Genomic DNA, 72,089 nt, shown 5'->3' with positions numbered 1-72,089 from the left:
AGTTTGTTTTGTGAGATTAAGAGTCACTTATGGTTTGTCTCCCTCCCAATCCCATCTTGTTTCATTGATTCTTCTCCTACCCACTTAAGCCCCCATGTTGCATCTCCACTTCCTCATATCAGGGAGATCATATGATAGTTGTCTTTCTTTGCTTGACTTATTTTGCTACACATGATACGCTCTAGTTCCATCCATGTTGTCGCAAAAGGCAAGATTTCATTTCTTTTGATGGCTGCATAGTATTCCATTGTGTATATATACCACATCTTCTTTATCCATTCATCTGTTGATGGACATTTAGGTTCTTTCTATAGTTTGGCTATTGTGGACATTGCTGTTATAAACATTCAGGTGCACGTGCCCCTTTGGATCACTATGTTTGTATCTTTAGGGTAAATACCCAGTAGTGCAATTGCTGGGTCATAGGGCAGTTCTATTTTCAACATTTTGAGGAAACTCCATGCTGTTTTCCAGAGTGGTTGCACCAGCTTGCATTCCCACCAACAGTGGAGGGTTCCCCTTTCTCCGCATCCTCACCAGCATCTGTCATTTCCTGACTTGTTGATTTTAGCCATTCTGACTGGTGTGAGGTGATATCTCATTGTTTTTTTTTTAATTAATTTTTTATTTTTTATAAACATATTATCCCCAGGGGTACAGGTATGTGAATCACCAGGTTTACACACTTCACAGCACTCACCAAAGCACATACCCTCCCCAATGTCCATAACCCCACCCCCCTTCTCCCAAATCCCCTCCCCCCAGCAACCCTCAGTTTGTTTTGTGAGATTAAGAGTCACTTATGGTTTGTCTCTAAGTCTTTTTTTTTAAGATTTTTTTTTTACTTATTTATTTGACAGAGAGAGAGATCACAAGTAGACTGAGAGGCAGGCGTGGGGGGGGGGGGCAGGACCCCTACTGAGCAGAGAGCTTGCTGCAGGGGCTCCATCCCAGGACCCTGAGATCATGACCTGAGCCAGCCAAAGGCAGAGGTCTAACCCCCTGAGCCACCCAGGCGCTCCTTACTAAGTCTTTCTAAAGAATATTGCAAGTAGACTTATGAGGGATAATGGTCTGAATTTTATTTTTAATTCTTTTTGTCAGGTTTGGTATCAATGCCAGCTACAAAAAATGGGCTGAAAAATGTATTCTTCTCCTCTACTTTGAAAGGGTTTGGGCTATTATTCCATTTGAACATTCTACAGAATTTACCAGTAAGACCATCTGAGCCTGAAGTTTCCATTGTATGGAGGTTTTTGATAATGAATTCAATTTCATTAGATAGGCTATCCAGATTTTCTGTTTCATCTTATATCAATTTTAGTTGTATATCTTAAGGATTTTGTCTATTTCACCCAAATTTTCTCATTTTTGGCATACATTTGTTCACAATCTTCTCATATTATCTTTTTAATATCTGTAAGATCTACAGTGATAACTCCCTTGTACTCTCAATACTGGTAATTTATAGTTTTTCCTTCATCCATTTAACCAAGAGTTTATTCATTTTATTGATCTTTTCAGAGAACCTACTTTAGGATCATTTTTCTCTGTTTCACTAATACTTGTCCTGGCCATAATTATTTTCTTTCTTTCATCTACTTTGGATTTACTTTGCTCTTCTTTTTCTAGCGTCTTCAGGTGGTACCTTAGAACCCTGTTCTTTTCCCTTTTCTACTGTAAGCATTTAAAACTGCAAATGTCCCTGTACAACCTTCTTTAGTTGCACCCCACAAATTTTAATATATCATACTTTCATTAACAGTGAGTTAAAAATATATTCTGATTTATTTTGTGACTTCTTCTTTGACCCAACAATATCTTAGAATATGTTTTTTAGTTGCAAAATACTTGGGATTCACCCAAAGATGTTAATGTTCTTGACTTCTAATTAACTTCAGCGGGGTCAGAGAATGTACTATTTCGATCCTTGTAAATGTATCAAGGCTTCTTGTATGGCCCCAAGGTGGTATATAGTGGTGGATATACCATATACAATAAAACAAATGTGGGGCACCTGGGTGGCTCAGTGGGTTAAGCCGCTGCCTTCGGCTCAGGTCATGATCCCAGGGTCCTGGGATCGAGCCCCGCATCGGGCTCTCTGCTCAGCAGGGAGCCTGCTTCCTCCTCTCTCTCTGCCTGCCTCTCTGCCTGCTTCTCATCTCTCTCTGTCAAATAAATAAATAAAAATTAAAAAAAAATAAAAATAAAAATAAAACAAATGTGTACTCTAGACTAAAATGAATGTTTATTTTTCAGTTGTTGAGTGAGGAGGTCTCATAATTGTTAATTAGGTTAAGACAGTTGATAATGTGTTCAGACCTTCCATATCTTTACTGATTTTCGGCTAGTTGTCCTTATCATTTCCTGAGAGACAGGAATCTCCCACCAAAATTCTGGAATTATCTCTCTTGAATTGCTTCTTTTATTTTGTGGCTCTGTTTTTATGCACAGACACATTTATTTTTTGTTTTGTTTTCCTTATTATTCCTTTTTTATCTCTGGCAATACTCTTTTTTTTTTTCTTTGAAGTATAGTCTATCTGATGTTAATTCAGCCACCTCAACCTTCACGTGCTGATGTTAAGGCACGCCTTGTTCCATCCATTTCTTTTCGTCATCTGTACCATAATATGTCAAGTTCATCTCTCCTAGTCATGGAGTTGGGGCTCGCCCTTTAATCCATTCTGCAATCCCTGCCTCTTAATTGGGGTGTTTAGTCCATTAACATCACAAATGCAAGCTCAAAGACACAGAGCTCAGGCCTCCCCTGATGCTGGCAGAGGAATTAGCTATGAATCTTAACACTAACAGCCACCACCGAGACAAACGTGCAAACATGTACACTTAGGAAAATGAACAAGGGCGATTTAAACTGACTTCTATGGAATGTTTCAAATCTCAGTATACTTGAAACAAACCAGCTGCAAGCTCCCCAGGGGGCAAAATTCACTTTGTGTTGTAACGGTTTTGATATATTTAACTCCAATGTCATTGTCACTGTTCTAGCAGCTGATGGGGTTTACTGAGTTCAGGAACGCTTTCACTGTTTAAGGATTTTTGTTTTACAACCGATTGATAAAATTGGGGAAATAAATTCCTCATGAAAATCTTCTGCCCTAGAAATTCTAAAGAGACCACTAAAAATATCAAAAGCCCATTTTTTTTGTCCTGACTAAAATATTCAAAACAATAAATCTTCTCTTTTCCTGAATCTCTCAGGCAGTGAAAGTCAGAACTAAATTAATAGCTTACACTTTGAGGGCTTCTGTTAAAAATGTGATCCAAATATTTTCTATTTAAAGATTTTTCAAAATAGATAGCTAACTAGTTCAAGCAAGGAATGTGTAATTTCTTGCTAATATGCATTTTTCAAAATGAATTGATTGCTAAAAAATAATTAATGATTTAGAATTGTTTTAGTGGGTTTCTGTATTCTGGCTGAAAAAGACCATTCTACACATCTTTGTAGGCCCTAGATAAGATTCATGTTTCTCCTGAATCCTCTAGACCATGAGTAAGAACCTGTCCATACAGGGTCCAGCAATCATTACCCAGCGTGCATGCTAGCTGAAGATCAGGCTACAACCCCAGCATGTAGGCAGCCAGAAGCTTCATTACTTCCATCATTAATTCATTACATGTAATGCACCAGGCACCATGCTATGTCTTAAACATACACAATCTCATTTCATCTTCCCAGCAACCCTTCACAGGAAAGCCAGGCTCAAGGGTACATGACTTGCCCAAGATCTCACAGCTAATAAAACAGCAGAGCCAAAATCTAAAACTAACTGTTTTGTGTCCATAGCCCATGGTCTTATTAATCTCCACAGTATCTGACCCTCCCAACCACCCTCTTCCCCCACACCCGCACCATTACAAAGACTTTCATTCTGGCCTGGAGGACATAAAGTCTCAAGTGCACAGACTTGAGACATCTGGTTCTGGAAGAACCATCACAGGAATATAATATAAATATGAGTATTTAAGATAGGAGACCTAATCATCTTCTAAAGGTAACTTTTTATAAGATCTAAGAGCACAAGTCCTCCAAAGAAAAAGAGGAAGGGATGAAAGCAAGCTGGTGACCTGTCTGTCTGGTTGTCCCTGCCTGGCCTCCAGCCCCATCCCCCATCACTATGGTCCCAGGACACAAGGGTAACTCCCACTCTTACCTGCCACCAGGCTGGCCCTATGGGCTCTGAGAAAAAGTGATGGTGCTCATGCTAACTTCTCAAAACCTGCCTACTTAGGTTTAAACACACACACACACGGGCGCCTGGGTGGCTCAGTGGGTTAAGCCGCTGCCTTTGGCTCAGGTCATGATCTCAGGGTCCTGGGATCGAGTCCCACATCGGGCTCTCTGCTCAGCAGGGGGCCTGCTTCCCTTCCTCTCTCTCTGTAATCTCTTCCCTTCCTCTCTCCTACTGTGATCTCTCTCTGTCAAATAAATAAATAAAATCTTAAAAAAAAAAAAATAAACACACACACACAGAAAGAAAAAGCAAAGAAAAGGAATGGGGGGAGGTTATCCCATCTTAGCTCCTCCATAGCCTAACCTCCATTTCACAGACCCCATGGCTCTTCGAGGGGTCCACATCCACATCTCAGGAAAGGCAGGCTCACTTACTGGCTCAGCAAATGGGAGAAGGCACCCAACACATGAGGAATACCTCTATCCTTGCCATCACACACACACACACACACACACACACACACACACACACACACCACCTCTACAGCAAGGAGCCACAGAAGACCTTATTTATCTACAGGGAGCAAGCATTTCACTTCTCTGCTCTAGGGCTGCTTCTTCATCTCCAAAACAAAGTAGTTCCACTTGAAATGATCTTTTAATGCTGCAGCTGATTCTGACATTCTGGGCTGAAATAATCATTTTTTCAAGATGATAAAAGCCAAACATTCTTATTCCTGTGGAACAACTAACTCCACAGCTGTATGACAGCCTTACCCCCTGCTCCCACCCCACCCCCACCCCCGACTGGCTGGAATGAGGAGTGAGCCCCAGAACGCCACTCTGCCTTCTTCTCTCTATTTACACTTACCGCTGAGGTGACCTCACCCAGGCCTGAGGCTGTAAATACCCACTGTCTCTGGCAAAGGACAGCATAGTTCTAGCCCAGACCTGTCCGTCAGAACACCAGGCTTGTATAAAGTAACCATCTCCCCTCCCGGGTCTAATAAACAACTCAAATGCACATGTCCTGAACTATGCTTCTGGGATTTGCTCTTCCCCATTCTTCCCCATCTCAGTCCGTGGCAATTTCACCCTTCCTGGAGCACAGATGCTTGATTCCTCTCTTTCTCTAACGTCCTATATGCGCTCTTCTGTGAAATCACATTGACACGACTTGCAGAACCTATGCAGAGTCCAACTCATTGTTACCCCCTCCATTCTCACCATCTTCATCCAAACCATCATCATCTGCATTTGGGTGGTTGAAATCGCCTCTGTCTGATCTCCTTACTTCTACACTTGGCCGCCTAGAATCTTTTTTCAGCAGAGCATCCGGAATCACCCTCCGAAAACAGAAGTCGGACTGTGTGGTTCCCCCACCCAAACCTTGCCCCCATTCCCCGTCTCCCTCATTGCATTGGCTTTGCGTGACCTCTCTGAGCTCATCTCCCTCCATCTGCCCCTTCCTCGCTCTGCCCCCACACAATGCCCTCCTGGGTGTTTCTTGAATTTGCTGAAAGTACCCTGCTTCCTAGTCTTGACCCTTTACTCTTCCCTCGGCCCAGAATGCTCCTCCACAAGGAATCCCATGTCTGACTCCATCCCTCCATCAGTCCCTCCCTGTTGAAAATTGCGACCTCATCCCTACCTGCGCACAGCAGTCCTCTTCCCCTCTTGCCTTTCTTTAATTTTCTCCATCCCACTCCTCTCTCTCTGTCTCTCTTTCTCTCTCTCTCTCTCTCTCTCTCTCTCTCACACACACACACACACACAAATGTAAGCTCCTCACTGACTTACATTTAAAAAAATCATTTTACCGAAATACGATTGACATAGACAATGGCTTACACTTTAGTGCATTGTATCTCCAGTACCTAGAACTGTGTCGGACACATTGCCAGTGCATAACATTTGCTAAGTGGATTACCTGAGATGTGCAACGTACTTTTCAACTGCAGGTGAAGACTCGGGAGAAGTTAGCAACCATCCCAGCCTCGGATAACACTATGCGTGTGCAGTGTGTACTTACAAATCATCTTGTTTGCACGCCCCTGTGCCTGGCAGCTGGGTGTGGGGCTGCCGGTTGCACCTGGCAGTCCTGTCCAGTTAGTGGTCCCTGTGAACTCTGAAGGAAAGATTATATTCACATCACTAAGTCTTTGAAGGATGCTACTCCTTGAGTCACCTTGGGTTTATGACCATTCATTTGGACCTCTACGGAAGGCAGGGAGCTAAGCTGAGCCCCGTCCACCTAGGAGCTCCATAGCTGGGTGAGCCAAGCCATGCTGGCTCCCTAAGGCCCCAGCCTGTCATCGTCACATCTGGCACAGAACAGGGACTCTGGATCCAGAGTTATTTGAGGTTGAATCCATCAGTGCTTGAGTATCTTTCTTCCTTACATCTCTCAAAGGCTGGAGGCAGCCAAGAATGTAGCGTGAGCTTTGCATGATTCTGAGAGCGCGTGTGGGTTTGGTTTTGCACGCAGCTTTGATTTCCTCATCTGGGCCGTTCTCACACAGCGTAAACACCAACAGGATATTGGCTCAGGGGGAAGACTCAGCCACTGAGACTCAGTATCACAGCGTCTTCTAGGAGAGGAGGTGCCTTCAGCCCTAGGAACTACTTGGAGCCGGGGGTGGTATGAACTGGATGGCTATGGGTACTCGACAGTTTCAAGTTTATTTCTCACACAGGGTAGAGCTCTTTGATTTCACAGAGCTGTCATGGTCATGACCTCCTTTACTTTTTTTAAAAGTTTTTTTTTTTCACTCATTTGAGAGAGAGTGAGAGAAGCAGGAAGGACAGAAGGAGAGGGGAAGGGAATCTCAAGCGGACTCCCTGCTGAGCCCGACACAGGGCTCCATCTTGCAACCCTGAGATCGAGACCTGAACCGAGAGCAAGAGTGGGACACTTAACCAACTGTACCACCCAGGTGCCCTGACCATGACCTCCTTTATTTTTTTTTTTTTAAGATTTTATTTATTTACTTGACAGGCAGAGATTACAAGTAGGCAGAGAGGCAGGCAGAGAGAGAGAGGAGGAAGCAGGCTCCCTGCAGAGCAGAGAGCCTGATGCAGGGCTCTATCTCAGGACTCTGCAATCACGGCCTTAGCCGAAGGCAGAGACCTTAACCCACTGAGCCACCCAGGCACCCCACCATGACCTCCTTTAAAACAGGGCCCAGGTCAGGTTTATTGTTCCTTCCTTAGCACCTGCACCTGTATTTAGCACATGGCATGGTTCAGAAAATCTGGTGCACTACACTCAACGGCCCATAGTTCTGGAAGGATCCCTATTGTCCCTTTGAAGTGAGAAATAACAACCATGCATCTATTTTTTGTGCTTATCATTTCTAAATTAGTTATATCAAACAGAGATGGATTTTTGTATTAAGGAAAAAAAAGAAGGTTGCTGCCCTTGCCTTTTTCCCTGACACCATGGCTCAGCTTGTGTTTCTCTCCAACACAGTCAACACATGTTATCAGACAAACGAAGTTTTTTGTAGAGTAAGGGAGTGTGTGGTGTAGCAGAAACTAGTCACGGAGGCAAAATATTAAGAGTACTACTTCTTGGGGGGCCTGGGTGGCGCTCTCGGTTAAGTGTGAGACTCTTGGTTTCTGCTCAGGTCATGATCGCAGGGTGGTGAGACTGAGCCCCAAGTTGGGCTCTGCTCAGCAGGGGGTCTGCTTGAGATTCTCCCTCTCTGCCCCTCCCCTTGCCCTGCTTGTATATGCACACACTCTCCAAAAAAGTACTGTTTCATGATAGTTGACCATCTTAACTAGGAGTTTTAAAGTACTGCTCTTGAAGCAGGAAACTATTCAGAGAATCACTCTCAGGAAATAAACCCCAGTGGTTAAGAGCCAGCCTGTGGTATTAATCATCTTGGTTCCAGATCCTGGCCCTGACACTTGTGAGCTGTGTGACCCTAAACAAGTTCCTCCCTGAGCCTCAGCTTCTCTATTCCAGAAGCAAAGATGTTTTTAAAGCGGTGCCCACTGTGGTAGGTTATTATGAAGGGAAGATAACGCTTAGCACAGTGTAGAAAATACTTAGTAAGCAATGGTCACTAGGGTCATTATTGTTATTAACTGACCCTCCCCACCCCTGCCCCTTCTCCTTCTCCTGGTCTAGCTCCCATCCAGGCTCAGAGGATTCCATGCCATATCCAAGTGCTCTGAGGGCACTTCCACTTCCTGGATCCTGAGGAGATCTTGACTAACTCTTACGTTTCCTCTCCTGACTTTCTGGGTAGGTCTCCCTCTCTTTCAGTGCATTCTGAAATTTCTCTTCCTTTTTCTACCTTTACCTCAGCTAAAGACTTAACTTGTTAGCTCTTGCATGGGCTCCCTTTGCTCAGCTTTCCAATGACATTCTTCTCTCTCTCTCTCTCTCTTTTTAAATCAATAGACTTTATTTTGGGGGAAAGTCTTAGGTTTATAGAAAAATGGAGGAAAGGACAGAAAATCCCCATACACCCGTCTCCCCAGTTTCCAGTTACCGACATTTTGCATTAGTGTGGCCTGTTGTGACAACTGATAAGCCAATATCGCTACGGTATTATTAGCTAAAGCCCATGGTTTACAATGGGGTTCACTCCTGGTGCATGCATTCTTCTCTCACTTCTTGTTCCGCCACCCTTTCAGCGATCTTTCTGCTTCCTGTCCTAGTTTCTCTTTCCTCTGCAGGCCTGGCCTGCTCCATCATCTGCCCAAACTACCTCCAATCCCTAACGCCTTTGTCCAATCTCTGCTAGCTTCATAGAATGATCTAGGTTTTCAAAGTAGTGTCTTTCCACATTTCAAAATAGTTGGGTCCTCACATACACATTTCACACTTCCTTTTCAAGACTTCCTTGTCCCCACCAATGCTCCCTCTCACCACTCTCAGAGTGAACTTTTCCTCTGCAGAGCGCACCTGGGATTCCAGAGTCAACCACTCACACTTGCTTGATGCACAAGTCTAACCAAGGGAAACATCCACAAGGGAGGGCGAAAGACACAGCCTTTCCCACTCTGATATGTGCTCTCCCAGGCCTCTTATTCATCATACCTCCTGTCCTTATCAAACCAAAGGAACAGAAAATGAAATGAATACCAACAGCCTCTAGCCCCCACCTTCCTTTCTTCCCAAAGCACCTTAATTAACTTAACTAATTAGTTAATGAGAGAACATCTGCCAAATGCCAGGTTTGGAAGGAAAGACCCATCAATACAAGGTGTTAGCCCTGATGCTGACTTCAAAAGGTGACATGTCATTCTTCTCAATTTCCCCCGTCATCTGGGCTTATTAACACCCCAGGAGTCTGTCCTCAGGCTTAGAGATGTCCTCCTAGCAACAGCCCCATCCCCTTGGCAACACCTTGACTTGCGTTTGTCACCAACTCCAACAACACTAGGAACACAACAGCTGCCGGAGTCATAATGTTAGGAAGCCGATGGTTAAAGACTGCGTATTGCTTTATGAAAGACTTTTCACGTCCCATTTACTGACTGGGTTTCAAGCCAATGGAACATTTAGGCTACATCAGTAATGAATCAGTTTGACTGAATTCAGTAGAACGTGTGTGTGTGTGTGTGTGTGTGTGTGAGAGAGAGAGAGAGAGAGAGAGAGAAATTCGATTGGGTAACTGCATTTTCTTCATCCACATGACACCAGCAGTAAATTTGTCACTCTCTAATCAGTTGTTTTGACAAGTGTAGTCATAGATGAAGCTACCATTTTGTTTTCCTGTTTTCTGGGAGCTGGATTAGGAAAAAAAAATCTTTTGGCGCAATTTCATAAATGGTATTTTCAAATCATGGAGGGGATTTGCCATTTCCTCACAAGCTCAGATGCCTTTAGGATGTGTGTTTAACTACATTCTCACCCCATCGTGCACTGCACAGAACTTACAAGACCCAGTGGAGAATTCAGGGCCAATTTTATCATTAAATAAACTCTGAAATGCCCCAGGCAGGGTCGTTAACTTGTCTCCACTACAGACTTAATGTCGAAATAGCCACCTCCCTTCTGTGGGTTCCCACAGGGCTCTGGGTGTGCTCCGTAGCCTGTCCCTGGCATGAGGGGACAATTAGACCATTATGTTTGCACCAAAAGCCAGCAGCCAGCTCAGTTCAGCTCTGTACACAGGGATAAAAAGGGGGGGGGGGGCAAATGGAGACCACTGGGACAATTTATTTGTCTTAAAAGTGTTTAAGACACACAAGCAAGCCCCAACAGGTTATAAATGGTCAGCTTTGTGCAATTACCACACAAGTCTGAAGAATACTCTATGTGGATTCAGCTTAAAAACCCTACAGTGGGTCACACCACATAGGTGGCCTTGACAAGAGTCTCACTATTTGCATCCATGACAACCCAAGAGATTAAGGACCCACCCTAGCACTTTTCTTCACATTGTGTTTTTAAAGATTGTTATCATTGGGGTACCTGGGTGGTTCAGTCAGTTGAGCATCCATTTTTTTGTTTCAGCTCAAGTCATGATCTTAGGGTCATGAGATCGAGCCCTGTGTCGCAGGTCTGGATCCATGCTCATGGGGGAGTCAGTCTCTCCCTCTGCCCCTCCCTGCCCCAGCTTGCATACACACACACACACTCTCTCTCTCTCTCTCTAAAATGAATCATCTTTTTGAAAAAATTATCATGGTGTCCAAAGTGTCCATTGAAATTCCAACTTTTTTTCCCCCAAATAGAATATATTAGAATTAATGGGAGTCTTAAAACTTCCAAAAGCTCCTCTTGTCCAAACCTCTAATTTTCAGAAAAGGACACTGATGACCAGAGGGTTCCTACACCAGTGGAGCCAGCTTTATTCTAATTTTAGCTTTACTACCAACTCACGATCCAATATTCTTTTAGCCTAGGTTACTGAAGGGGGCCACCGAAACCACTGACATGATTGCCAGGCATGGCTGCGTAACTACGGGGCTATTAGGGGAAGGAAAAAAAAAAAAAAAAAAGGAAGGAAAGAAAGAAAGGAAGGAAGGAAGATTTAGAGCCTGGATTTCTCATTTATCATTTATAGCATGTCTTTGGGATATAAGTACTTGGAGCTCACCCCCCGCCCCACACACCACACACACACACACACCTCCTTGTCCCCTGAGAACCCACTCCTATCTGTCAGAAAGTATCCATTCATCCCATTTCCAAGAATTTCAACTAGCTGGTCTGGCCCCTCGGCCCCTCCCAGGGAGGTAGCTGTGCCATGTCTCCCTGTGGTTTGGCGCTGTATGTTGCAGAAAGAGACTCCTGGGGACAGCGACTTAACCCACAGCAGGAGAAGGCCTCCACAGCCCTGCCAAGTTCTGAAGTCCTAGATCACTGTGAGAGCAAAGCTTCCATGCAAAGGCAGCTGCTGATAATGACAAAGATGGGCTAGGGGTGGAAAAGTGGAAAGGTTGCCTGAGTGAGAGCTATGAGCCTCTCTCTCAAAGAAAAGTGGCTAAGGGATAGAAGCCTGAACAGAGCAAAACCAAAGCCATACAAAGAAATATGATCGTTAGATCCTTTAGCTTTGTATCTCAACAGTGCTATGGACCAAACAAAGCAAGAGTGGCAGAGAAGCCCCAGATACCTGTTCATTTCTGGGAGGAAGTACTGCCTCCCACCGTCAATGAGCTGACCAGATAGTTCCAAAGCCCGGGGACTCAGAGAGGGTGGCTTAGTACTTTTATTTCATCTGCCTGATCCATCCCAGCTTGCTCTACCCAGCACCCGGAACACAGGCAATCTCCACTCACCCCCATGAGCCAAGCCATGGTCAGGGTGGCCACAGCCTACGAGGGCCTGGGGTGAAAAGAGTCTGCCACCTAGCAGCCTTCCACTGTTTCCTGTGTTAAGATCCCCTCTGCTCATTTCCAGCAAAGTCCTCTTCCTCCTTCCTCCTCAGGGCCTTTTGCAGACGCTTAAGCTGCCAGATAGAGTAAGGAGACACTCTTGGACCAGGATAAGGAACATCTAGTTTAGACTTCTTCCTGAGCCAGCTAGGACCTGGACAAGTCCTTTTCAGTGGTCTGACCTCTGTCATATGGATCCAAATCTGTCAAGCTGTCAAGTTTACAGTTTAACCCATTTAGAGCAAAGGGGTCAGACGTGAAGCTCTGGGGTTGGGCACTTTGAGTCTAAATCTCAGCTCGGCCACTTCCCAGACAGGTGACCTCCTGTGACCCCTCTACGTTTGCATTGCCTTACTGGCATAACTGGGATAATCACATTGTTGTGTTAATGAGTTGAAACAATGTGCCTGGGAATTCCATTTGATAAAAAGTATAAAGTTGTTAACGTGGTGGGAAGTAGAAACACAATAAACGTTAACCATTTACATGGCCATCATCCCCATACTCTAGGGAAACAGGATGGTGAATGCAGGTTCAGGTCTCCCTGAAAGAAACCCAATGCTACACATATTATTATTAACCTAACACAGGGAGTTTGGATTGCCAGCTCCTTCAGTTTATTTTACCAGGTAAAACGAAGGGCAAAATTCTTTTTTTTTCCTCTTTGGCGAGGCAATGGGGATCTGAGGAAAGGACATTTTGCCCTGAATTCTCTGGATTTAGAACAAAAGAAACCTGCAAAGCTCTGATAAATGTGGAACACAAATCACGGAGCTCAGCTTTCTAATTTCTCTGAATCTTGTGCATCTCCTAGTGGTGATCTCTTAGAATAACTCTGCAAGCTCTTCCTCCAGTCAGAGTAAAGAAACTACAGGAGATATTTAGGCTTTTAGGGTGGTCTGGGCAATCCAGCCAGACATTTCACAGGGTTGGGTTTTTTCCCCCAGCTTTATTGAGACAAAATTAACATATAACATTGTGTACATTTAAGATGTACAGTGTAACAATTTGATGTACCTATGGATTCCAAAATGTTGACCACAGTAAGGTTAGTCGACACATCCTTCATCTCACATAACTATTCTTTTGTTGTGGTGGTTGTTATGGTGACATTAAAACTCTAGTCTCATAGCAACTCTCAAGTATCTAACACAGTGTCGTTAACGACAGTCGCCATGCTGTCCATCAGATCCCTAGAACTTAGTCATCTCATAACTGAAAGTTTCTACACCCTGACCAAACATCGCCCCATTTCCTCCACCTCTCAGCACCACGCAACCACCATTCTACTCTCTGTTTTGGTGAGTCTAATGTTTTAGATTCCATATGTAAATGAGATCCTACATTATTTGCTTTTTCTACCTGGCTTATTTCACTTAACATAATGCCTTCAAGGTCCATGATGTTATCACAAATGTCAAGATTTCTTTTTTTTTTTTTTAGGATTTTATTTATTTGACAGATCACAAGTAGGCAGAGAGGCAGGCAGAGAGAGGAAGGGAAGCAGGCTCCCTGCTGAGCAGAGAGCCCGATGTGGGGCTCCATCCCAGGACCCCGGGATCATGACCTGAGCCAGAAGGCAGAGGCTTTAACCCACTGAGCCACCCAGGCGCCCCAAGATTTCCTTTTTTGATGACTGAATAATATTCCATGATATGTATCTTTTTTTATCATCCATCAATGAGCACTTAGGTTGTTTCCATATCCTGGTATTGTAAATAACACTGCAAAGTCAAGGAGCTTCTTCCCTATATTTTGTTCTAGGAGTTTTATGGTTTCAGGTCTCATATCAACTCTTTAATCCATTTTGAATTGATTTTCTCTGTGTGTGGGGGGTAATGTTGCAGTCCAGTTTCATCCTTTTGTATGAGACTATCCAGTTTTCCCAGCACCATTTATTGAAGATTATGCTTTCCCCACTGAGTATTCTTGGCTCCTCTGTCAAACATTAGTTAAACATATATGCACGGTTTATTTCTGGCCTCTCTATTATGTTACACTGTTCTGTGCGTCTGTCTTTATGCCAGTATCATACTTTTCTGATTCCTGTAGCTTTGTAATACAGTTTGAAATCGAGAAGTGTGATGCCTCTAGCTTTTTATTTCTTTCTCAAAATTGGTTTAGCAATTCTAGGTCTTTTCTAGTTCCATACAAACTTTAGGGTTTTTTCCTATTTCTATTTAAAAATGCCACTGGAGGGCGCCTGGGTGGCTCAGTGGGTTAAGCCGCTGCCTTCAGCTCAGGTCATGATCTCAGGGTCCTGGGATCGAGTTCCGCATCAGGCTCTCTGCTCAGCAGGAAGCCTGCTTCCCCCTCTCTCTCTCTGCCTGCCTCTCTGCCTACTTGTGATCTCTGTCAAATAAATAAATAAAATCTTTAAAAAATAAATAAAATAAAATAAAAGTGCCACTGGAATTTTGATAGGGATTGCGTTGAATCTATAGATGGCACTGGGTAGTATGGACATCTTAACAATATAAAATTGATCCCTAAAAATGGCACACCTTTCCATTTATTTTTGTCTTCTTCAATTTCTTTTATCAATCCAAAATATTTCACTGTTAAGGGGCCAAATATCAAGTCAAGCTTCTCTATAAAGAGGCATCGAGGAAATCAAGGGCTAATGAAATCTCACCTCCAGCCTTATGGGAGCAAGAGTCATAAGACACAGTATTTGTGTGGCCCCAAGGGAAACTAGCTGACAGTCTTTAGTGTCCCTTTGCTGTCTCCTACCTTAATTCATCCCCAGATCCCTTCCCCGCCTGATCAGAACCCGGTGAGACATTAACTCAAAAGGAGCTAAGGAACTAGACTTCCACCTGTGGGCTCCATCCCCAAATTGGTATATCCCTTAGAGAATATTGCCTCTCAATACAGATGTATATGTTGCTTTCAAGTTCTCTATCTCATCCACACTGCACAAAGATGTCCTTGGCAGAGTTCCCAACTTTGCCTGATAGCAAAAATACATAAACCTCCATACACTCCCACAATGGAATATTATGCAGGAATTTAAGTGTTTATAAAGAACTTGCTATAACATGGGAAGTGTTTATACTATAACAAAGTTTGTGGGGCAGGAAGAACGTTTGTATATGCAATATGTTCACAACTATGTTAACAATGCAAAGAGGAATCTGGCAAGAAATATACAAATCTATTAATCAAAGTTTTCTGTGGGTAGTAATACTTCAGTAATGCTTTCTATTTTTTAATCTTCAACTTTTTTCCTTATTGCAATGTATTCATTTCACAATTTAAAAAAATAAGATAGATTTAGAAGTTAACAGGAAGCAAGATGACAGCATTAGAAGCTCCTGAACTTCTCTCCTCCCACAGACACACCAAATGGACAGTGACACATGCAGTGATTCCCTCTAAGAGAAGTCCAGAAATAGCAATAGTATGAAACCAGAAGTTATTTCTAAGAAGAAAATGGGAAAATTCACAAATATGTAAGGATTAGACAACATATTCCTGAACAATCAATGGGTCAAAAAAAGAAATTAATAAGAATATCAAAAATATCTTGATTCTGGGACACCTGGGTGGCTCAGTTGGTTAAGCATTCGACTCTTGACCTCAGCTCAAGTCTCAGTCTCAGGGTCATAAATTCAATCTCTGCCTTGGGCTCCACGCTGGGCATAGAGCTTACTTAAAACAAATATATCTTGATTCAAATGAAAATGAAAGCACAGCATACCAAAACTTACAAGATGTAGCAGAAATATTTCTGAGTGAATTTTACAGCAATATATTCCTATATTAAGAAAGAAAGAAAGAATGATCTCAAATAAACAGCCAAACTTTACACCTCAAAGAACCAGAGAACAAACTCAGAACAAACTAAGCTCAAAGTTAGGAAAAGATGGAGGCGCCTGGGTGACTCAGTGGGTTAAGCCTCTGCCTTCGGCTCAGGTCATGGTCTCAGGGTTCTGGGATGGAGCCCCGCATCGGGCTCTCTGCTCAGCAGGGAGCCTGCTTCCTTTCCTTTCTCTCTCTGCCTCTCTGTCTACTTGTGATCTCTATCTGTCAAATAAATAAATAAAGTCTTTAAAAAAAAAAGTTAGGAAAATATGTAGTAGGTGTAATTTTAAAATAAGTTTCAAAATAACCTGGAAGCATAAAGTTCTTAGATGAAGTTACACTGGTAAGAATATTATTTAAACAAGTCAATGGATCGTTATTCTCGATGGAAAATAGGTCAGTTGGCCATTAGAGAATAGAAGAAAAAAAAGGAAATTAAGAATGACCCTGGCCTCTCCCAAGTTGCTTGCCTCTGGCGATGGGATGTATGTGCCTGCCCAATTGCCAGAGTCCCCATGAAGAGAAAACAGCCACATCCTTGCCTGCCCGATGGCCAGGATGGATTCCAAACTCAGAGAGCATCCATGAACTAGGACACTCATCCCAGCCACCCTGACTCAGAGCCTGAAGGACACTCTGGGAAAGGTCATTCCTGGGGTAAAATAATTTTCTGAACAGGAACACTTAGCTCCCTTTTGGTGTTAACCCAGTATGGGTGTGCCTGATCCCAAACTCTCCTTCCAACAGCAACGCCTCAAGCCCTCCAGATGGACAATACATTCAAATGACATCATTTACAAATTAAATTAAAAAGTTAATAAACTTTACAAATAAAATACATTTACCTTTCTCTCCCATCAAGCTATTGTAACCTTCCTTTTACCACTAATGTTTTCAAAAATATGTCTATGCTGACTCTTCCTGAAGGCTTAGAGTAATGGTTTATTTAAATAGAGATTCTTAGGGGTGGTATTTAGAATATTTAACAACTGAAATGGTCTCTGTCAGAATGGAGCACACATCAAACAGACTGGATAGCCAGTGTGGCTCTGGTGGTGGTGGGGAGGGTGATTTCCCATAACCAGCAACACCCACTCACCCACTTGCAAACAAAACTTCAAGGACTCTACAAGTTTAATTCACAAAAATACTCAGTTTAATGTCAATGTATAGTTACTGTCAGATGTGGGCACATTCTCTCTTTCCTAATTCCTCACAGGTCTAATTTTTCCAGGTCTGCAAGTTTGTGTCCTGACTTGGGATATCTAAGATAGTTACCCCACTCCATTCTCATCCTTTGTAGCCCACCTCCCACCCACAGCCTGGAAATCAGGAATCATGGGTGATGTATCCTTCTTTCCTCCTAAGAAACTTTAGGAACTTTAACAGCTATTATGTGTTGAATTGTGCCCCGTCCCTCCCCCCAAAAAAGATATGTTGAAGTCTTAATCCCCAGTACCTCAGAATGACTTTACTTAGAAATAGGACCACTGTAAATAGAACTAGTTAAAATGAAGTCCTAGTGGAGCAGAGTGGCCCCCTAATCCACTACAATGGGCGTCTTTGTAAGAGGAGTCACATTTGAACAGAGACCCTGAGGGAAGACAGCAACAGAGACAGACTAAAGTGACACCACCATAAACCAAGGAACATTTGGAGCTACCAGAAGCTTCAGGAAGCAACAAAGGGGGCATCTGGGGGGCTCAGTCAGGTCGTGGTCTCCGACTCCTGAAATCAAGCCCCGAATCTGCCTCCACATTTAGTGGGAAGTCTGCCTGAGATTCTCTCTCTCCTTCTCCCACTGCTCTCCCTCAACATAAATTTTAAAATAAATAAACAAACAAACAAACAAAATATTTTTTAAAAAGCAAAAGAACCAACAAAGGATCTCTCCCCGGAAGGTTCGGAGGGGTCGTGACTCTGCCAGCACTTTGATTTCAGACTTCCAAGCCTCCAGAACTCTGAGAGAACGAATCTCTCAGATTCAGCAGCCATCTTGAATTCTCTCTCACAGGTCAGACTACTTGCAGAGCACTTTAAAATTTCACAAGAAGGATCACACCTCAGTTGTTCTGCTTCCTTTTTGTGGCTGGCTTCTTCCTATGAATCCTATTATTTTTTTCTCTCCGAAGGAAATCACCTTTAGTCTCACTTAGGGCTTCCCTTTCCCATTCAAAAGCTATCTGAGAGAATCCCCTTTCTGCATTTTTTTTTTAAAGATTTTGTTTATTTATTTGACAGAGACTGAGCCACCCAGGAGCCCCCCTTTCACATCTTAAAAACCAAGGTAGACGTTAAAGTGAATGTCTATTTTTGAACTAGGAGGTGACAAATTTGAAAGCTTTTTGTGAATTTCTTAGAAACACATTTCATCCCACCCTGGGGTACTTTATTTGCGGAAAGAAGCCAAATGTACTTCTGCCCTAGAAAATTAGCCTATATTTCTCGAGGGATCTTATCCTAGTTTATTTCTAATTACATTTCATTCAGTTTTCCCACCAAATAATTTAGATGTATTCTGGACGTGATTTTACAAAAAACAAAATTTGCAAATTTAAGTAGTAGAAATTCAGCTATTAGTGGATATAAATGATGCTTAAACTCTGAGAACCTTGTTACTAAAGGTTAGTTTTGCTTTTATCAACAGTATATTAGATCTGGGGCACCTGGGTGGCTCAGTGGGTTAAACCTCTGCCTTCAGCTTGGATCATGATCTCAGGGTCCTGGGATCGAGTACCACATTGGGCTCTCTGCTCAGCGACAAGCCTGCTTCCCCCTCTCTCTGCCTGCCTCTCTGCCTACTTGTGATCTCTCTGTTAAATAAATAAATAAAATATTTTAAAAATATAAATAAATAAATAAATAATTTAGATACCAGTATATTAGAGCTGAAAAATATTAAATTTGCAAATATGACCAATACCAATGGTTTCCAAATTGTTTCAGTTAAGGAAAAAAAAAAAACTTTTGTAGGTACTCACTGCATATGTATATTACTTATAAACATGTATACTGTACATTTAAACATATTAAACTTGGAATTTTTAAGGATAAAATTAACATCTAAATATAAATAATAGGGAGGGGGTGTTTGTTTTCACATAGAACATCTTGAGATCCTCACTTTGAACATGACTAGCTTACATAATAGTGTATATGGTATCAGTAAACTTCAGCAGTAATATAAGGAAGCCTGGAGATAGATATTCAAGAGGTATCATAGCCCTGGGCTATGTGGAATCCTTTTCAGGCCCTATTACTCTTCTCTCACTTAACACAAAACCCTTCCCAACCCTTCATAGCAAAGTTAGCAGGTTAGCAAAGTATAGAGATGGTCAGAATAGACGCTTTGCCAACAGATAATACATATTTGCAACCAATGATAAACTAAAGAAGAGCAAACCTTAAATTTCAGAATGATATGGGTGTGCACCAACTGAAATAATAGTAAAATAGTCACCCATTAAATAAATAATATTTAAGGCTCTGGTGTTAGACCAGGTAGAAATGAAGAGATGAGTCAAGAATGCTAAGTTGGGGGCGCCTGGGTGGCTCAGTGGGTTAAAGCCTCTGCCTTTGGCTCAGGTCATGATCTCAGTGTCCTGGGATTGAGCCCCACATCAGGCTCTCTCCCAGCGGGAAGCCTGCCACCCCCCCCCCCGCCTGCTTGTGACCTCTGTCTGTCAAATAAATAAATAAATAAATGCTAAGTCATTCTTAATTTTAATTTCTTAATAAACCCACAAACAGTGAATTCATGTGACTTGGAACAGGACAGCAAAACCCAATGTAAAAGTCTTTTTTGTACCTCTTTCTGGATTTGGTATGGATCTTTTCCAGATAACCAGTCTTACTGGTAATGGGCTTACTTGATGAGATTACATTCTGGAGTGAAAAAGGTTTCCTTGCAGCTCTAATTTATTGAGTGTTTGATAAGTACCTTACAGATTTTATCCCACCCATCTTCTCAGGGTCTGTTTCTCATCTACAAACAGTAATAGCCATCCACACAAGTAGCTCCTCCAGCATTTTCATAGAGCAATTAGGTCTCAAGGACAGGATTCTAGGCCAAGACAGGTGAATGCCAATGGGCTTCACCACTCCTATACTCTCAAGAAGAAAGACTGCTTCATTCCACTTGATCACAGTGAAGACATCAAACTGTCTTCCCAGCATTCCTAATCACCCCATTAAATCTTCTTTCCTTCTTGACAAGTCAGATAGAGCAAAAAATCGTTAAGCAATGTGTTATCTGTTGTTTTTATTCTTATGAGCCTCAGATAAGGAAGTGCTGGCCAGAAGGAGTATTTAAGGAGAGTTTATCAGGAGAGGGGCATCCAGAATCTTTACCTGCTATCAAAAGAGACATCCTTCAGCTCCTTTGCTCTAAGTTCAAGACTGACCTGGTCATTGCTGACATCACCCTTCAAGCTGATTATATTTGGATCTTATTTTATTGGAAGGATACTACTAGACAGTTTCTGGCAGGAATAAGCCATTGACTTGGGGTGCTAAAGGTTTTCTCTCAGTTTAAAGATTTAAATCTGAGACTTAGAAATGGGGGGAAGGGTGAGATGAAGATGAAGCCATGTCCAACATCCAGGGCATTGGGTACTAACTGAATAATAAAAGGGCACTTATTCTTACCCAATGTTATTATATTGGTGAGTGATATACATATGAAAAAAAAATTACTGGGGACATCTGGGTGGCTCAGTCGGTTAAGCATCTGTCTTGGGCTCAGGTCATGGTCTCAGGGTCCTGGGATGGAGTCCCACAACAGGTTCTCTGCTGAACGGGAAGCCTGTTTTTCCCTTTCCCTCTGCCTACTGCCTCCCCCTGCTTGTGCTCTCTCTGTCTCTGTTAAATAAACAAACAAACAAATAAATAAATAAATAAATAAAATCTTTTAATTTAAAAAGAAAAAATTGCTGGGGCATGAAAGGCCCCAATAAACCACACTCTCTCCTCTACTGGAGTTGCGAATTTATGGAAAGTGACAAAGGAATAAAGCAGATGGAGAGCAAGTTAGCACCTCTATTATTAATAGAGGCTGCATTCAACAGAGACAGCTTTGCCCCCAGAAGACTCTAAAATAGGCCCTAGAGGTTCCATCAATGAAATTGATCCCAATGCCACTCTTCATCCTAGGTTGAACATTCACTCCTTATTCTATTTTCCATTTCAAATTCGTCCATTCACACTGTCCAAAATATCTTATCAGCAGTTCTGCAAAAACACAAAAATAACATCATAAAAACACTCCAGTGATTGTATGCTAAATGCCCTATGTATAAATTTAAGTCTTACTATAAGATTTTTAGAGGGAAATTAAAATCCTCAAATTAAACTCTTTTATAAATTTAAGTCTTAAAAAAGGAAAATTCCAAAAGTATTCAATTCTAAAATCAAACTCACTTTCTTCTTTATACTGAAAAGACGAACCCTCCAAAACCTCTCTTTCTGGCAATATAGGGGTGGGTATCATGAAAATTTCCCCTAATAAAAGGCACTTAATAATGCTAAGAAAATATACAAAGCATTTCTTGAAATGCTTAACAGCTGAGCTGGCAAGAAAGTGATGGAAATTCTTCATGGTCAAAGTTGCTTTTAAAAAAATTACAAATCCAGCAACATAACTGGACATTGAAGCCAACAACAGCCCCCTGGGATCTACTGATCTCTGGTAACCTAGAACTTGAGTTTCAATGAGCCAGCAGCAATGAAGCTTATGCCCTGACCAAAATGAGATGCCAGATAAAGGACTCCTGATAAAGGATGAGCCCTTATGAGACGATATTCTCCGAGAAAGAAAAGGAATAACTCACAAAGATAAACCATAAAAACCCTTGACTCTTAGTTATGGACCTAAAGGGGAAAAAAGTATATTCACTGAGAATTTATACCCATAAACTGATTCCCAGTTGGGTTTGGACTGGAATTTGTAGTATGCACATGGTCAAAACACATCCAAGTTGCAAGTTTAAAGTCATCCCAAACTGGTAGTGCCACTTAGTCACACAGAAGAATCAGGTATAAATCCTCCCTGAAGGAATGCAACATAATCCGGTCCTCAAAGAATTTGTACAACTAAAAATTCTCAGGGACATGAGCTCATAACTTAAAAATCACCAACAAATATAAAATTTTTTTAAAAACATGAAAACAAGTCAATATGATTGAGAGTTGTTAGAAAAAAAACATTCATATCCACAATTAATGTGGGCATTCAAATTATCAAATATAAAATATGAATTATGTTAAATATGTTTAATGAACAATTCTGAAGTTATGGTGAAGTAAAAATAAGTTTAACCAGGCTTGAAAATAAAATGGCCATTATCTAAAAGACAAGAGATAACTAAGGTGGACAAGTATGAAGAGAAAAGGGAACCCTTTTCTTGTCAGTGGGAATGTAAATTGGTATAGCTAATATGGAAAATGGCATAGAGATTCCTCAAAAAATTAACATAGAATTACTATGTGACCCAGATATCTATCCAAGGACATGAAAACTGGATATCAAAATATATCTGCACTCCCAAGTTCATTGCAACATTATTCACAATAGCCCAAACGTGAAAACAATCTCAGTATCCACTGACTGATGCAGTCAAAGGTTCTACCACTGAGCTATAGCCCCTCTAATTGTCCACTGACTGATGAATGGATAAGGAAGGTGTGGGATATATATATTCATATATTATATATACATATCCATATATATGAATATTATTCAGCCATTAAAGAGAGAGATATTACCATTTGCAACAACATGGGTGGACTTTGAGAGCATTATACTAAGTGAAATAAGAAGAGAAAGCCAAGTACCCTATTATTTCACTTATATGTGGAATTGAAAAAGCCAATCTCATAGAAGCAGAGAGTAGAATGAAGGTTATGCAGTTGACTCTTGAACAACGTGGGTGGGGGTTAGGGGCACCAATCCCTGCATAGTCAAAAATCAGTATGTAACTTTTGAGTCCCCCAAAATACAACTGTTAATAGCTTAGTTTGACTAGAAGTTCTACCAACAATGCAAACAGTTGATTAACACATATTTTACATGTTCGATGTACCACATACTGTATTCTTATAATTAAGTAAGCTAAAGAAAAGAAATGTTACTAAAAAAATCATAAGAGAAAATACATTTATAGTACCATACCCCCCCCCAAAAAAATCCTTGTTCAACCCTATGGTGCTTAAGGATCAGTTGTATATCACATTTTCTTTATCCATTCAGCCACTGATAGATACTTAATTTGTTTCCATGTCTTGGCTATTGTTAATAATGCCCCAATTTGGGGCGCCTGGGTGGCTCAGTGGGTTAAAGCCTCTGCCTTCCGCTCAGGTCATGATCCCAGGGTCCTGGGATCGAGCCCCGCATCGGGCTCTCTGCTCAGTGGGGAGTCTGCTTCTCCCTCTCTCTCTGCCTGTTGCTCTGCCTACTTGTGATCTCTGTCAAATAAATAAATAAAATCTTTAAAAAAAAATGCAGTTCATTATTAAAAAAAAATAATAATAATAATGCCACAATTAATATGAGAGGGTGGGGCAGATACCATTTCGATACATGTCCAGAGGTGAAATCACTGGATCACATTGTAACTCTATTTTTAATATTTTAAGGAAACTCCATACCCTTTTCTATAATGGCTGCCCAAATTTACATCCCACCAACAGTGTGCAAGGCACTAAGGTATTTCTGCATATGGTAGGATCCCATTTATATGAAATATCAAGACATGGAAAATCTAAGGAGACAGTAGATCAGTGGCTGCCTGGGTCTGGGGGTAAATGATGAATGAATATGAACAGGAAGGGGAGAGCCCTTTGGGCGATGGAAATATTCTAAAACTGGATTGTGGCAGTGGTGCTCAACTCGATAGATTGACTAAAAATCATCAAACTGTATGCTTACAATGGATGAACTTTATGACATATATGTAAATGTATCTCAGTAAAGTTGCTTTTAAGTAGCTAGAAAAAAGACATTTTTCTATGATTAAAATAACTTTTTTTCTCTCCCTATTATTTAATCAAATGCATTTTTTTCCTATCACTTCCTAATCATCTATTATGAGACAAGTGCTGAATGTCTCACTTTTATGGTTAATAACTTATTTAGTATTTATGTCAACTCTATGATGTGGGTGTGACTATACCCATTTTGGGGAGGAAGATCCTGAGACTTTGAGCTTAGATCATCTGGCCAGGATCAAAGAGACTGTCAGTAGAACAGCTGATGCAAAGCCAGGCCTGTCTGGCTTGGAAGCACAGGCCCGGTCCATAAGCCACACTGCTGGTCTGCTAAGGAATGAAGAGTTTCAGATAATCTTTTTTTGGCAAAAGAAAGAAAGTGGTTGCTGAAGCAGCAAAGCTCTCAAAACATATTATATGTTGTGGGCCAAGCGAACCTTAGAGTATTTCAAGACCTTTGCAGCTAACATAAAGTGGGGATCGGACTAGTGACTCCAGACTCAGACCACCAAGGTCAATAGACTCTCTTAGTCATGACCTCCAGCTGGTTCAGCTGGTGATAGGACAGATGAAATGGGTGTCTCTCGAATGCACATATAAATCTTCTAAGAATGTGTTTACATGTAAATTCTAGGGCCCTGTTCCCAGATGTTCTGGTCCAATAGGTTTAGGGGCAAGGCCTCAGAAGCTATATTCTTAAAAAGTATAGGAAAATTGTCAAAATTCCAAGCTTCAGAGATAAATACACCTGGGCCAGATGCTGCTATAAGCCATTAACTAGTTGTAGCACCTTGGCCAACTTAGCATCTCTGAGCCTCAGTTTCCGTATCTAGATAAGGAAATGACACTTACTTCCTGAAATTGTTGTGAATTTTTCATTACTCTATGCTTTGAGAAAGCATCCAATAAGCAGTAGTTTTTTGTTGTTGTTTCGTTTTGTTTTACATTTATGTGTGGTTTTTTTTTTTCCTAGAGAGTCTGAAGGATGGAGTTTTGCCAGCGATCCAGATTGAACACTTTTTCAGAATCAGGTCAGCAGCAAAGATGCTGCTGGGTTGGATGAAATCAAACCGACAGAGAGCAAAATAGCCAGGTCTACAGCCCTCAGGCACTGCTGATTTGTGTCTCTTGTGAAAGAGTTTAATATCTAAACTTGAACTCCATTGACTCACACATTTATTCTATCCCTGGCCTTCAAAAACACTCCTGAGGAAAATCAGTAAGAGGAGAAAACACAAGGCCAAACTGACACCTACTGGCAGCACCAGGCCCTTGCAAAGGGTTGTTGCTTGGCGGCTGCCAACATGGGAAACACTGTGTGGAGGAGATAATACGAGAGGTGGACAAAGGTTACACGTGAAAATTTTCATCAAGTATCATTTATGGAAGTGAAATATTGGTAAGACTTCATGTCCAACACTGTGACATGGGTCAAATAGATTTTGGTATTTGTGTATAATGAACCATCAATCATCCATTTTAAGCTATAATGTTTTCCAACCATTTTAATGACACAAAGAAATGCTCATATAAAGATTTTTTTTAAAGATTTTATTTATTTATTTAACAGAGAGAGTGAGCAAGAGAGAGAGAAAGCAAGGCAAGGGGCAAAGCAAGAAACAGACTCCTGGGTGAGCAGGGAACCTGACTCAGGGCTCAATCCTGGGCCTCCAGGATTAGGACCTGAGCTGAAAGCAGACACTTAACCCACTGAGCCACCCAGGTGCCCCTCATACAAAGATTTTTAAGTGTAAAATGAGGGCTATAAAACAAAACATTTTAGGATAATGATTAAATAAAATTGATGTCTATCTATACCCCTAGAAAGAAATCTGGAATGAAATGTAGGAAATGGTAATAGTAATAATTTCTGAGATTAGTATTTTCTTCTTTGTACAGTTCTGTATTTTTCAACATTTCTGCAATAAGCATGTATTACTTTATTGAATAGAAAACAAAGGAATAATTTTTTATATTTTTAACTGTTTCCCAGCCTCATTGAGATGTAACTGGTACACAACATTTGTGTAAATTTACAATATACAATCTGATGATTAGATGTATATATACATTATGACATGATTACCACAATAAGGTTAGTTAACACTTCCATCTCCTCACAAAATAACAATGTGTGTGCGTGTGTGTGTTAATAACATTAAGATATACTCTCCTAAAAAAAAATTCTATAAAAAAAAAAAAAATTCTGTGGGAGAACAGGAGCCCCCAAACAGAAACTGATGGGATAGTGAGAGTACCATGGTGACATTAACAGCATTTGATACTGGAATGTCACAGGACCACAGAACAACAGAACAAAGGGAGGAGGCCATTTCACTGTCCAAGAAGGAGAAAATATTTTCTCTTCCCCAGACTAATCATCCCTCTTGCAATTGGCTTTTCCTTTTGTATTATTTCTAGAGAATTTTCTCACATATTGATGGTGAGTCAAGGTCTGTCCTTGTGGGCAAATGAGTTCACGTAGAATCTCCTTACGGAATGTCTGACTGATGCACATCTTGCTTCCCCCACCATATCCGGCAAGGCTGCAGCTCTATCACACAATAGCTCTGTGAATCACTTGACTTCTCTGAGCTTCCCTCTTCTCATTGGTAAAATAATGGTGACAATAGCCACCCAGCTGACCTACCACAGTTGTGAGATTTGCATGAGAAAATGTGCTTTGAAAACAATGCCAAGCGAATCCTATGCAAAGTCATGGAAGCCAACATCCTTCACTGAATGATTGCATGCCAGGCACAAGGTGGTTTCTTACATATTATTTCATTTTACCATCATAAAAAGCCTGCAAGTGAGTAAAAGTGAGAAAATTGAGTGTATAACCTGCTCGCAGTTGATTATCTTTTCCATTGTAGAGCCAGGATTTGAACTCGGTTTGATCTTCAAAGGCCAGGTTCTTAAATATTAGGCTTTATGACTACATGGAATCTTAGTACACAAAGGGACCCAACAGATCATTAAGTTGAATCCCCGTAGTTTGAAGGTGAGGACACCAAGATCCGGAGAAGCAACATAACCTGCCACAAATTTCACTTCATCAAACACTAAGAGCCTCTGCATAATCTGCCAGCCAATGTGGTTTCTAGTTACTCAAGCTCAGGGAGTGGGCTGGGGTTCCTGTTCTCAACTCCACTTCTCTGTTGCTGGAAACCAGAAACTCTTGGATCCACCCTTTTATCCAATAGCCAAATTACATATTCTAAACTGAGTGAAACTTTGAACTTCTGGGGGAAAGGGGACTCCCACAAAATCCCTACAAATATACATATTTAAAATTTGGAGTTGAACCCCACTGGCTCACAAATTTAGTTTGGGAGAAAGTACTCCAGGCAGAGGGAACAACCTGTGTGAAAGTCCAGAGGTAGGGTCAAGTCTGACATGTTCCAGAAGCAGCAAAGAGGTTAATGTTGCTGGAGCAGAGTACACAAAGGGCGGAGCCTGGTCAGAGATGAGATCAGAGTGGTGTTAGGAGACAGATCACAGGGGGACAAACGGGCCACTGGAAAGATGTTGGTATTTACTCTGAGTGAAATAAGAAACCATTGTAGGGGTTTGAAGGACACAATCTGACCTATTCTCTTAAAGGATTTTTCTTGCTGCTCCATTAAGAATAGACTGAAGGAGCTAACGTAGAAGCAGGTAAGACTTGATAAGAGGGTAAGAAAGTTCTACCCTCTTCAAGGCAGGGATAATGATGACTTGGATAAGTGTGGTAACAATGGAGGTGGTGAGACGTGACTGGATTTTGGATGCAGTTTGAATATAGACCTGGTCTAGCTATTTCCTGACTAACTGGATATGGACTACAAAAAAAAAAAAAAAAAAAAAAAAAAAAACTAAAAATTGAGGAGTCAGGAATGACTCCAGTGTTTTTGGTTGAGCTATGGGAAAAATGAAGCTACCATACACTGAGACAGAGAAAATCAAGTGCAACAGGTATGTGAGAAGATCCGGAATCAACGGAGGGATGTTGAGTGTGACCTCCTGGTGGCGCTATTCAGTAGGCAGTTAGATACGAGATTGGACGGCAGCTGAGAGCTCTGGGAGTCATCAACATACTTGAGGTACTTAAAAACCTGAAGCTGGATGAGGTAGGTCCCCAATGGATTCAGTGAGACAGAGAAGACGAGAGAACCAAGGATTGCACCACGACTTGAATCTTAACCAGTCTGGAGACCAAGAGAAATCAGCAAAAGAGCCTGAGAAAGAGCCACCAGTGAACTGGAAGAGAACAGAAAAGTGCAATAAGACAGATTCCTTTTTCAATGGGCACACAAGCCAGGAATATTCTATTCTCCAGCAACTTTATTTGGTTCCTTGAATCAACGTGAAAAAATTCTACACCTCTGAGTGCTTTGTTCCTTTGTACTTAATGCCCAACCATTCCCAGCTCTTTTCGCATGATTACTGTGTAGGCCTGGTAGCAGCCAGAGCAGTAGCACTGATGTCAGGAAAATGGCTCAGACAGGCAGTCTGTCTGCTGCTTTGATACGCTCCATGTCCAGAGGGAGAACTGCCAATCCAAACAGATCCCACAGATTGTGCCCTACCCAACGCTACCAAAACACAGAACAAGAGAAAGCTCAAGCCAGCTGTCTGGGAAAACTGTCAAGGTATTGTGCAGCTTGTGGGAGCTCAGCAGCGTGTAGAAGATGGTGCACTGAACACGGGGAAAAAGGACAGACTCGGGGACCTGGAGCACCCTACAACTTGAGGTTCAAAACCAATAGCCCCCAAAAGGCTCTTGCCCTAAGTCCTTGAGGACAACATGCTGAAGTGGCCCTAAGGAGAAATCAATGTCCAGGAATTAATTTCTACATTTCTGAGAACACAGAAATAGCTTCAAAGCTTCAACTCTACAATCTGATTTATACAGATCCATGTTTGAAATTCCACCATTTTCAGAGTTGAATCCCTTGATTAAAAAATGGTTTTCAGGGGCTCAGTGGATTGAGCCTCTGCCTTTCGCTTGGGTTGTGGTCTCAGGGTCCTGGGATCAGGCCCCGCATCAGGCTCTCTGCTCGATGGGGAGCCTGCTTCCCCCTCTCTCTCTGCCTGCCTCTCTGCCTGCTGGTGATCTCTCTCTCTCTCTCTCTCTCTCTCTCTCTTTCTCTCTGTGTGTGTCAAAAACAAAATAAAACAAACAACAACAAAAAAATCCCTGCTATTCTATCATAAGCCTTGCTATCCACAACTTCGGGTCAAAGTGGAAACATAGAGTTTAATGAGAGGAATAGGAAGGAGGAAGGAGTGAGAGGACCAGGAGGATGCAGAACCTCCCCCAGTCCACCCCCCTACCACCCACTACCTCCTCTTCCACCACCTCCCAGGAAGGAAAATGGTCCAGAACAGGGAGGCAGAAAATGGAGAAACCTCACCATCTGGCATTTCCCCTGTTGACAGATGTGGGAGGGAGTCACAGGGGTGACTCAGTCACAGGGTCACAGGGATGAGTCAGAAACTCTTTAGTGGATGCTATAGAACTGCCTATGCAAATCTTCTTGGGCCTTCTTTGCTACCACAGAGTAAACACCCTAAGCCTAAAGGCCTTGCTGGCACACAAGAAATCATGTGTGTGACTATTCTGAGGAGCTGAAGGCAGGCTTCTTGCTCGAAGCCTAAGGAACCTCAACTCTTGTCCCTGTTCTTCCCTCCTCTGTCAACTTCTTCTGGCCTTTTGCCTCCCACCCAAGTCTATATCTCACCCTAGAACTCCACCCAGTGCTGACAAATACCCACACTGTGATTCTTCATTTCACTTTATCCCACATCCTTTACCTCTCATCTCCCTTCCCTGAGCTCTCCTAAAACATCCTTCTTTCGAAGGGGTATGGAATTCTCTGGACTCACTGAAGCTTGTTGTTTTTCTGGTTCTGAGTCAGCCAGTTCTCTGAGGCAGTGGTCTCAGAACCTGCTGGAAACTGATAGCTCGGTGTCAGCCTTGAGCCCAGAGCCTGCCTCTAGCAGATCCCTGAGAAAGGACACCAGGCACAGACAGCTCCTAACCCGGCATCAGGTTCCTGGCTCATGAGCTGTGATTTATTGCTACACCTGCTCCCTGGGTGACTCAGGAACATGCTCAACTTGTTTGGAAAAAGCCAGGAGGTCAGTGTGACCAGGGTGAAATGAATGAGAAAAAGAGTGGTGGGAGGTGAGATCAGATAGGTACAGAGGCCAGATCACATGGAGCCTGACTAGCCATGGTGGAGGCACTGGATTCTATTTCAAGTGAAATAAGGGGCCTTTAGAGGGTTTTGATCAAGCAGTAATACGACGTGATTTTAATGTAAAAGGCTCTGGAGTCTGTGTGGACAGGAATCTAAGGAAGCAAGGATGGAGTAGGGGAGCCCAGTGAGAAATGATGGTCTTGACCCAGAATGGAAGCAGTGCTCAAAAGTGGACAGATTTAGGACATAGTACAAAAGCAAACAGGATTTTTTAGTGTTCTGAACTGAGAGAGGAATCATCGACTGGGTCAAAAATTTCCATTAACTGAGATAGGAAGGAAAAGATTTGGGGGATTGCGTGGAACCATGAGTTCAGTTTCACATATCTTCACTTGAGGTACTCTTAGGCCATCCCAATGGAGATGTCTGGAGTTAGTGGAGAGATTGGGACTGGAGATATAAATTTAAGAGTCATTTGCACATAAACTTAGAGTTAGTGGGCGCTGGATGAGATCTCCTGGGGAGTAAATACAGCAGGAGAAGAGGCCCAAAAACTTCATTCCAGAATATTCCAACGTTTAAGAGTCAGGAAAACAAAGACCATGCAACAAAGGAGATGGAACAAAGAGACTGATGAAGTAGGAGAATCAAGATAAAGTGGTGACCCAGAACACAGGGACCAGCCAAGTCATTTTCCCTGATAACTGAGTAAAGAAATGGCTGAGAATGAAATCAGAGCCCCCAGATATGCTCTGGGACCCTTGGGTTTCATGCAGCCTCTGTAGGGGCTTACCCAACAGGGTTCAAGGTCTTTCTCCCTGTTCCAACCACATCTGCTCCTCTGCTGACTTTGGGGTTCCATGTGAGATTACCTCTGAAGAAAGGATTCTAGCACTTAAAACACAAAACTTTGGAAACTGCTGGAGCACCTTCTACCCTTGAGAAAGGGTCAAGAAAGTGGAGAGGGGCTTTCTCTGTACTGCCACCCCCGGGCAAAAAATCTAAAACTGGGGGTGAAAACCATAGAGCTGATGACTTCTAAAGTCTTGTTCAGCTCTAAAACATGTACATGAGTTCCACTTCTTGGTACCAGCCCCTGGATAACAACCTCACTTAAGACTTCACCTGTGCTCTGGTCTGATAATGACCTTGATGAAGACATAGGATTAGACTGGCCCTCCTACATGGGCTTGATAACATACGAGGGCCTTTGAGGAGCGGTATAAGAAACATTTATTTGATCCAAGTGTTACTTTGAACTCTGATTTTCAGGAGCACTGCTGGACTAAACACCCCGCCTCCTCCTGCCTCCCTGATCTTAATCAGCCTCACCGTCTGTCTGGAATCAGGCAGTGTCTAGATAAGGTCTCACGTACAACTGCTGGCCTCCTAGAGCAGAGAAGGCTGGCTGGTCAATTTTTAAGTATTAAAAGTATTATACCTTTCCTGGTCAATTTTTAAGTATTATCTATTTCTCTCAGCTACTGTAGCTTCTGTGTTTTCTGCGAAAATGAAATGCTAACAAGGTTCAGGTATCCAAAGATGCCCTTCCCTTAGATGTAATTTTCTAACTCTATCAACTTGCATTATAGATACTGGGAAGAAATGCAACAATCTTGAAGAAAATCTATGCTTAGGGGAAACAACTTGGCTTTCCATAGACAAATTCTCATTTCCAACACCAGGATACAACTAAAAGGAAATGAAGCTGGATTTAGCAATCTTCTAATTCAGACCTAAAGCCTGAGACATAATCTACACTTATAAGCCCTGTGCCCCTTTTTCAAGATTTGCTTTAATTTATTTATTTGAGAGAGAGAGAGAGAGAAAGTACTTGGGGGGGTGGGGGCAGAAGGAGAGAGAGAATCTCCAGCAGATTCCCTTCTGAGCACAGAGTCGAATGTAGGCCTCTCTCTTGTGATTCTGGATCACAACCTGAGCTGAAATTAAGAGTGGGATGCTTATTGGACTGAGCTACCCAGGTGCTCCCTCTTCCAAGATTTTGACCCTATATCTTAAGAACTTTGATAAAGGATTAAGTATGTCTTTATCCTAAAAGATTATATAATGCCACATCCTATGCAACATAATAACAATGGCAGCATGGTATCATGCTTTAGGATTGTGCATAAACCCCCTAACTCACTCACTTACTGCTGGAATTTTGAATGTAGGTGAGGTCTGGAGCCAGCAGCCAAGAAAGAATTCTTGAGATGTCTTTGGTACAAAAAGGTGATTTTATTAAAGCTCAGGGACAAGACCCATGTGCAGAAAGAGCTGCAGCGGGGTCATGAAGAATGGCCCATTATATAGTTTCAAGTTAGGAGGGATTAGGGATAGCATAAGTCTCTAAGGAATTTTGGAAGCAAGGTTTCCAGGACCTTGAGGGGGCTGCTATTGTTGGGAAAAGATCGTTTATCACTATCTAATAAAACCTGAGTCATGAGACCCTTCAGATGTATACTGGTGGGTCATATGCTTGGAGGGGGCGGAGACTGCCAACATATATCCTGGTGGGGGGGGGGGGAGTAGAGATAAAGGAAGTTTCCAAGGGAATTTTTATATGTTAAAGTAGACTTACAGGATCCTGGATGTTGGGCTAAGATTGCCTTTTGCCCTTAGCAATGTATAGACATTGAAGCAGCTGGGTTCCTAGAGGAATATCACTCTGTCTGTTTTAAGGATTTGTCAATGGGCTATGGATAGTAAGGAAATTAATAATTTTCTCTGCCTTTGTTTCCCTCATCACTTACTGTGGTGAACGTTTATTTATTGGTCTTGTCTGTACAGCATCTTTTCTCTAGACTTTTCCTTTGGAGAACCATTCCTGTCTCACCTTCATCCCCATGGTTTGGTGAGGCTAACCCTGCTTTAAATCTGTAGGAGGGGAGTTGAGCTACAGGACACATTCAGTCATGCATTCCATTCCCCAACCCAGAGACAAAGTTAGGAATGAACCCAGGACCCAACTTAGGCCAAAGGCAGTTAATGCTATGACTTTGTTGTAGTGTTAGATAGGAGATGAATACTCTTCTTTCATCAAAAGGCAAATTGAGGGGTGGGTCCTGGCTGGCTTAGTTGGTGGTGCAACTCTTGATCTCAGCTGTGTCCGAACCCCATGTTGGGTGTAGAAATTACTTAAAAATAATTTAAAAAAAAATTTTTTTAAATAAACAAATGAGTATATCTCTTTAAAAAAAAAAAAAAGCATACAGAGACTTCTGCCATTAAAAAGTAAAGTTAAGGGGATATGAGCCTGGAATGACTAGCATCTATCTTACCCTAGGATGAAAAGCTAACCTAAGTCTGGAGCATATTCAGGGAAGGATAGAGCAGGGGATAAGAAGATAGAGGATTGTGGATTCAGCTATATCTGAACAGAAGCATGAAATAAATTTCCTTTTTTGGTTAGGTAAGTTTTAAAAGTGTTTTCTGTCACTTGTAACCAAAAGAATCATAGATTATCCATCTTCTCTAGATCTTGATATCTGAGGCTTTAGAATGAGAATGTTTAAAACTAGTCAGTGTTTCTCAATGGAGGCATTAATAAAGCATTTGGTGGGACCATTTTTTATTATGCAAACAATCCTGAACATTCATTTTTGCCCCTGCCTACAAAATGCCAGAAGCACCCTTCAGTTATTATGACAACCAAAACCCCACCACCTAGCCTACTAGAAACACACACATACATACATACACGCACACATTTCCGAATGGGCAAGTATTTTCCAAGTTGAGAACAAATAAACTATAACATCTCTAAGGCCCCTGCTCAACCGAAATTAGCCATGTCTTGTGCCGAAATCAAGTTCACTAGAGTCTAGTCTTAGCACCAACCGAAAATAACTTAGTTTCCATGTTCTCTTATTTGAAAAATGAGAACATTAATTAATACACAGCTATGTGGGTAAAGCTATCAAAGGATCATTGTGATTACTTACTTAGATGAAGTGACTCTAGCGTACCTAAACGGATCCATAGCATTCCCAAGGGAAATAACCCAAACACTTTTTTTCCCCAGTCTATATACAGTTGATCTATCCATTCACTTTCGGAAGGACATTTTGGTTGTTTCCAAGTTTGGGCAATCATGAGTAAAGCTGCAATAAGGTCTATGTGCAGGTTTTTATGTGGACACAAGCATTTAACCCCTTTAGGTAAATACCAAGGGGTCTAACTGCTTTTGAACACCATTGTAGTTTATCATTTGTCCCACAAAAAGATAATATTTTTAGACCCTTAAATTTTACAACGATCTTTTGATACTCTTAATTCATCTATCAATAAAGAGTTAAGGGGTGTCTGAGTGGCTCAGTGGGTTAAAGCCTCTGCCTTCAGCTCAGGTCATGATTTCGGAGTCCTGGGATCGAGCGGGGCTCCCTTGGCAGGGAGCCTGCTTCCTCCTCTCTTTCTCTCTGCCTGCCTCTCTGCCTACTTGTGATCTCTGTCAGTCAAATAAATAAATAAATAAATAAATAAAATCTTTTTTAAAAAATAAAATAAAGAGTTAAAATCCCAGCTACCCTGTGTCACCATCATTTTCCTAGACCTTTTTAACTGCATCTCTAGCAAAAGAGATTGGCTTCGGAGGTGGGGAGGGGTCATTTCTAATAAACAAATGGGTTTCATTACTTCCCGGGTGTTACTCCAAGGATCGCTATAGAACAACAGTGAGGTTGATGGCTGGCAGTCAGCTAAACTCATTCACTTCTCCCCCGCATCTCTTAGCTCGATAATTTACTGCATGTCATTCTTAGTTAGTCAAAACCACAAACGTTAAACCCTTGAGTGCCAAGGACTTCTTGTACTCCACAGTGCTCTGTAAATGCAAGAGAATAGAGAATGACATTTTCAGTGCCTTTGATAAGTCTTCAAGTTTGTAAATTGACTTTTTTTTTCTATGATACCCTTGTAATCTCTCTCTCTCTCTCTCTCTTCTTGGCAATTTTGCACTCTTAATATTTATCCTCAAACAAATGGTCTAAAGTCTCCACTGGCAAATTTGGATATGTCGGGAGAGTGGGCTCCGTTCCATGTGCTGCCTTTGAAATCTGAGCACAATAAGATGACTTCACATTGCGTGAGCACGGCCAACCAAATCCAGGCTGAGGGTTGCAGCCACGACACAAAGCGCTTTCATCTCTGCTCTCTTCAAAACGGCCAGAAATTATTGCTGCTGAAAGCAGTGCCAGGATCCTGGGGCCAATTTTCGAGTTGAGGAGGGTTTGAGGGGTTTCCTGTGTCACCCCGCTGGCCCAGCTAGCTAACGACCTCCTCTCTCCACCTCAGCCCTTCCATGAAACATGGCGGTGGCTTGATGCCATGGTCCCTGCCCCTGGAGACAAAGCAGGGGTTTAGCTCTCTGGAGGCTGAGAGAGATGTCTCACAGAAGTCAGAGAAGTGAGACAGAAAGAGAAGTAAGGGGAGGCGGTTAAACCACTTCAAAACAACTTTGTGACTCTCAGACTGCATGGAAAGTGGTCCTGAAGCTTAGTACGAAACCTCCATCTTTTGCATATTCCTCTTTGAAGCCGAAAGCAGGCTGGTTATGAAAACACAGCCCCATACCTTCACGAACAGAAAATTTAAGCAATTTCCCCCAAATTCCCTACGTCAGTATTGCTTTAGATTACTACGGCTGCTATAAATACTGCGTCCCTCATCTTCTCTCTCTGTCCTCCCTTCCTCACACGGAAGACTTGCCAAGAAACCGAGATTTCATTTTCAGCAGAATATTCCGTGAGCGAGCCTCATGCGTGGCCCTCTGTACCTTAGAGAAATGGAAGTGTCTTGTGTCCTGTCCATCCCTCCTTTATAAGGACTAATTACCTCCAGCTGGGCCAAGTTGATTGAGCAAATACTCAATTTTCACATGACTTTGCTGCAGCACCATAATGAATGTACCTCTTTGATGAGAGGAAGAAGGTCCATGAAATAAACAGTTCGAGGGATGGGAGAGGGCGCTGAATGAAAACATGGGCTGCTTTGTTCTCACGACAACTGCTTCACCATCTAAAACATTCTCCCATTTTGAAGGCTTTGTCTTTTCTCTTCCAGCCACAACCTTCAAGCTACAATAACAGACTCATGATTTTTTTTTTGATGCCAAGGTTATGAATACTCTTTTATGAATATTTTCCTTTGAACTCATTTTTCTTGAGGAAGAAAAATAGCCCTGTGTATTGCAGGGCTGACGGTAATAGACAAAACATACAAATTGTTCTCTTAGGGGCAATAAAATGCTCCAAAATGCACATGGGAAAATTCCAAATACAACATAATGTTTATGGAGCACTGCCTTTGCAGCTATAATTTTTAAAAAGTAATATTTCTGACTGGCATGTATTATATAGAACATATTTCAGAGATTGGTATCAAGATTAATACCTTAAAATGTCTCCCTTCACGGCATCATGCTGGCTTTTCCCAGATCACGGCAAATGCTTAGCGAATAACATTTTAGGATGTGCCGTTTGGAAGGAAGGAAACCTTCATTGGATTAAGCTGCTTATGTTTTATTTTTCCTTTTATCTCATTTCAACATATCCTCCAACTTCCTCCTCTAAAAATAATTCAACTAATGCCAGTATAACAGATTATAGCAGATTTATTCATTTCATTCTGCCTCAAAAGGAAGTTATTATTGAGGCTTATAGTTATATGCAGAGTACTATCAACTAAGGTGTAGGTTCCTTATTAAAATTTCTTTTCATTCTATGTTAATATATCAGTGAAATCATTTCTTTTCTGATGTTAAAAATATATATATAGTGTGTGTGTGTGTGTATGTGTGCTGGGGGGAGGGGGTTTCCCCTAAGTCCCTTTCAAAAGTTTTATCTCCTTCAGAAGTTAATCCAGGAAAGAGCCTCCTTTAATCCTGCTTTGTGGGTTAGATTCTCCAGCCCTGGAAGCATCTGTGCTGATTTCTGTTATATCCACGCTGATGTAAAACCTCTGCTATGGCAGAGAAATCATTCTGCATGCAGATGGTGTTCCTCTGAAGCCTAAATTGTCAGGTGAATTACGGCAAGTGTGATTTAAGAATGCATCTCCGGACTGAGTGAATGACCTATAAAAATTCCAAGATATAATTGTTGATTTGCATTTGGCATTAAGGATATTCTACAACGTTCTTTTCATGGGCAGAGGCAGTACCCTAGAGTGGTTCACAGCATAAGCTTTAGAGCCAGGCTGCTTGGGTTCAGATCCCATTGTTGCCACTTAAATAGCTGTGTGGCCTTGAGAAAGACACTCAACCACCCCAAGCATCAAAAATGGGGCTAATAATATCACCAGCCCCTTAGGATTGTTGTGACGTTTAGGCTGGTGAAAACATAGAAAGCACTTAGTACACCATCTGACACAGAGTTAGTACCCAGTAAGTGTTAACTCATCATATTATTCAACTCACAAGGCACAACAACCCTTTATAGAGTTTTAGAAGCAGATTCATAAAATAAAAAGAAATCCTAGAAAAATGCAATTTGATAAAATTTACCAACATGGAATTACAGACATGTTATATATATATGGTTTAATAAAGTTCTGGCTATAATTTTATTTAGTCAATAGATAAAACTATCCTTTTTTTTTTTTCCCACATGGAAAAAGAGGTTTTAATAAGTCAATTCCTTTCCCTATGACTTCCTTTGTCACTGAACTAAATCTGTCATTGCTTCCCCACTCTGCCTGTCTCTCTCACCTCTGACCTGGCCCCAGAATGTTAGTTCAATGAGGAGGCAGTAAATGTCTGCCCGGAACAGTGAGCACCATGAGGAACAGCAGCACCAACTAACTACATCTAAAATGGCAGAATCAATTTCCTAAATGTTCAATTGGTTAAGTTTGTTTTCCTGAAAATTGTTTCCTATAACTAAAGAAAAAAATCTGTGAATTCCTATAGGTACCCAGCCCAAACAATTTTGCTTCCATGAATCTCTGGAAAGAGATACACTATATATAATTAACCAAATGTGAATACCATATAACTTAATTACCCAAAGAAATTATCATAAACTACTACATTACTACTGGTTGCCTTAAGAGTTACTCTGAAGGCCACACTCAAAAGCCTTTGTATTCATCTCAACCCAAAATCAGAACAACAAATAAATATCTGATAATTATATAACTTAACAGAAAAAAGGGCTAGAATATTATAAATACAGTTTGATTATAATTCTGGTTTTTTTAACTTGCATTGAAAATATGTGAGGAAAAGCTAAAGAGTGAATGGCGATCCAATGACTATATTGAGATTATAGTTTTCTCCATAGCTTTTTGTTAGTGACTATATTATTTTTACAATCAAGATGTTACATTTGTGAGACTCTATCAAAATCAGACTAAAGGGGTGCCTGTCTGGCTCAGTCAGTACAACATGCAACTCTTGATCTTGGTGTTGTAAATTTGAGGCCTGCTTCGGGTGTAGACATTACTTAAAAATAAAATCTTTTATTTTTTTTTTTTGAAAGATTGTAGTTATTTACTGAGAGAGTGAGAGCAAGAGCAAGAGAGAGAGAAGCAGACTCGCTGTTGAGCAAGGAGCCCAACATGGGGCTCATTCCTGGGACTCTGAGGTCATGACCTGAGCCAAAGGTGGGTGGTTAATTGACTGAGCCACCCAGGTATCCCCAAAATAAAATCTTGACAAAATGAACTATAAATTATACAATTTTTCATTTGTGTATAAAAAAGTTTACATGGCATTTAATTCTGATAATTTTTATGAAATAAACCCTACAAAGATTTCTCAAAGAAATTTTGAAAGTCAGGGGCGCCTGGGTGGCTCAATGAGTTAAAGCCTCTGCCTTTGGCTCAGGTCGTGGTCCCAGGGTCCTGGGATCGAGCCCCACATTGGGCTCTCAGCTTGGCAGGGAGCCGCTTCCCCCTCTCTCTCTGCCTGCCTCTCTGACTACTCGTAATCTCTGCCTGTCAAAATAAATAAATAAAATCTTTAAGAAAAGAAATTTGAAAGTCCTCAGACTGCATCTGTTTCATATTATAAGAGACTCTCAACTATAAAAAAAATCATAAAACCAAGGCTACACATTGCACATCACCATCGTATTTAAAGGACTATTTGGAAGACCATGATACTGAATGTATGAATCTGATTTAGTTTCATAGTTTCATATCTGAAGGTATTTATTTTCTGCTTTCTAACATTCATTTATCTTTATCTCTAGACGAAAATTAATGAACAATTTAGGACATGATGTAAATCTAGGATTTATTGATCACATATTCAAAGACACCTACAGAATGAATCTATAGGATGGAAGTTCCACACTGCATTTGTCTGGAATGAGATTATTTTAAGTTGTGTCTTGACTTCTGAATGTGAAACTGGACACCATTACAATAAACTAAGACAGAATATTACAAATGAAGATATTCTAACACAAAGACTTGTAGGATTTTGTTGAGATTGTCAATGGTTGTTTCATCCAAATTTTCTTCATTGTCATCCATGGTGTGCCAAACTTCAGGGAAAGGATATGGGATCAGATGCAAAACTGGAACACCTAATAAGAAAGAACCAAGTTGTAATTAAGTGCTTGTTTCCAGTGAGTAAATTAGAAAGTATCATTCTTCAAGCACAAATCTGAGTGGGAGCCCTATACCATATAAAGACAGCTGATAATTCATCATTTTCTGTGTACTTCCTTGTGTCTTACCCTTTTACTCTAAGGTCATTCATTCATTAAACAAATGTCAATTAATTCAGTAAATAATTATAAAGTGCCTACTATTACCAGTCACTACTCTAGAAGTTGAGATTTCATCAGTGAAAAGGCAAAGCCCTGCTCATACAGAGCTTCCATTCCAGGAAAGAAAGAAACAAGTAGACAAAGTAATTTTAGAGAATGATAAGGGTTCTAAAGAATAATAAAACAAGGGGCGCCTGGGTGGCTCAGTGGGTTAAAGCTTCTGCCTTCGGCACAGGTCATGATCCCAGGGTCCTGGGATTGAGCCCCACATCGGGCTCTCTGCTTAACAGGGAGCCTGCTTCCCTTCCTCTCTGCCTCTCTGCCTCCTTGTGATCTCTGTCTGTCAAATAAATAAATAAAATCTTTTAAAAAAAGAATAATAAAACAATGTAGGAGAATAGAGAATGAGGGGCAGACAGCTGAACCAAGAAAGATATATTTAAAGTCAGGAAAGTCCTCCCTGAGAATCTCACATTTAGTTAGAGACATGCAACAAAAGGATAAACAGGTTGTGCAAAGATCTGGAGATGAGCATTCCAGACAACAGTATTAGTAAGTGCAAAGGTCCTGAGGTAGGAGTGTGCTTGACCTGCTCAATGTAGCTGGATCAGAGCAGTAGTTGGAGAGAAAGGCAAGAGGAGATTTTGGAGACGAACAGAGTCAGGGAAAGGAGGCCTTTATAGATAGATCTTGGTAAAAACTTGAGGTCTTATTCTACATGATGGCAAGCCACCAGAGCTTTAAAACAGGGAAGAAATGTAAATTTTTTAAGATTTTATTTCTTTATTTGTCAGAGAGGGCGAGAGAGGGAGCACAGCAGGGAGAGAGGCAGGCAGAGGGAGAATCAGGTTTCCCACTGGGCAAGGAACACAATGTGGAACTCAAACCCTGGACCCTGAGATCATGACCTGAGCCAAAGGCAGACACTTAATGGACTGAGGCGCTCAGGTGTCCAGAAAAAATATAATTTGATTTACCTTGTTAAAAGATAACTCCAGCTCTTATGTAAAGAATAGGGAAGCAACAGCAAAAGCTAGAGACCGATTGGGAGTCTACTACAAGAGCCCTTGAGTTGGTTTAGACTTCTACCATCGACATCAAGGGTATTGCTTCCCTGTTAATCAAAATACACCAGAGTTACACAAATTATAAGAATATAATCTTGGGTGGCTCAGTGGGTTAAAGCCTCTACCTTCGGCTCAGGTCATGATCCCAGGGTCCTGGGATCGAGCCCCGCATCGGGCTCTCTGCTCCTTGGAGAGCCTGCTTCCTCCTATCTCTCTGCCTGTCTCTCTGCCTACCTCTCTGCCTACTTGTCATCTCTATCAATTAAATAAATAAAATCTTTAAAAGTATATATATAATCTTAATCTATTAATGAGAAGGCAAGGCCAGTGGAAGGTGAGCTTTTATGAATATTCTGGAATGAGGGTGGGGGCTTAAGGATTGGAATGACTTCCAGGAAAAAACAGAAGTCATGAGATGATTAGTGGATGATTTAATCTACCAAGTAATTAAAGGTAATGGCTCCTCACCCTTCTAGATTGTTGCAAATACACAAAATACAATAAATATTCAGTAAATTAAAAATGCATATGTACCCACACATGTACATCCACACATACACACACATTACCTCTTCTTAAAAATGGAATATGGTCATCCTGAATCACACCTCCATAACCATAATTCTGGAAATACCATCTCTCTGAAGAGTGATCCTTGAGCAAACCTAATTTGTGGAGTTCGTGTTCTGCAAATGACAATTAGACAGCAGATGATTATCGATTCTTATCTGAACAATCCTCAGAATGCAGAAGGAATTTGAAATCTCGGCACATTTGACCATGTGAGCCCAACTACACCCCCGACAATAAGCATCTGGGCTGTACTTGAGTATGTACATTTTGGCGTAGCTCCGAGGAGAGAAGAACCAGGCATGGTTCTAGCTTTACAGGTGAGAACCTCCTTAGAGATTGATACCAAGTAGGACAATGGAGAGGTGGAAAACAAGAAAACCACAGAAAAAGGGTGGAGGGGGGTGGTAACAAAAGTTTGCTTGAGACTCAAGTAAAAATTTCTCTTATAATATTCTAGATTTGGATATTGGCAAATTCTGAACTCACTGCAAAAGTATGAATTGAGATGGTAGAGTTTTTTCCCGCAGCTTAGAAAAAGAGAATTTTGTGTAGCTACTAAGGGATTCCTAGCCTTAAGTACTAGCCTCAAATGCAGGCCTTCTGGCCAGGATTTTTATCATTTATCATTAACAATCTATCACATTTTCATCTTTCCCTAATGTCAATTGGCTTTGTGTGTGTGTTTTGCGGGTAGGGAGGAGTAGTGGAAGTGTGAAGGAAAGAAGTTATTTCCCCTTTCCTTTACCAAGCCCCAAGTCTCTCTCTTGAGCCATAGATATTTTATGTCTTTGCCTGGACTGGCTTGACCTGGTCCAGATTCATTTATTGTCATTTAACTGACATGACACTCTCCCTTAAATTACTTTTGAAGCATCTTGGCTTACTCCTGCATTCCAATCTCTTAACTTCCTTAGAAAATCCTAGATTTAAAGGAAAATCCTGTCAAAATATGGTAAGAAATGGAAGATGACAAAGACAGAGATTAAAAAGATAATGAAAAATTAGAGAACGCTTTTTGGTATCATGAGGATCAAAATAGTCATTATTAGCCAGCATGCTTTTCAAGTAGAGTTTTCTCTGGACATGCATTCCATACACTGCAAACAAGATGCTGAGAAAATATTTTCAAACCATTGCTAGTGATATGCAAATATTAAATGTAGCATTGCATGATTCTAGTTCCAAATGCAGTCTCGTGTCAGGAAATAAAGTAGGCCTACTGAAAAAAATAAATAGGAACAATAAACTAATCAGTAAAGCAAGAAAAAAAAGCCATCAAACTATATTATATTTGCAAATAATACATTTAAATCATAAATTTTGAATTTTCTTTTTTGTTGTTGTTGTTATAAATATTGAATTTTTAAATGTGGTATTTGTCTGTAGGAAGGAACTAAGTTGACTATTTAGTGACAGTGGTGCTTACCAATTGCTTCAAGTCTATCAAACCATCTGGCAGTTTTGGGGAAAAAATTGGGAAATGTTGGGTGGGGAGCTCCAATTAAATCCAGTAAGACCAATAAATCCTAAGAGAGAAAAAAGATTATTTAATCCCTGTCACCAAAACACATTTCATATTCATCAATAGAAAAAAACCATCAGTGAAAACTAACCTCATTTTAACAATTACGAATAATCCAGGAAGCTCTATAAATGGACAAAAGGTTTAATAACATTGTAAGCTGATTATTTTGAAGAACTTTAAAAAATTTTTGCTTATGCAATGTGGACAAATGGTAAGGTATAGAGTTTTGGGGGGTCACAGACACTAAGGGTAAATTAGAAAGAGGACATTTAGATAATACTTTATAGAATAAAAAAGAATACTTTACTTTTATTTTCAGATGGGATTCCAAGCCTCTCTTATAGTCTATTCCATTCTAATTAGTCATTTTATCCTTAGTCTGTAAATGTTACAGCTCCCTACAGGAAAGCACTTGGGTAGTAACTATTTACTCCTCAAAGCAGCATATAGGAACAATTTCTGGACTACAAGGTCTGTGACCTACTATCTGGATCTCCATGTTCTTTTCCATCAAACCAGAAGCTCAGACTTGCTGGGTTTTAAAGGCCCCTTCTAGTGACAAGTCTCCATAATTGCTCCAGTGTTCCTCATTCAAGCCATAAAACATAAGCAGGCTTGAGGACTCCCTGAAGACTACCCCCCCCAGCTTTAAGAACTCCTGATTTATATAAATGAAATAACATGTGGGTAGATATGTAGCATAGATCCTGACACATAGTCGATAAACATCCGCAGAGTCCATGATTCTAAAGACATAATACCTATTAACTCATGAATGATGAGTAAATGTATTCACTGGGGGAAAATAAGTTTGTTTGAAATAAGACTATATTTACAAGGTTGGATCAGCTACTAAGAGTTTTTTTCTGGGGATAAAACAGCCTTAACTGTCACTATGGATTCATATCTTTGGACCGATAAATCGCTTTGTTCCTCCTCCTGATCAATCTGGTCTCTCCTCCTCCTCTGAATGCTTTTGAGCCACTTGGGACAAAGGATTGGAAGAGGTGCCAGCCATATTCCCTGGCCTCATTATGAGCTGCCAACAGACAACAGGGTGCAGAGAAGGCCGGCATGACGTGTTAGAGCCACAGAGGACACTTAATGTGGCCACTGGCACTCACAGGGTGAAGGTCAATGATATAGCAAAGGAAAGGGATGTGTGGAGGGGGTTAGAAATGGGCTTTCAGTTCACAGGTAGGGTGAGGGCAGGGGTGGATGAGGGCACAGGGAAGAGTGAAGTCTTGAGGGTAGCATGAGGTTCCAAGCTGGGCTTAGGGAGGATGTAAGACTTCGTGAAGGTCAAATATGGGAAGATTAACAGAGTAGGGAGGGAATTCAAAGGTGAGGTGAGGGACTAATGACGGAGTGTGGGCCCAGAAATGAGAATTAAAATGGAGTCATGGGTTGCACACATTACTTGATAATAAGAGCAGGGTTTTAAGGCAGCATCAAAAAGGTTTCCATTCCCATGGCAACAATATTAGACCAAAACTCAATCGACACAATGTCACATACATGCTCGGAGTCATTACAACACTTGGAGGCCACCAAGGAAACTCTTCACTCCCATCCCCTATATCATGTCTCATGGCACTCCAGTTCCCAAGACCCCAGGCTCCGGTTTATAGAGGCCTCAGAGAAAGGATGTGCTCGCACCATCCCTATACAGAACTAGGGAATGTGCTCCCGTTGGGCTGGACTGAATCTGATGTTTCCTTAATCTGATTTTTTTTACATCATTTTAATTAAGCTCAGTCAAACATAACTTCTAACCTGGAATCATTCTTTTTAGCTCTGGGATTCCTCAAAAGCCCAATGCCTGCCAAGGAATGTTCTAGAATAAACACTGTGCTCCAAGAATGCTGTGGCATTTTTAGGTCTTTAATTGGCCTGAGCTTTGGCTTCCTTTGCGGCAGAGCCTGCAGCTGCAGCACCATGAGAATACCCCAGACTAACCATGCCTTGCAGTTGGTTGGTGTCTTTCGCTCCAGGTGGGTGTGGAGTCGATACCATCTTGGGAGCTAAGTGCCGAGACCCATACAGGGAATCGCGAAGAGACCAATGAAGTAAAGCCTCTTCCCCATCAAAGAAAATCAGCTGCAGTGAGAGATCAGGCTTGGAGTCTGGAATATTCTGGTAAAAAGAATAGAAAAAGATAGCAAAAACACTGTGAGGTTTTTAAAAAAAACAGCATGATTTCCTATTAACCTGGCAAAAAGACCGTGAAGAAAAGGAAGATAACCAAAGCAAGTGAAAAATGCCAAAATGGATTTTGTACCACTTTGCTTCCAAAACGCAGCCCACTTCCCCCAGTCTTCACCCATGTACATTTCACTTTCCCACGCTCCCTCTGAATACAGAAGTCCTGTACATTTTTCTTTATCTTTAGACAAATTTGAAACTTTGAAACTGTCGTGGTGGACCAAGAGACACACACCCAGTTTCCCACCAGAAGGGTGTGCTGCCCCTGCCACCTGGAGAGCTGTCCTCAGGTTTTCAGCTGCTAGTCCTTTTAGGGACTGCCTCAGCCGTGGGGGTGTCCTATATCCAATGACTGAGCTAAGCAGGTCCTGCAGGCTCTATAGGGCCGTTCCACCTCCAGAGCTCCCCAGCGTTGGCTGAGCCTGTTGTTGAACCTGCATGATTGACGTCTCCCTTTGCCTAATCCCGTTTCTCTCCCCTCCCTGCTGCGGCTGTTAAACCAGGGCCACTCCACGTGCTAAACCCCACGTCAGTGTGCATCCCAGGGAACGCAACTTGAAACAACTGCAAATCTTCCTGGCTTCCCACCTTATTTGAGTCTGTAATTTTTTTCACTGAGTCTAGGTTCAAGGATCTGCCTTGGGAATACCTCAGGGACTCAAAGAATAATAATTACAGCCTCTCCTTTGAAGGAGGCTACATGTCAGTTGGGTTAGGAGAGAGAAAACAAATATGTGAGCAGGACAAAGTACGCCAGGGGTCACAGATGCAACATAAAACTTTTCTGGGAATTGGATAGAATGAGAGGTCAAATCCTTGGGGTGTCAAGGAAGATATTATGAGTCAGTATTTGAGCAGAACTTGGAAGGCTTACTAGGATTCTGATAAATTTTATAATTTTATAAAATTTTTATAATTTTATAAATTTTATAATTTTCACTGTCACAGTGTCCCTTAAGTTATCTCCTGCTCCTTGTGTTTTATTTCCTTTGAATTCATTTTTCAACTCATATTGTTTTATTCCTTTTCTTTCATGCTGGAGACTGTCCTCAAATGTCTGGTTTTCCCTTGTGTTCGTTCATATTAAAGAGTAAGGTACTAGGGGCGCCTGGGGGGCTCAGTTGGAGCATCCAACTCTTGATTCAGCTCAAGGTCATGATCTCAAGGCCATGGGATTGAGCCCATGTGAGGCTCTGTGCTCATCAGGGAGTCTGCTTGAGATTCTCTCCCGCTGCCCCTCTCCCCACCACTTTCTAAAAATAAATAAATAAATCTTAAAAAAAAATAATAAAGAATAAGCTTCTAAAACACTGATTAGAGACACCGATCGGTTGGCTTCACTGCAGGGCAATCTGGTGCCCAGTTGGCGTTTTCACCTACATATCCCGAGGCTCCTTGGGCAGACTTACAAATGCTCCGCTCGAGCCTCACCTGTACCTCCCTCACTATCTCCACCAATCCCTGAGCCACTCCAGGATTTTGTCAGGGGACCACTGACTTCTCCATTTCCTCCATGCTCTGGGGAATATGACTTCTCTCTACTCAGATATGTCATTTGCCATTTCTCCATTTACCTTCGGTCCTCATATTGTGGTTCCTATTAACACATGTTCCCTAGTTTTCTCAAAGATGGAATTTTCCTGATTGTTTTAGGGTGATTTCCTAAGATGGAAAAAAAGTGTCTTTATCATCTGAAAACTACGTTATCTTTGTAGGCTAGTCATTGCCACAGTTTTAATATCCACTACTTAATTAGACCACAAGGATAATTTATTACACTTTGAGTCTTTCCATAGGTCCTGACAGTATTAAGCACAGGATATATTTGTCTGTACAGTACATATGTATTTAGGGCTTAATAATTACTAAGTACTTGAACAGATTTTCTCATCAACAAAAGGTATAAAGTAAATACTTCTGTGGAGACATCCTAAGCTTCCAGTTGTTTAAAGGGCCTTGACTATTTCCAAAGTCCTAGCTCCAAATCAAACAGCATAATAATGAAACACCAGAGCAAAATAAGATTGCCTGGGACCAGAGACATTATGCTCATGCTCAGGGCAGAAGCCAAAGCAGGTAGCTTTCATAACTTATAGGCTTCAATGTTCAGGTGCCTCACTGAAATTTCAACAGCTGAGTGACTCCAGTGTTCAGTGCAAGGGTTTACTTTCTGTTCCATCATTACGGCAAGAGTAAACTGTGTGGTGTCCCATAAGGCACCTTGCCCTTTTTGTTTCTTTTCAGGATTAGCAGGAAAATAACTGTGGCCCTCAATTTCTGGTAACTCAGTCTTGCAGCTGGGAAAATATGTTAGGCTAATCTGTGAAGGTCTTTCTGTTCTTCATGGTACTATGATACATGTCTAGGTGCCAGTGTCAACATAGTGGGTGAATTATCTGCAGTCCGTCCCCACCCAAGGCTGTATCAGCTAATTCCTCAGTAATAAGGTGTAAAAACCCACCCGAAACTCAGGGGCTTAAAGCAACACGCATGTGTCCTCCTAGGTCTCTAGATCAGCTAGGGGACAACTGATCTAGGCTGGGTCTGGTTGGAGGAGCTCTGCCTCACTGTGCTGTCATTAAGTTTGGCTCTGCTCCACCTGTTCTATCCTCCCCCGGGGACCGATGGGCCAGCCAGGGCATGCCCTTATGGTAAGCCCCATTACACAAGCACATCTCCAGTCTCTGCTTGTGTCACATCTACTAGCATCCCATTGGCCAAGACAATCAAACAACCAAGTCCAGAGCCCAAGGAATGAGAACCTACAACCTGCTACCCTGGGAAGACAAAAGATGGGAATGTCTAACTGTAATCTTACCACCGGAGGGTTGTACAGAGTTGGAGCAACAATCCAGTCTACTCTCCTGTCCTCTCCCACATCCCATTCCACTGCCACCTACCCCATCCATGAAAGCTGAAGAACTTGAAGCCACTCCTTAACACAAGTTTAAAGGATGACTGGAAAAATGAATCCAATACTCTTCACATTTCAATCAAAACTAGTCCTTTTTTTAAATTGTCCATATCAGTGCTATTTCTATGAGAAAGGATAATAAGAGAAGAATGTGCGTGTGTTTTTTAAATGGGGATGTCCAACCAACAATTCATTCAGCCATTTCTGATTCTAGTCACTAAAAACAGGTATGAACTACATAGAAAAAGGCAAAGGAGCTCACCCAGAGAAAACACACCTACTAGACAGACTATGTCTTTCACTTAATGTCCTTATACTAGAATGCAAACATGAAAAACTAAACTTTTCTATCAGCTTCTGAACTCTCTCACCCAATCGCTGGGGAAAGGTACTCGTTAAAAGTAGAGCAGAAGATTGGACAAAGACATTATAGAAGGTTCAAGAAACAAAACAAAACAAAGCAAAAAACAGTAAAAAGGATATGGAGAGGTTACAAACAATTCTTGCTTTCTTCAGGTGTAGCATATCCAGCAAAAATAGATCAAATATCTCTATTACTTCCATTACAAGATAAAACTTTTACTTCTTTACCCCCATTGTAGCAAAGGTTGGCCCCTTCATAAAGCTCTGAGGGGGAAGAAAAAAGTACTTGTTGCCTGAGAACCAAGTTTATTGTTTTGCTTTGTTGTGTTTACTTGGTTATGAGTGATATCTTCACAAAACGTCTTCATCGAGCTTAGCACTTTTTTCCAATATACCCTTAAGAACAGAGACTGATATAACATCTGAGAGTCCCAGAAGTATTTTGAGCTGAGACCGTAACAAAAGCTCTGCTATGCTACATAAAATTGAGCCGAGATTCACAGATGATAACAATAATGCATTTCTGCCCCATGCTTTTCATCTTGATACGTCTGAATTACCCACTCCCCGCACCACTTTACAGCGTCCCCCTCCCTCAACTCAAGAGCCACATCTCTCAGATTAGGAGGTTGTGATGTTCATGGCGAAATAAACAAGAACAAAAAAAACATACTGCTCATATATAGGCCCATACCAACTGTCACCTGCTTCATTTTTTGCAAAGAAGTGTTGCATGTCATATAATATGTATGCAAAATGAAGCAATCAAGTACCAATGAATAAATTCACCATCGCATCTCATAGTGTGAACTTCTAATTAATATTCATTTAATTAGCTATTAATTAATTACTCGATTAATGAACTCACATGCTTTTGCAACAAATTAGTACAAAATGTCCAGAAAGTCTACATTTCTAAATAGCCTTCTTACTACCCCCCAAGGATTCTAGAATTCACTCTGAGTTCTTTTAATGGGTTTTATCACAAGAATCTACGAGACGGAAACAAATACCTCCAAGGAAAGGAGCTGCTTATCCAAGGCACGGGCGAGTTCCAACATCATGGCACATGGCACGGCTGAATCGGTGGCTCCCACGAACACTCTGTTGTCCCAAGGGTGAAAATACTTGGAGTCATAGTGACAGGCAAGGACCAAGTGTCGTTTAGCATTGGGATTGAGAGTACTGATGATATTTGAGAAAGACCGGTACCCATAGGGTGTCTGACTCAAGAAAGTGTCTACTTCCAAGACCCAGTTAGCTTGAAGTCTCTGAATTCTCTGCATGATGTGCTGATAAAAGAAAAACCAAAATTTCAGATCTGGACAGTTTCCATTGATTAACTTTGTGAATATAACATTTTTAAAAAATGTTATGTGATGTCTTTCAAGTTAAAAGTGCAATACATGATCATGGAATTAATAGCAGGGACGATTAAAGGAAAAACTATCCCTCTCCCTCTCTCCTAATCGTTGTCTGCAAAGGAATCCCAATCAGTTGTTAGTATAACTAATGTTGATAGTCTGATGTAATCCTTCCTTTTAAAAAAAAAGAATTCATCTGGTTATCTGAGAGAAAGAGAGTGAGGAGGAGCAGAGGGAGAGGGAGAAGCAGGCTCCCCGCTGAACAGGAAGTCAGACGTGGGACTGTATCCCAGGACCCTGAGACCATGACCTGAACCTAATGCAGACACTTAACCAATTGAACCACCCAGGTGCCTCATTAGTCTGATGTATATCCTTCCACACCATTTTTATTGTTTATATAACAAAAACATAATTAGTGAACAGGTACATGCCTTTATGGGACTAGAACCTATGTTGTACATTATTCTGCCTCTTACTGTTATCATTTAACGATGTAGCAGAGTCGTTTCTGCATATCAGGAGGCAGAGATTCAGTTCAGTACACATTAAAGTCCACTTTCAACATTTCTAGGAGGTTAAGAAGGCATTTTGAGAAGTCAGATATACCAAGGTCCTACAGGTCTCACCCCCTACCCTCAGCTCTTTGAGGGCAAGAACAGCAAACGGTAGCTCTTTTTGTCCCAAGAACACAGCATGTGCTCCAAGTTCACCAAATACTTTAAAATGTAATAGACACTAATGAAAGATACTGACGGTACAATGAAGTCCCATAGCAAGAGGGGATTGGGGGATATTGGACACCTTCTTTATCGATATGGAGCCTTCTTTAAGAATCAGTAAGCAACTCTGAACCATAATGACAGATCACGTTGTTTTCATTTTGCACCTAAAGTAGACTCAAACCCCACTACCAATGGTAAAAATAAAAAGGAATCTATTTTCACATTTCTCCTGGTCACCTGGGAACTCATGAACAGCACGGTGACTGAGAGGTTGCAGATGGAAAAGAAACACTATTTCTGAGACTGGCAGAGTCTTCCTTAGGAGTCTAGGATATGTGGTGGGAGGAGCTACGGTGAGCTCATGGCTGTTCCTTTGTCGATTCCCGCCTCCATTTTCCCCTCACCTCATTTTTCTCAGTAGCTTTCATTTATTTTATTTTATGTTGAAATATTGTGTACATCTTTGTAAGTTTGCCTTAAAGGATGGCTTTAAAACATCAAATGACAAACTAACCATTGCCAGAACTGGCCGTTTGTTCCACAATGAACATCCAGTAGGCATGGCCTTTGAGACGATAAACAAATAACTCATAATAACTGGAAAAGAATGAAAGGATTTTGTCCTTTTTTTTTGTTTTGTTTTGTTTTTGTTTTGTTTGGGGGGTTTTTCCCCTCAAGGAAATACAAGATTTTCTAGCCTAACCAACTCTTGTGTGGCCTGTCGTAACTATGTGACATGACACATGGGCAAAGGCTTTGGAAACACTGTGGCAGGAAGCTTCCAGGAAAATAACTAAACCAGAGAGAGGACAGGGATTCTCTCTCAGTCTTGCAAAAGCCAAATAAACAAACAGTCCCCCGCTTTCACTCCCTGTTTTCTTTACTGTGGTGGACTTTGGCCACAATTGGTTGTGCCTGCAGTCCCTTACCTTTTCCATTTCAAGATTGTAAATTCTTTTCTCAAGGATAAAAGGAAGATGTTTCTAACATTTTTGAAACCATTGTTTGTATCTCGTTTGCTTTGTTTTCATCCACAATTCTTTTATTTAAAGGATTTTATTTATTTATTTATTTATTTATTTATTTATTTATTTGATAGAGATCATAAGTAGGCAGAGAGGCAGGCAGAGAGAGAAGGGGAAGCAGGCTCCCTGCTGAGCAGAGAGCCAGATGCAGGGCTCCATCCCAGGACCCTGAGACCATGACCTGTGCCACCCAGGTGCCCAATTCATCCACAATTCTTAATACTGGGCTTTGCTCACAATAGGCTATCACTAAATATGGGCTGATCATGGGGCGCCTGGGTGGCTCAGTGGGTTAAGCCTCTGCCTTTGGCTCAGGTCATGGTCTCGGGGTCCTGGGATTGAGCTCCACATTGGGCTCTCTGCTCATAAGGGAGCCTGGCTTTCCTCTCTCTCTCTCTGCCTGCCTCTCTGCCTACTTGTGAGCTCTCTCTCTCTGTCAAATAAATAAAAAAATAAAAAATCTTTGAATATGGGCTGATTATAACTAATACGTTAGCCTCAGTGAAAATACATAAAATTAGATTATATCAAACATTGGTAGTTTGAATAGAGAGAAATCATTGTGTACCTCAGATAAGCTTTCCACAGAATCTGAAAAGAAGTTATTCCCAGACTTTGAGGAAAAGAAATTTTTTCCACAAAAGGGGTCATCTTTAAAAAAAAAAAAAAAGAAAAAAAGCATACAGTCCAGAACATCTGGTATCCAGATGATGAACTACTCCAAAACCAATAGCAGCCTAAAATGAATTGGAATTTTAAAAAATAGATGTCTGTTAGCTCTGTTCAGCAAAGGTCTCACACTCAAACTCATTTCTCAACTCCTAAATAGGTTGTGGACATAATTTCTGATCGCTTTTGTTGACACTAAAATCCACAAAGGCATCAGCAAATGTCCCCAAGAGCCCTCCCTAAAGCAACCTTTCTTTATTCAGTATAAATATTTATTAATGATCTTAGCAACGAATTTTTTTTATAAACAATCGAATTGGCTCCATAATCTAATTAGGTCACCAATATCCCTTGCTGCACTTTGGCCTTCAGGCTTAATCTGCAAGTTCCCATCACAATTCTCTATAGTAGGCTCCCAAAATTACTATTCTGTTCACTAGAATTCCCTAAGCAGGGAGTGCTTCCTGAAGCCAGGTAGCAAGAACTCGGGCCCACCAGGAGTGTAAAATGCAGTTTAAGATATAGATTGTATTTCGGATTATTATTGATTTATTTTTTGGAGTGGGGAAGGGAGAAAAAGAAAGACGAAGAGAGAGAAAGAGATGGATAGATAAAGACAAGAGAGAGCTGCAGAAAGAGTAGACAGACATTGCATTAGAGCCAAAAAGGATAGAAAGGTAAAGGTAGAGACAAGGAGAGAGACCGAGAGGGAGAGAGAGAAAGATCGATATAAATGGGACATTTTACTCTGGGGGAAATGAAGGGGAACCTGGGAATTTTAGTTTAGCATTAGTGAATGATCCTGGGTCTAATTTAATTTCACTTAAATTCTCACTTCCAGTTTCCAGGAAACAATGATGGTCGTAGACCAGGTTTTTTTGGTTGGAGGAAGCAGATTCTACAGTGTTTGCACCAAGTCTACAAACAAGTCATTGTCAGGATGCTGAATCCTGCCACCTGGGACTTCAGGGTAACTATTCCTTCTCGGACAGTCCACATATTAGTCTCTTGGGCTCCATGTTGAGCGCTCTCCTCCCAGGATCCTTCACCCAGGGATTTGCATACTTTCAGCTGAAGAAGCACAGCTCCAGCTTCTCAAATGTACTGCTTATCTATAGGGGATTTTAACCCTGAGATTTCTAGCTTGCCTCTTTCAGGCAAAGTTTCTGGCTTGCTCCTTAGTGAGATTTTATCATCTTAATTTTTTAACCATTTTTTTATTCCCATCTCAGAGAGAAGTCACTGAAATAACCCCAAGATTTCACAGCTTCCTATTTATTTAAAAATAAAATCTCTCCTAAAAAATATATTCTAGGTGTGCCTGGGTGGCTCAGTGGGTTAAGCCTCTGCCTTTGGCTCAGGTCATGATCTCAGGGTCCTGGGATCGAGCCCAGAGTCGGGCTGTCTGCTCAGCGGTGAGCCTGCCTCCTCCTCTCTCTGCCTGCCTCTCTGCCTACCTGTGATCTCTCTCTCCCTCTCTGTCAAATAAATAAATAAAATCTTTAAAAGAAGAAAAGTATCAGGGATTCTTGCTCTTTGGTTCTGCTACAACCCCTTTAAAATATATATATATATATATATTCTGAAATATTTATTTATTTATTTATTTATTTATTTATTCTGAAAATCCAGTAGACATATATAGGTTCATTGAACAGAGGAAGTAAAAATGGAGACTTATGGAGGACACTTGGGTGGCCTCCAGTTGGTTAAGCATCTGAGTCTTGATTTCTGCTCACGTCATAATCTCAGGATTGTGAGATGTAGCCCTGCATTGGGCTCTGCACTCAGAGTGGAATCTACTTGGGATTCTCTCTCTTTCCTCTCCCTTTGCAACCCTCCCTTAAAAACAACAGACACTATGGGACATTGTTCCGATATTATTCTCTGGAAAATAATCTATAGCAAAGCCTATCTTTATTGATAATTGCAAAGATCAATTCAATAATCAATTTTATACCAAGTCCACGCATCTTTAGATTTGAAAGTCTTCTCTAGTTATAACCCTGAAACTCTATAAATGATAAAACATCTAATCCAGTGCTCAAAAAGATCTCAGGAAAATGTAGATTTTCCACCATTCTTGTGTGAACTTAATTCTGAGTGACAGGTCCTAATCCTGGTCAAATTGAGTCTGTTACTGTAACTCCCTCATCATAGCCTAAGTGTCAAGGACTTCATCTTCTAAAGCAGAAACATTTTATCTTCCACAGCTTAGGGGTCAGCTCTCCAAAACATCATGGTGATTTTATAAAAATTATAAAATTATAAAATTGAATCTTTTAAGTGACATTTCTATCATAACTACGCAGTTCAGATTGCCACCACATGAGCTAGAACATGCATAAGCAGCCCAGCAAACAGGTCCCAGCACATTCCAAAATACTGTCAATAAACTTCTCATTTGCCTCCACCCCACATAGCATGGAAAGTGTCAAAGGTTTAGTCATTTTAATGTAATTTTTTCTCACAACCATGTCTATGTATATTATTTATGCTGTATATTCTGCTAAACGCTACATACAGAACCAAATAGCAGGATTTGTTGAGTTTATGGATTTCTAAAGCCTGCAGGCAAGGACCCTCAGGTCTGAAGTATTCATAAATGGTTCTGGGTCTCCACAGCCTTCTGATCAAATGGGATGGGGAAATGAAAAAATTTGAATTGAATGAGTGAGTCTATAGACCTAATTTTTTTTCTAATGAGGAACTGAGGATTTTGGAAAGCCCCAGTAAGCATCCTGAGCTTCCTTTAACAGAATGCTTGGGAGATGAGGCCCAGGGAATATCACTGAAATGAATGGTTTGGGTCTCATTCTCCAACTCAGGCAAGAGAAGATCCAGAGCTGAGGACTCCGAACACACACTCCAGATTTGGTTCCTCCTAGCCACTTCTCTTTAGAAATAGGATCAAGAAGTGAAGCAGATTTGGGTCCAAATTCTGGTCTTATCACTACTGTATGTCCCCAAACAAGTTGACTCAAATATATAACTCAAGCTTTTTCAATCTGTCGCACTAGGATAATAATAGTACCCACATGACAGCATTGTTGTGAGGACTGAATGAGAAAATCCATGCAAAGAACTCCATAAAGTGCTTGACCAAAAAAAAAAAAAAAAAAAAAAAAGTAGTGCTCCATGAAAGTCAGCCATGATCATTAATATTCCTCTCTCTGCCTAAAGGTCAGAAAGAACAAAAAGGTGCTCTTTGGGTCTCCACTGTCTAATTCCTTAGGAGAAACTGGTGCTATGTGGTTGGGAGACAAAAGCCTAATGGAGCAGCAGACAATGGCTCTCTGGGCTAGACTCGAGAGGCAGGAGCCATATACAGGGCACAATGGATGAGACCAACAGCTGTGTTGCTGGGTCTGGCAGGTGTCACTCTAGCACAGAAGTGGAGTGCCAAGGTCTTTTGCCTTTAGGGTTAGGCAAGTGGAGTCCTGTCAGAGGAGGGTTTGAGGGGCCAGTCTCTCCCCATTCTTTCTTGAGATGTCAAGATGTCCCTTGAAATGGGGCTATTCTGAAAAAAGCAGTCATTCTGAGGGGGAATATCAGATCACTTAGGAAGACTGGCACTAAGAAGGCAGAGACATACAAGGTCCACCCCAGCTGTGGTTTAATTTACCCTCTACAGCAGTGTCTCTCCAACTGCAATGGTAAAATCAGTGGATCTTGAAATCCATTTATTGGGTCATGACCAGCATTAAAAAACAAAATAAAACACAACAACTAGTAAAACAGAATTAACGATATCAGAGTAAATTGCAGGTAATGCAAGTAAGAAGAGCGCAGATTTCTTTCTTGAGACTTTTGTGTCATTTAAATCTATTTTTATGTTTATGTGTATAAAATATAATTCTTAAAAATTTTTTTGGAATTTTTTTTTTTTAATGAGTCAGAGTTAGAAGTTTCAGAAGTACCACACTGGTACAAATAGCTTATCACTGATCTTGACTTTCCCTCCAAGGACAACACAATTTCCCATGAGAAATGAAGGCCTGATAGGACAGTAACTCACCCTTGGCCCAGAATGGTCAGCCAAGGACCACCTAGGGCTGTTGACCTCGGGCAGTGTAGGGTCCAAGAAAATATGTTTGGGTGCCTGGTGGGGGTGTTATAGGAATGACCAGGAGTTGAATACTTAGGACACTCTCTCCTACTCTACCCTGACAGGGATTGCACACAGAAATTGATTTAGATGAACGTGTAACACTCAACGTAGAACAGACATTCACTTCCCGTTGTTTGGTTGTCTGGGTTGCTTCCTTTGGTGAATAATAAGATGAGATGACAGATCTGAATATCAAACAACTCAGAACTTGGGACATGGTAATATCTCTCACATGAAAGGGAAGTGTTCAACAACCTTCAGGGGTATGGGCGGCATCCTCACCTGGCGGGCAGCATAGCTTCCAGGGGATCCTGGATATCGCTCTATCAGCAACGGTCGTAAGTCCTTTTCCCACATCTCAGAAATATTGGTGCCTTCTGCAACTTGTCGAAGAGATGATGAGTTCAAAATGGCTGGTTGGTGGTCATACTGAGGATTGAATAACATTATTGAACTGGCTATCATTTCATAGAATGGTCACGATTTAACACGGAGACATTTACAATAGAGGACTCTTTCTTTTGAACCTCAAACGAAAGAGATAAGTCTTACGTCATAAAGCAAATCAAACAACTCAAGTCTAAAACTTGCCCCTCCGATCTAGAAAGTTACACTGTTTTGGAAGCTTATTTTAAAAACAAAGTGAATGCAATGCATCAAACCTGAGAATTAATATTTGGCACTTCCTGTGCAACTTTTAATTATTTTAGTACAAGTGCTTTGTAAAACTATGATTTAAGAGATCAGTTTTTGACCACCTATTCTTTTTTTTTTTTAAAAGATTTATTTATTTATTTATTTGACAGAGAGAAATCACAAGTAGGCAGAGAGGCAGGCAGAGAGAGAGAGAGGAGGAAGCAGGCTCCCTGCTGAGCAGAGAGCCCGATGTGGGACTCGATCCCAGGACCCTGAGATCATGACCTGAGCCGAAGGCAGCGGCTTAACCACTGAGCCACCCAGGCGCCCCTTGACCACCTATTCTTAAGAAAACCCAACATTTACAAAACTGGAGCCAACAGAACAATTATACTTTGTTAGCACAATGGCTTTATAAAAGACAATGTGGCATTATAGAAGAAGCACTGTCTTGGAGTCAGAGAAGTTGGAGTCAAAGCTTCTGGCTGCCATTCATAGGTTGTATGACTTCGGGCAGGTCCCTTAACTCCTTATTTCCCTCAAAAAAACTAATAAAGGAATTTGAGTACATCTTCACTGTCCACTATGGTAGCCATTAGCCACATATGACTATTAAGCTCTTGAAATGTAATAATTTAAATTGAGATGGGATTTAAGTGTAATATTCACATTAGATTTCAGACATCGACTAATAAAAAAATGAAAAGTATGCCATTAATAAGTTTTATGGTGATTACATATTGAAATTTCATATATTGAGTTGCATAAAACATATTATTAAAATTAATTTCACCTATAGCTTTTTCCTTTTTTAATGTAGCTACTAGAAACCCTAACATTATATACACGCTTCTCCTCATATATTTTTATGGAACAGCTCTAAACTAGATGGTCATTGAAATTCCTTTCAGCCAGAGTTTGATGATTCTATAACCCACTAAATAGTATGCTCTTTATCTCCAGTTAAAGTTATTTTAAAATTCTATTAGCACTCACACTCTTAGGAGCATTTACCTATTAGCTGAATTAACCTTAACTTAAAGAGCCCAATAAACATAAAAATCAAATTTCTATTGTGGATATGACTTCATATGCTGTATTTTCTTGCGATGAATCATTCATTCATTGCATGTTTATCAGACACTCAGTGTTGAAAGGTGTTACTCTTCTCACAGGAAAGTGCGTGATTGATTAGGGGCTTTCTTCCCTAAGGGGAATGATGAAGGTAATGTAAGGATAGTAAGTTCTTTGGAATGCAAAACAGAAGCTGGAGGAGCCTTGTCTACTCACAGCTTTTCCCAGCACCAGTGTTGGTTGACTGTATCTCAGTAATCACGGAGCTATTTTCACTCCGTGTGGCTAGTGAGAAACTGTGGAATTAAACAATGCTCATTGCCAAATGACTTACACTCATCTACTCTTTGCTATGCCTCAGTGTTACTCTCTGAGGTGATCATGCAAAGAGCATGGGCTCTGGGTTCAGATACACTCTCAACTCAGCCCCCCATCACTCCCTAGCTGTAACTCTGGCGGGTTAATAACCTCATTAAGGCTCAATTTCCTCATCTGTAAAATGGAGGCATTAACACCTACTTCTTAGAGTAATTATAATTAAGTGAGCTAATATAAGTAAGCATCAGAGTAAACATTCAACAAGTTGTCATTCTGTTAGCTTCTATCAAACACAAAAGAGGTATAGAATTTAGAGCTGGAAAGACGACTTAGAGATGATCTAGTCCACCCTCTTGGATTTATGTCAGTGGAAGCTGAGGTTTCATAGAGACCAGATGATTTTCCCAAGGTTGTAGGAGAGCTCCAGGTAAATCTATGAGAATATCTGGGTTCCATGGATTCCCAGTCCCACGCCCTTCTGCTCTGCCTCCCTGCCTCATTATCCTGGAGGTAATCTCAATTGTGCCTGAACCTCTTTTTTTTTTTTCAAGATTTTATTTATTTGAGAGAGAGAGAATGAGAGAGAGAGAGAGAGCATGAGAGGGGAGAGATTAGAGGGAGAAGCAGACTCCCAGCTGAGCAGGGAGCCCCACATAGATCCTGCGACTCCAGGACCATGACCTGAGCTGAAAGAGGTTCCTAACCAAATGAGCCATCCAGACTCTCTGTGCCTAAACCAATTAAGGTTTGTCTTTGTTTACTGATAATACATTTTAAAATATATTTCCTGCCTAAATTTGTCCCTGCAGCCTTTAAATTCCTTACTACTTTCAGGTTAGGTTCTCAGTCTTTAAGTTAGCCCTCAGACAGCACTTTGAGAAGAAAGCTGACAGTAACAGACAAAACAACAGAAATGTGAGAAGGACAAAGAAGGAACTGGAGGCAAGAAGTGGGATGACGTCTATGGTTAATTACTACTTAAGCAGGCCGACGGGAGCCTGTCTGGTCTCTCCTACCGTCTCGCCACCCCCAGACAGGGCCACGCGCCCCAGCACACCATGCTTCAGTCTCCCTGCCCTCCTTAGATCTCCCAAAGCAGTGGGAGACTCTGCCTTGTCATAGCGTTTGCACCTGCGGTGACTTCCGGCTTTAAGGCCTTTTCCTCCCTCTTCACCTGACTCTCCTGCTTATTCAGGTTATGAGTTGGAGATCACTTTCCTGTGTGCTGACTTGTTTAACATCGAATTTCACACCCGCCCCACGAGAGCTACGACTGTCTTTATATCCTATTCCCTCCTGCAGCCACATGGCGCCCCGGGCGTGCTGAGTCCTCAGTCAATACTGGGTGTGGTCATCAAATAAGGAATTGACAGAACGGTCTCTCTGAAATTGTCTTCACTATGCCTGTGTCTACATAATAATAAAGTAAAATGAGCATTAAAAATATCCAATCAGTTAAATGTACAAGCAATTATGAGGAGAGGAGAAATGAGAAGCTACCAGCTGCAAAGTGCTAGAGAGGGCTGTGATTTTGGTGTCGTTGCTGTCTCTGAATTTCTCATCTCAATTCCCATGATGCCTTAGGGTTGGTTTGGCCCAGGGCAGTCTCTGTGACAACCGAGACCTTTTGTGTCAGGAAGGCTATCTGACCAGTGACTCCTTTCCTGTGTAGCATCCATTTCTCCACCCCAGAGCCTACCTGGTTACTGTGGACCAGGTCCTTCACTGAGTGTCCACAGTGGGAGTAAATCCAGCTCGTGTTTAAAAGGGCAATTTATGGCAGCGTATGAAAGAGTTCTGAAGAGATCCAAGAAAAAACAGGAACAAGATAAATAACCCTCCAGCATTGCTAGCTGTACCAGATACCACAGATGAAATACAGGTGAGAAATAGCACCAAAAAATGCTCGATGGATGAATGAAGGGTAAGTGCAACAGACAGGCCCATTGATTGATGCTCCTCCAAACCCAGAGTGACATGAGTTGTTTCTCAATCTCCTGGGCTCAACCATCTAATTAACATGCTTCTGTAAAGAACCCTCCTCTCCCTGCCTCCCTGGAAGGAAATAGGCTCATGAAACCACGCAAATAAAAGCTTCCCAGTCTGGCGATTCACAGACCTGTACCCCTGGGGATAAAAATATATGTTTATAAAAAATAAAAAATTTTTTAAAAAAAAGCTTCCCAGTCAGTAAGGACAGAGAAGGGGAAATGACCACACTTCGTTAATTATTTAACCCTTCCTGGTCATTAAAGCGTTGCACTCTTCCAACCAAAATGGTGCCCATTCAGCTTTCAAGGAGCCTCACCCTCAGAACCCAATAAATACAAAAAATCTATGTGGAGACAAGAGGAAAGAGTGAGGAGAGAAACCTGGAAAGAAAGTGTGGGCTGGATAGGAGGAAAGTAGCCAAGGCAAAAAAAAAAGTGTTGAGCCCAGTGTTAAATGCAAAACCTGAGTTAGTCCAGTCCTAGTCAGGTAAAAAGCCCATAGACAAGTTTCTTTGGTATGGGCATTCTCAGAGGAATGAGTCTCTATTACAGCCCCTGCCTCGTCTTTTCAGCCAGGCAGAAAGGACAATAAGTCTGCTTTGGGTGACAAGAATCTTTCAGCTAAAAAAGTGTGAACCAGATATCCTGAAACATCTCCTCTGGGCTAATCACCTGGTGGCAGGCCAACAAGGGTTTTAATTACATAATTTGTAGAGTTGGCCCCACTTGCAGGGGGATTTGAGGTCCCAAGCCATTGAATTAAAGGGAGATCGTTACAGAAGCCCAGTGATTTCAATTCCAGTTCTCATCCCATATAAGTGTCTCCCACACAGCACTCAGATTAACTCCCATGTCTACAGGTCGATTCAACCCAGCCAGCATTTACAGAAATCCTTCCAGTGTGTTCAATACCTCTGACATGACAAATGCAGTTGTGGGAAAGTTGGGAACTGAATAAGATAAAAGTTCTGCCTTCTTTCAATGCAGGGAGTCCTCTACCTAAAAGAAAAGCAATGTCGGCTTTGAACCGACAATTCAGAGTCAAATCCCAGGTCCCCGACTTCCTAGCTGTGACTAGGAAAGCTTAATGATCTGTAAGAATGTCATAGCACTTAACTTGCCAGGTAGTAGAAGCTCAACAAGGGTATATTTTCTCTTTCTCCCCCTACCAATACACAGCCTACCACTGACCTTCCTGTGCCTCCATTGGAGTCTCCATTGGTGTTTCCCTAAGAATCGTGGTGGGTAAAGGGATGAATGGTTAAGGACTCTTTTTTTTTTTTTTTTTTAAGATTTTATTTATTTATTTGAGAGACAGAGATCACAAGTGGGCAGAGAAGCAGGCAGAGAGAGAGGGGGAAGGAGGATCCCTGCTGAGCAGAGAGCCCGATGCAGGGCTTGATCCCAGGACCCTGAGCCAAAAGCAGAGGCTTTAACCCACTGAGCCACCCAGGTGCCCCTGGTTAAGGACTTTTATAACCATGGAAGAGGAGAACCCTAAAAACTTTCAGAATTAAAAGTAGAACAATGTGAAGTGACCCTGAGCCAAAAGCAGAGGCTTTAACCCACTGAGCCACCCAGGTGCCCCTGGTTAAGGACTTTTATAACCATGGAAGAGGAGAACCCTAAAAACTTTCAGAATTAAAAGTAGAACAATGTGAAGTGCTGAAGACAGCAGCAACAGCATGCCAGAGATGATTCTGGAGAAGGACCCCTGGGGAAGGCCAATCCTCCCATATATGGTTCCTCTGATCAAAAAATTCTGCCCCTCTACATCCAATATGACTTGAAATGTTCACCTTTGTTATAATAAAGGAAAATTCTACTAATTAAAATACATTGATTCCCAAGTTTATGAGAGAGCAAGTTTGGAAACAAGCTAAATACCCAACAATAAAAGGAGAGTCAAATTACAGAATATGAATGATTTTGCAATCATCAAGTGATGCTTTCAATGAATTTTATTGGCTCATGGAAATACTCACAATGTGTTTTTAAGTGACATAGTAAAATATAAAACCATATATGCAGCATAAACTCTAGTATGAAATGAGTATTCTTGTGTGTTATTTTAAAAAAACAATTAGTCTTAATCGAACACTTATTATAGGGCAGCATGGTGCTAAGCACTTTACACAGATAGTTCAATTCTCATAAAAACCTACAAGATTGGTATAATTATCCATTTCTTTTTTTTTTTTTTAAGATTTTATTTATTTATTTCACAGAGAGAGAGCGCACAAGCAGACAGAGCAGCAGGCAGAGAGGGAGGGGGAAGCAGGCTCCCAGCCGAGCAGAGAGCCTGATGCTCTCCCAGAACCCTGAGATCATGACCTGAGCCGAAGGCAGAGGCTTAACCCACTGAGCCACCCAGGCGCCCTAATTATCCATTTCTATAAATAAAAACACACACCATATATACACATGTCTATGCACGTGCATATAAATATGATATATACATATACAGAAAGAAAGAGGGATGGAAAGAGAGAGACTAGGAATAAAAATACCAAAATGGTTAACAGCAATTATCTCTGAATGTGGCATTATGGGTGACAATAGTTTTCTTTTACTTTTCTGTATTCTCCATGTTTTCAAAATATGCATGTTAACTTTATAATTGAGAGATTTAAATAGAAGCCATACTTTTAAATGAATAGATTCCTTTTAAAAGAAATATGCAAACTTCCTAACAGTCACCAGTCTTTGACACCTAAGAGAGGACTAATGAGATTCCTTTTAATAGCAAGTTGACGAGGTTGTACCAAAGGAATGCATCTGTACCAAAGAAACAGGGTTGGGGATGAAGGATGGGACAGGATTTCAGAGAAGTAGTTTGGGAATACACTCAACCCCCAGAAGAATAACCTTTAAGCTCCAAGAGGGAGATCAGGAAAGGGGGAGGGGGGACAGGAGAGAAGGTTCCAGATACAAATTATCTATTTTGGAATTCTATTTAAGGTCCGCTCTAACCAGAAAAAAAGAGAAATAAGCTCTTCCTCTGGCCCCCCAACCCTCCCACCCGCCCCATCCTCCTTCACTACCTGGACACTCTCCCCTACCTACATCATCAGCCGGAACTCATTTACCTTGGAAAAGAGAGTGGAAGAAGACAGAGGGCAGCTCTTTGGTTCACTGGTATAGGAATGGTCAGGTGACCTCACCTCTAAATTGGGGTTGAATCTCTCTTCTCCTGGGAGGTTCAAGTGAGATGCTTATATATAAGTGTCCTGGTGCCCAGATGCCAATAGCTGTAAACATACACCTATAGGCCAACCTGAGAATCTAACCATTTATAATACTGTTTCTATGGGAAAATGTCTGTAGGTTTCCAATAACCTTTGAACTCAACCATCAGGTAGTTTTTAAGTACTAGATCCCACTGAAAGAGACACACCTTTATCTTAAAGAAAACGAATTTTGGAATCATTGTTTTCTTTACTAAATCTCACCTTTTGGCAGACCTCAATGATTAAGATAGTTACATGTGATATACAGCAGGAAGGCTTGTCTTTTAGTATGGACCAATTTATTTCCCAGGCTGCAAACTGTCCAGTCCACCTGTAGGACTTTATGTAAGCCTACAGAATAAGGGAGGAGGGGACCAGAAATTGGCAATTGTCATCGCTGAGCATCCAGTTTCCTAGCAAAACAACGATTAGAGAAGCTTCTTAAAATAAATATAAAAGGGATTCATGCTTTAAAATACTTTTCTCAGGGCACCTGGTGGCTCACTGAGTTAAAGCCCCTGTCTTCAGCTCAAGTCATGGTCTCAGGGTCCTGGGATCCGCCCGGCATCGGGCTCTCTGCTCAGCAGGGAGCCTGCTTCCCCTTCTCTCTCTGCCTGCCTCTCTGCCTACTTGTGATCTCTGTCAAAATAAATAAATAAAATAAAATAAAAATACTTTTCTCAAAGTTAAATTCTCATTAGTTCAAAACATGTCCAGAATTCAAAACTTTCTCCCACCTACAAATACATCTTGCCTACAAATGATTCCTAAGAACAGCTCAAACAGTTCCCGTATCATTTATTCACCCATTTAGATGAATCAGAAAGACACTTTGGTGTGGCTCCATATTCTGGTTATTAATGCCGCCTTCCCAGTTTCTGACCAGGAAGGTACTCAGGGTGAATGAAGAAGGAAAGGATTTAAGTATGGGACTCCATGTCCCTTAATGGACTCCTACTGAACACCCATGGAAAGTTTTTCTTCTGATGCAGTAACTCTTGAGCTGTCTTCCCACATCCTCTCCAGGGTCCCTGTGGCTGATGGTCTCCACGTGTAAGTGGGGGCACGTTGTGGTGTCTAAACGGTGAAGCAAGGAAACATAACACAGAGAACTGAAGTGGGCTATTCATACACACGTGCGTGTGGCTGCGTGCGAGTCTGCAAGTGACCCAGAGAGGGTCTCTGCATTCACCAGTGTGCCCTGTTTTCCCACCTTGTGAGGAAATACAAGCACACCGTCAGCATTTAAAAGATCTGTTCCACAACACTGTCAAAGTTTATAACCCTTTACTGCGTTTCTTACTATTTTTAAAGCATACCATTTTACACCAATACCATCAACAAATGCATAATGCCCTAGCAATGTTACGATTTCAAAACTGTTAACAACAAATAACTTTGAACCTATTTATTTCACACAGAGGAAATTGCATCCTAAGTTCCTTATGTGAATTTCCACCTACCACTAGATACACAGCTCTGACAGCTGCATTTATTCAATGTTAAGAAAAAACAAATATTTTAAAGTGAATCCGGTCTCCAGTTAGAGCTGTTGCGCTTAAAAACCTGAAACAAATGGGAACACACATCTGTCCAGAGACTCCAACGTCCCAAGGGCGTTCGCGGGTGCAGCGGTGGGGGAAGCGGCGGGCACACCCCCCCCGGGCGCGCGGCGACCGCGGGCCTCCGGGGTGCCGAGTGGGTGGCGGCGCTGCGAAGCGCCCTCACCTCCCAGCTCGGCCGCCGCCGGCTAGACACACTTCCTGTGCCTATCGGTCCCCGCATCAGACCGCAGCCGAGCGGAGGCTGGTGACATCACTCTGCTCCCGTGGCGTCTCCAAAGCAGCCTCCGGGCCAGTGAGGCACCCCGACGAGAACGCAGAGCCCCGATTCCTCCGGGTGCCCTTTGCGGGCTGCGCTGCCTGGGCGGACGCCGGCGGCTCTACCCGCCTCCCACCCTGCCAAGGTGGGGTCTCCCGGCCCCGGGTGCCGGCACGGCGCACCAGCCGCCCAGGTACAGTCACGCAGCTGCAGCCGCTCACCTTCTCCTGGATCCAGTCCACCGAGCCTCGGTATCTGACCCCACGGGCCGCCAGGGGCAGAGCGGCCACCAGCAGCAGCAGGTGGAGGGTGTCCATGGCCCGCCGGTCCTCACCGCCTGCCATCTCCGAGGCTGTCTGGGCGAAGGCTCCCCTGGCCGCCGGCGGTCACGAGCCCGGGAACGCGCGTCCTTCGCCGTCCCCCTTCTCCACCCTTGGGTCGACTGCGCCCGCCTCCCCATCGCCTCCGGGTCCCCTCCCCACTGCGCTGCGCAGGCCAAGGACGCAGCTCTCCTCCCCCCACCCCCGACCTTCTTAACCCCGGGGGCTGGGCAGTCCTGCGAGGCAGAAAATTCTGAACCGGGGAAACGTAGCCGCTTCCTTGTCCTGGAGAGGAAGAACGGGAGGAACAAACAGGGAAGAGGCATTTTTAGGATCTCCAGCCCCCCCCCCCCCCTGTAATGGGAATAGAAAGAGGAGAGGGGGTCCATCAGATGACCCGTGTGGTTAAGAAGTGTTTTCCCACAGCTCTTCAGGGAGGGATAGACAGGGAATCGACATTTACTGAATACTTCTATACCAGGCACTGTCCTAGTGGCCTGGCTCTTCCGATGTCCTTTCTGTAATCTTTGCAACCAAGGGAGATAGGAATTAACCCCACTTGACAGATGAGGAAACTGAGACTTCCCCTGCACAAAGCCTGAACTAGAAAACCTCAAAGTATTTCCTTTGTAACAGCCCATCATATCTTGTCTTTTTCTCACAAATGGTTGCTTTGTCTTGTAGGCAACAGGTCATCACACTTCGCAACAGAGAGGGATGGTCGAAGTGATTATCTGAAATAAACGAGATGGAAAATGTTCACAGTGGCTCTTTCGGTAGTTCTTTTCTCCAATGCACTTTCCTTTCCTTTCCAAAAAGAAAACCTAAACACAATTGTATTTACTTAGTAACATCAAAGATCGCTGTTATCAAAATAATCTTAGAAGGAAAAAAAAAACAATATCTCAATTTCGTCTGTAGGTATATGATCTAAGTCATCAGGACAATTACCTCTTTTTCTTCCAGACAGTAAAGATCAGGGTGTGGTCTGCCAGAGTCATCTCCTAGTAACATATGGATCCCAGAAAAATCAGAGCAAGGACGCTCCAACAGACCTATTTCCCAGAGATCCAAGGTCTGAAGGTAATGGAGTTGGCCAGAAGACACTCCCACTGTGTCTCCCAAGCTCTTAAGAGTGAGTTTCAAACAAGGGGCAGGCCTGGGAATCCACTGTTCTGCCCTCCTCTGGAGCCAAAGGGAAAGACAGGATGGAAGTACCTACTTTCCTGTTTATGTTCAAAATTACTAATGCTTTTTATGTCTGAGAATTCTGAGTGACAATTTAAATCTTCAGGCTTAAAATTAAATTCTTTATTCCCTTCAGGGACAGTTATTCTAATAATTAGACCACTTCAGAACTTTCTATTAATATACTTAGAACAAAACCACTGCCACATCTCCCAGTATGTTTCCTCTCTTGCTACTTAAGCCAACCTTGAAATAGTGGATTTCCTGAGTGGTGGGGGTAGAAACCACCTAATTGTTTTTCTTACCCTGTTACCTTTTTATCTTTCCACAATAGGATTCCTGTAAGAAAGGGAAGGTAGGAATAGCAAACCAAACCGATATGAAACAAAATGTTAACGGTAATATCACACTAAGTACCAGCAAATCGAAATAACAAAGAAACACTCGAGTTAAAGTGTTAACATGTAATTTTATGATGCTTTTTCATCACTTCGCATTCTCCAGTTTTCTTCAATTTCGGTTACAGTTTAGTCAACAGATGCTTGTAGTTTGGAAGCTACAGGAAGCGGATTCTGAAACAAGAGTTTAGCATTCAGGGTGTGTCTTAGGAGTGCCCTTGGGACAAACCCCTGAGGCGGGGAGAGGGAGGAAAGGGACTGGGCAGAGGGGAAAGTTAGCGGGGAAGTGGGTTCCCCTCCACAGCCTCACCCAATCCTGTGGGGCGCCCTGGAGCTGAAAGCCCTGTCGGGAGCTGTCACATGGTGAGCCAAAATGTCTAGGGCTTTCTAGCCCCACCTCAGTGGGCTGACTTCCTGCAAACAGCTCTCTGTTGCCAAAGGAGCTGACAGCTAGAGGCTGTCTGCCTGCCTGCCAAAAGCGCTCCCCCAGCTGGAGCAGAGTCCTTCCCTGAAGGGACATCTGAGAGGTGCCTCTCTGCACCCACCACAGATGCATGCATGTAAGTGAAACTGATTTTAGTGAGTAAACTGGTTTTTACACGTGAGCTCTTTTGACAACTCTCCATAAAATTACAAATCCGACACACGCCTCTATGTATCCCTACTACTTCTTTATTCAGATCTCTTCTTGCGCCTGATACACTAAATAAATCTAAATAAATATCCTTCTTCCCTTTTCCTTTACTCATTCCACTTTTCTCCCTTCTTTAGTTCTGGAAATTGTCAGAAATCCCTTAGATCTGCTATTTTTTCCTCCTGCTGCAACTTGTCCCTTCTTCATACTCTGCCCATGGAAGATAAGCCCTGACTATTAGATCTAACTAAAGAATTGCAGGCCCATTTCTCATCATGGAAAAAAAAAATCAGTTGTGTATGCAGTGACAGCACTAATCACTAGAGGAGTGGTGATTGTATAGATTCTATACTGTGATACATATTAAGGACCCAACGGCTATAAAAGATCATCTCCATGTAGTTGCCATGGATGGAGTTTCACACAGCTAGTCCCACCATTAGACTAATGCAGTCATAACCAGAAAGTTTTGTTAAAACAGTAGTTCTCCTGGGTGGCTCAGTCAGTTAAGAGTCTGCCTTCTGCTCAGGTCATGATCCCAGGGTCCTAGATTAGAGCCCTGTGTTGGGTTCCCTGCTCAGTGGGGAGCCTACTTCTCCCTCTCCTCTGTCCCTCTCCCCTGCTTGTGCTCTCTCTCTTTCTGTCTCTCAAATAGATAAACAAAATCTTGAAAAACTAAAAAACAAAAAACAGTAGTTCTCAAAATGTGACCCATGGATTCCCTGGGGTTTCTCTAAGACTCTTTTGAATGTCTGCAAGGTTGAATCAATATTTATAATGATACTAAAGCAAAATTAGCTTATTTTGCTGCATTAACTTTACACTGATGATACAAAACTGCTGGTACCTTAGCACTTACTAAGACAGGACATAAAACTGTACTATTAAAAAAAACTGTTTACTTAGAAGTCATTGTATTATTCACTGATACACAGTAAAAAAAAAAAAAAAGGAAAGGGAAAAGAACAGACAAATAAAACAAAAGAGCCAATCTCACTTAAGAATATCACAATGAAGCAATACAAATTGTGGTTATTATTCAATCTCAACCCTTGCTCTAGTACGTGTCTCGTTTTTAACAGCTTTATTGAGATATAATTAAAATACATTAAACCGTACAAATTTAAAGTACATAACATGATGAGTTTTAACATATGTTTACACCTCTGAAATGATCACCACCATCAAGAAAATGAACATGTCCATATTTTACCCATGGGTTATTTAAATTATGTCATTTTGTTTCCAAATAGCTGAGGATTCCTCTGTTTCTTTTTGTTATTGATTTCATATTTAATTCTGTCTATCATCAAGGAAGAGATTTGGCATGGATGAATCCTTTAAAATTTTTTGAGAATTTATTTATAGCCCAAAATATCATCTATCTTAGTAAACGTTCCTTCTGCACATTAAAAAAAAATGTATTTTGCTGTTATTGGGTAGAATGCTCTATAAACATCAACTAGGTGAGGTAGTTGATAATGTTCTCCAAATCTTCCAGTTAATAACTGGTTTTCTGTCTATACAATCTATTGATTACTGAGGGAGTGAGGCTGAAATCTCTGACTATAATTGTGGATTTGCCTCATTCTTAATAGTTATATGCTTAATTATAAAAAGTTATACACTTAATTATAAAAGTTATATGCTTAATTCTTACAGTTCTATTAATTTTTATGTCATTTATTTCAAAGCTTTTTTATTGAGGGCATAAATATTTAGGACTGCAAAATCCTTTTGACAAATTGACCCTTTTATCATTACAAAACAACCCTTTTTATACTTGATAATATTCTTTGCTCTGAAATTTACTTTTTTCTAATATTAATGTAACCACTCCAACTTTCTTTTGATTACTGTTAGCATGGTATATCTTTCCCATTCCTTTTACTTTTGAACTCTTTTCTTATTTACATATAAAGTGGGTTTCTTGTAAGCAGCATATAGTGAGGTCTTTTTTTTTTTTTTAAATCCAATAAGGCAATCTCTGGCTTTTAAATGGAGTGTTTAGATTATTTATATTTAATGTGATTATCAACATGGTCAAATTTAAATGTACCACTCTTTCTGTTTTTTCCATCTCTTCTTCTTTGGTCATTTTTTACTACTTCTTCTGATTCATCTTGAATTAGCCTATTATTTTTATTATTTTATTTTATCTCCTTTGTTAGCTTGTCAGGTATACTGTTTTATTTTTAGTAGCTGCTTTAGGACTTATATAGCTTTAATATGTTCCTTTCTACCATTAAGAATTATTATGTCACTTATTGTATAGTACATGAATCTTATGGGGCACTGAGTGGGTCAGTCAGTTAAGCGTCTGACTCTTGATTTTGGCTCAGGTCATTATCTCAGAGTTGTGGGATTGAGCCCTGTGTTGGGATCCTTACTCAGCAGGGTTTGCTTCTCTCACTCTCCTTCCCCCCCACCCCAACATAAATAAGTAAAATCTTAAAAAAAAAAAAAAAAAAAAAAAAAAAAAGAATCTTACAATAGCATACTTCTATTTCCCTTTTTGGTCTTTGTGATATTTTACTTATATATTTTTATATATCTTTCACTTGCTATTATGTTCACATTAATTACTTTTCATAGAAATTGTTAAAATAAGGTTTTTAAAAGTCTTTTTCATTTACCCATATATTTACCATTTCTGATAGTCTTCCTTCCTTTGTATAGATACATATGTCCATCTGGTATCATTCTCCTTCTGGCCAGAAGACATCTTTTAACATTTCTTATAGCACAGGTATGGTAGCAATTTTTGTATGCTAAAATACATTTATTTTCCCTTCATTTTTTTGAAAGATATTTTCACTGAGTATAGAATTCTATGTTGACAGCTTTTTCCTTTCAGTATTTTTTTTTAATTAATTTATTTATTTGAGAGAGAGAGAGGAAATGTGAGTGAGCATGTGCAGGGTGGGTCGGGGGGCAGAAGGACAGAGTGAAGCAGGCCCCCTGTTGACTCCAGGCTCAAGCCGATTGAGTCACCCAGGTGCGCCTCATTCAGTGCTTTAAAGATATTTCTCCAATGTCTTCTTGCTTGCTTTGTTTCTGGTGAGAAATCAACTGTCATCCTAATTTTTTTTCTCTCTGCATGTAACGCGATTCAGTCTGTCTTCAGATTTTCTCTTTATCACAATTCTCAAGCAATTTGATTGTGAAATGCCTTGGTGGAATTTTATGTTCTCATGCTTGGGGTTCACAGAGTGTCTTGGACCAATGGGTTTTAAGTTTTCATCAAATTTGGAAAATATTTAGCTATTATGTCTTCAAGTATTTTTATCTGCCCTCCCCCATTGGGGGTCCACTTACACACATATTAAGTTGCTAGAGGTTTTTCCCACAGTTCACCAGTGCTCTGACATTGTTTTTCCTTTTTTTTTATTTGTCTATTTTATTGTATCTATAGTTTCCATTTCTATGTCTTCAAGTTCACTACTTTTTCTTATGGTGCCTAATCTGTTATTGATTCCATCCAGGTACTTTTAATCCCAGACATTGCTGTTTTCCTTCTCTAAAGGTTTAATTTAGATTTTCTTTATACTATCCTTAATATGTTCAATCTTTCCTTTACCTTCTTTGAATTCTATACAGAATATAGTTATGAAACTGTTTTTAATATCTCTATCTGCTAATTTATCATCTGTGTCATTTCTATTAATTGATTTTTTCCACTTCATTATGCTTGTATATTACTACTTCTTTGCTACCCTGGTAATTTTTTATTAGATATCAGATGTCGCAAATTTTACTTTTTTGGGTACTGGGCATATTTGTTTTCATTTAAAGATTCTTAATCTTTGAAACACAGTTGAGGTGAAAATAGTTTGATCCCTTGGAGGCTTGCTTTTAATTTTGTTAGGCTGCAACAGAGCAGTTTATAATCCAGGTATAATTTGATCCAGCTGAAGCAATACTTTTGGGCATTTATTTTTGCCCTTTGCTTCTTGTATATTGAGATTTTTCCACTTTTTTTTCCTTTTTCTTTCTTTTTTTTTTTTTTTTAGATTTTATTTATTTATTTGAGAGAGGGAGAGATAAAGAGAGAGTGAGTACAGAGGGAGAATGAGAAGGAGAAGCAGACTTCCCACTAAGCAGGGAGCCTGATGCAGGGCTTGATCCCTGGACCCCAGGATCATGACCTGAGCTGAAGGCAAACTCTTAACTGACTGAGCCACCCAGGAACCCCTCCACTT

The 72,089-nt window shown here is 41.3% G+C and overlaps 1 protein-coding gene and 1 long non-coding RNA gene across 3 annotated transcripts; one reads left to right on the top strand and one right to left on the bottom strand.

Annotated features, from left to right (window-relative positions):
- The first annotated feature begins 13,231 nt into the window (after nucleotides 1-13,231).
- LOC309872066 lies at nucleotides 13,232-59,749 on the top strand. Its single transcript, XR_014315650.1, has 3 exons — nucleotides 13,232-13,343; nucleotides 53,008-53,136; nucleotides 59,608-59,749. It is a non-coding gene; the product is annotated as an uncharacterized lncRNA (long non-coding RNA).
- Nucleotides 39,239-65,947, bottom strand: QPCT (glutaminyl-peptide cyclotransferase). Of its 2 annotated transcripts, XM_082745660.1 has the most exons (7): nucleotides 65,569-65,947; nucleotides 56,560-56,706; nucleotides 49,397-49,675; nucleotides 44,861-45,037; nucleotides 42,803-42,902; nucleotides 41,373-41,489; nucleotides 39,239-39,550 (listed from the first exon to the last, which is right to left on the bottom strand). In XM_082745660.1, exons 1-7 carry the CDS (start codon nucleotides 65,689-65,691, stop codon nucleotides 39,405-39,407), a joined length of 1,089 nt encoding a protein of 362 aa, XP_082601786.1. In that variant the 5' UTR covers nucleotides 65,692-65,947; the 3' UTR covers nucleotides 39,239-39,404. The 2 variants fall into 2 exon arrangements, with proteins under 2 accessions (XP_082601786.1, XP_082601787.1); XM_082745661.1 differs by lacking the exon at nucleotides 44,861-45,037 and having other exon boundaries at nucleotides 65,569-65,829.
- Nucleotides 65,948-72,089: the final 6,142 nt, after the last annotated feature.

Source organism: Mustela nivalis (genome assembly GCF_964662115.1).
Source record: "Mustela nivalis genome assembly, chromosome: 8".
In the NCBI taxonomy this organism is placed as follows: Eukaryota; Metazoa; Chordata; class Mammalia; order Carnivora; family Mustelidae; genus Mustela; species Mustela nivalis.
Note: the sequence above shows the minus strand (reverse complement) of the source record. Positions and strands in the feature narration are given on the sequence as shown.

Bases quoted from the DNA above. Each gene is read 5' to 3' on its own strand.
- QPCT (XM_082745660.1), bottom strand. From the start codon at position 65,691: ATGGCAGGCGGTGAGGACCGGCGGGCCATGGACACCCTCCACCTGCTG. The intron at 49,676-56,559 runs GTGAGGATGCCG...TTCTTTTATCAG, and splicing joins GAAGCTATGCTGCCCGCCAG to CACATCATGCAGAGAATTCA. The intron at 39,551-41,372 runs GTAATGTGTGTG...CTTTCTTATTAG, and splicing joins TATTCCATTTTTAAGAAGAG to GTGTTCCAGTTTTGCATCTG.